Here is a 72089-nt window from a genome sequence, read left to right on the forward strand (position 1 = left end):
AATTTGGACTTGCAGTATGGAATGAAGCAGGGCAAAAGCTAATAGGAGTTTCGCCAAAAGAAGACACTGGTCATAGCAAACAACATCGTCCAGCAACACAAGAGAAGACTCTACACATGGACATCACCAGATAGTCAACACCGAAATCAGATTGATCATGTTCTTTGCAGCCAAAGATGGAGAAACTCGATACAGTCAGCAAAAACAAGACCAGGAGCTGACTGTGGCTCAGATCATGAACTCCTTATTGCCAAATTCAGACTTAAACTGAAAAAAGTAGGGAAAACCACTAGACCATTCAAGTATGACCTAAATCAAATCCCTTTTGATTATACAGTGGAAGTGAGCAATAGATTCAAGGGATTAGATATGATAGACAGAATGCCTGATGAACTATGGATGGAGGTTCATGACATTGTACGGGAGACAGGGATCAAGACCATTCCCATGGAAAAGAAATGCAAAAAAGCAAAATGGCTGTCTCGGGAGGCCTTACAAATAGCTGTGATAAGAAAAGAAACGAAAAGTAAAGGAGAAAAGGAAAGATAAAAGCATCTGAATGCAGAATTCCAAAGAATAGCAAGGAGAGATAAGAAAGCCTTCCTCAACGATCAATGCAAAGTAATAGAGGAAAACAATAGAATGGGAAAGACTAGAGATCTCTTCAAGAAAATTAGAGATACGAAGGGAACATTTCATGCAAAGATGGGCTCGATAAATGACAGCAATGGTATGGACCTGACAGAAGCAGAAAATATTAAGAAGACATGGCAAGAATACACAGAAGATCTGTGCAAAAAAGATCTCCATGACCCAGATAATCATGATGTTGTTATCACTCACCTAGAGCCAGACATCTTGGAATGTGAGTTCAAGTTGGCCTTAGGAAGCATCACTACAAACAAAGCTAGTGGACGTGAGGAGTTCCAGTTGAGCTTTCAGATCCTGAAAGATGTTGCTGTGAAACTGCTGCAATCAATATGAAGTCAAATTTGGAAAACTCAGCAGGGGCCACAGGACTGGGAAAGGTCAATTTTCATTCCAATCCCAAAGAAAGGCAATGCCAAAGAATGTTCAAATTACCGCACAATTGCACTTATCTCACATGGTAGTAAATTAAAGATCAAAATTCTCCACCCCAGGCTTCAGCAATAGGTGAACCATGAACTTCAAGCTGGTTTTAGAAAAGGCAGAGGAACCAGAGATCAAATTGCCAACATCCGCTGGATCATCGAAAAAGCAAGAGAGTTCCAGAAAAACATCTATTTCTGCTTCATTAACTATGCCAAAGCCTTTGACTGTGTGGATCACAATAGGTGGTAAATTCTGAAAGAGACGGGAATACCAGACCACCTGACCTGCCTCTTGGGAAACCTATATGCAGGTCTGGAAGCAACAGGTAGAACTGGACATGGAACAGCAGACTGGTTCCAAATAGGAAAAGGAGTACATCAAAGCTGTATATTGTCACCCTGCTTATTTAACTTATATGCAGAATACATCATGAGAAACGCTGGGCTGGCAGAAGCAGAAGCTGGAATCAAGATTGCCGGGAGAAATATCATTAACCTCAGATATGCAGATGACACCACCCTTATGGCAGAAGTTCAAGAGGAACTAAAAATCCTCTTGATGAACGTGAAAGAGGAAAGTGAAAAAGTTGGCTTAAAGCTCAACATTCAGAAAACTAAGATCATGGCATCTGGTCCCATCATTTCATGGGAAATAGATGGGGAAACAGTGGAAACAGTGTCAGACTTTATTTTTTGGGCTCCAAAATCACTGCTGATGGTGATTGCAGCCATGAAATTAAAAGACGCTTACTCCTTGGCAGGAAAGTTATGACCAATCTAGACAGCATATTAAAAAGCAGAGACAATACTTTTCCAACAAAAGTCCGTCTAGTCAAAGCTATGGTTTTTCCAGTGGTCATGTTTGGATGTGAGAGTTGGACTGTGAAGAAAGCTGATTGCCGAAGAATTGAGGCTTTTGAATTGTGGTGTTAGAGAAGACTTTTGAGAGTCTTTTGGACTGCAAGGAGATCCAACCAGTCCATCCTAAAGGAGATCAGTCCTAGGTGTTCATTGGAAAGACTGATGCTGAAGCTGATACTCCAATACTTTGGCCACCTGATGCGAAGAGTTGGCTCATTGGAAAAGACCCTGATGCTGGGAGGGATTGTGGGCAGGAGGAGAAGGGGAAGACAGAGAATGAGATGGCTGGATGGCATCACCGACTCGATGGACGTGAGTTTGTGTGAACTCCGGGAGTTGGTGATGGACAGGGAGGCCTGGCGTGCTGTGATTCATGGGGTCGCAAACAGTCAGACATGACTGAGCGACTGAACTGAACTGAATGCTTTTCCAGAAGTTCAAACTTGTAAGTATCCTACTATCGAGGTAAATCTCTGCTGAAGAAGTTGGAATTTTTTGTTGTATTTGAATATCTATGTTATTATAGCTTTGTTTCCTGTCAAACTGTGACCTTTTTATAATTTAGAATCCTTTGATCTAATTTGCCATTTATATGTAAAAACGCTATGTTCTGATAGTATATCAGTTCAGTTCAGTCACTCAATCATGTCCGACTCTTTGCGACCCCATCAACTGGAGCACACCAGGCCTCCCTGTCCATCACCAACTCCTTGAGTTCACCCAAACTCATCTCCATTGAGTTGGTGATGCCATCCAACCAACTCATCCTCTGTCGTCCCCTTATCCTCTCGCCTTCAATCTTTCCCAGCATCAGGGTCTTTTCCAATGAGTCAGCTCTTCGCATCAGGTGGCCAAAGTATTGGAGTTTCAGCTTCAGCATCAGTCCTTCCAAAGAACATTCAGGACTGATTTCTTTTAGAATGGACTGGTTGGATCTCCTTGCAGTCCAAGGGTGTCTCAAGAGTCTTCTCCAGCACCACAGTTCAAAAGCATCAAATCTTTGCCACTCACCTTTGTTTATAGTTCAACTCTCACATCCATACATGACTACTGGAAAAATCATAGCGTTGACTAGATGGACCTACCTTGATTTAAATGAAGGAGTCTATATTCTATTTGCTTTAAAACTGTTACTTCAAATGAAAGTAATTTTAAATAATCTTCCATGATTATTTAATCAGGCACTTCTACTTGTGATCATCAATAATTTATACATAAATAGTTATACTAGCAAACTAATAAAAATATAAGCAGCCAATTTTTTCAGGCATTTTAAAATAGTTCATGACTATTATCCATGAGAAAATCAAAACAAATGAGATGAGCCTTTTTATTTTCCTGATTTTCTGCCTCAGGGCATTTATTTGACTCTGGCTGAGAGAGGGAAAACTCGAGCAAAGGAGTAATGTCTATTTGAGCAAAGGAGAGAAGAAATTGGAATTCACAGAATAACATCTGTGTAACACAGGGGAAGACAAGAAAGGGAATTTGTGGCAAGGGCTAGCCTTCTCACACTGGTATACCGGGTCATATAGGCAGTATATCTATTGAGATATTGAGGCAGCAGGAAAATATGAATTTTTAAAATTTACAATAAAACTTGTACGTATCCTATTGGTTATTTAGAAACCTAACTCACTGTCTTGACAAAAATAGAACAAGTGCTAAAAATATGCATAATGTACAAAAAGCAGCATAACAAGCCTCAGAGAGTGGAAAGAATTTGATTTACAAATTTAACACATTATCATGTGAATAAGTACATTTTCAGCAGAAAATAATTAGACACTCAAAGACAAGAAAGCGTTGCTCATTCACATATGTGTATAAAATTAACAGAAACTATACCTGAGGAAATCCAGCACTTAATAGATGATTTAATCAGCTATTACAAATATGTTCAAAGAACTAAAAGTAATTGTGATAAGCATGTATCAGCAAAGAGACAATATCAGTAAAGACATCCTAATTATAAAGAAGAGCCAAAAAGATTCTGGAGATGAAGTGTACAATAAGTAAAATAATGAAGTTCACTATAGGGTGCCAACAGACATCTCATCAGGCAGAAGAAAGAATCAGTGAACTTGAAGAAAGATCAAATGAGATTTAGTCTGAGGAGCAAAAAGGAATAATGAAAATAAAACAGAGCCTAAAGGTATCTGTGGAATACCACTGAGCATACCAACATGCACATAATGGGAGTTGCAGAAGAAGAAAGGGAGAGAAAAGATTAGAATTATTTGAAGAAATAATGGCTAAAAGCTTCCCACATGAATCTATGGATAAATCTATACATCCAAAAAGCTCAAAAACTCCGAAGGATAAACACAAAGAGATCCACACTGAGAAACATTATAATCAATCTGGTGAAAGAAAAAGACAAAGGAGAGAAGTTCAAAATTAGCAAGAAAGCAGAAATTAGTTATATACAAGAATCCTCAATAAGATTAACAGCCAATTTCTCATCAAAAACATGAAGGCTAGAAAAAAGAAGGATGACATTTTTAAAGTGCTGAAAATAAAAACAACAACAACAAACCTGCCAGTCTAGAATTCTAGATATGGAAAAAGTATTTAAAAATTAAGGAGAAATTATGACATTTCCATATAAATGAAAGCTGAAGTTTGTTTCAGGTACCTCTGTACTGTAAGAAACCCTAAAGAGAATTCATCAGGCTTAAGTGAAAGCAGACCAGACTTTAACTCAAAGGCATATAAATAAATAAGAACTCTATTAATGGTAAAATAATAGGTAAATATAAAAGTCAGTGTTATTATGTTTTTGGTCTATAACACCATTTTCTTTTCCTGTATGATTTAAAATGCAAACACATCAAACACAATTATTATTTTTTGTTAATAGAAATATAATGTATAAAGATGTAATTTATGGCAGTGACAACATGAAATGAAAGATGCTGTGTAGAAGCAGAGGTTTTGTATACTACTGAGGCTAACTGCCATTAATACAAATTGTATTGTTATAAATTAAAAATGTTAAATGTGATCCCCAGAGTAATCACTATATACTTACAACATATACAGAATTAAATGCAAAGAGAGTCAAAACAATACACTTGAAATATCAACAGAACACAAAAGAGGGCAAAAATGGAGCAATTAATGAACAGAAAAATATACAAGGTAAATAGAAAATAGCAAAATGGCCGAAGTAGTCCTTCCTTATCAGTAGTTATTTTAAGTGAATGGATTGAAAACATCCTTTAAAAGCCAGAGGTTGGTAAATAAACAATATCCTAGACTATAAGACTTTCACTTTAGCTATAAAGGCAGAAATAGACTGAAATTAAAGGATTGAAAAAGACACCTAATGAAAATAGTAACTAAGAGAGCTAGTATCAGACAAAACTGAAAATAGACACTGAGATAAAAAATTGTTATGAGACAAAAATAGGACATTATATATTGATAAGAGTTGATCCTTCAGAATTACAGGCCAAGTATAAACTATATAAATTTAACAACAAAGCCTCAATATATATGAAGTTAAACTGACACCTGAATGGAGAAGTAGAAAGTTTCATTGGAGAATTCAATACCCACATTCAGTAATGGACATAAGAACTAGACAGAATATCACCAGGTAAGTAGAGGACTTGAACAATATTATATATCAACTAGACCTAACAGACATATATATATATATGCACTCCCTCTTACCCTCAAACAGCAGAATATATATTCTTCAATAGTGTATGTTGACCTTTCTCTAGGACAGACCATAAATTAAAACTTAAAACAAGTATCAACAAGACTAAAAATAGTGAAGTAAAAAAAAAAAATTTCTCTGACCACAGTTGAATAACACTAGAAAGAATTAAAGGAAGAAAGCTGGAAAGTCTACAAATATAACACAAATAACCAATAGGTCAAAGAGTTGAACACAAGAGGAATTATAAAACACTTTGTAAAGAAAATAACAAAACCACAACACACTAAAAATTATGGGATGCATCAAAATCAATGCTGATAATAAAAGTTTAAGCTATAAAGGCTTACATTAAAAAGGAAGAAAACTCTCAAATCAATAACCTAACTTTATACTTTAAGGAACTAGAAAACAAAGGGCAAACTAACTCAAAGCTAGCAGAAGAAAGGAAATAATTTAAGTTACAGTTAGATACATAAATAGGAACAGGAAAACAACAGAGAAAAATAGATAAAACCAAGTGTTTTTAAAACATAAAATTAATTTTTAAGATATTTAGCACAACTGACTACAAAAAGAGAGAAGCCTCAAATGACTAAAATCATCATACTAATGAAGTAAGTCAGAAAGAGAATGATAAATACTATATGATGTCACTTATATGGGGAATCTAAAGTAAGACAAAAATGTACCTATCCATGAAATCAAAACAGAATCACAGGGAGAGCAGACATGTGGTTGCCTAGGGAGAGACTGAGTAGGGAAGGATGGATTGGGAGTCTTGGATTAGCAGATGCAAAATATTATATATAGAATGGATAAGCAGCAAGGTGCTAGTGTACAGCACAGGAACTATCTTCAAACTCCTGTGATAAACCATAATGGGAAAAAAAATAAGAATATATATAACAATCACTTTCCTGTACAGCAGAAATTGCTGCTAAGTCAATTCAGTCGTGTCCGACTCTGTGTGACCCCATAGATGGAAGTCCACCAGGCTCCCCTGTCCCTGGGATTCTCCAGGCAAGAACACTGGAGTGGGTTGCCATTGCCTTCTCCAATGTGTGAAAGTGAAAAGTGAAAGTGAAGTCGATCAGTCGTGTCCGACCCCAGCGACCCCATGGACTGCAGCCCACCAGGCTCCTCCATCCATGGGATTTTCCAGGCAAGAGTACTGGAGTGGCTTGCCATTGCCTTCTCCGACAGCAGAAATTAACACATTATAAATCAAATATACTTCAGTTTTTAAAAAATAAATATATGAGGTCATTACTATTGAACTTACAGAAAAAAAGAACTGTAAGAGAATGATAGTGACATATGTAAGCCAACAATTTAAAAAATAAATGAAATATACAAATTCCTAGAAAGACACAAACTACCACAATTGTACACACAATGTATATATATACTAAAAAAAGCAACAGACTCACAGATATAGAAACTAGTTGTTAAGAGTAGTGTGAGGGAGTGAGAGGCAAAAAATAGGTGTATTGGATTAAGAGACACAAACTACTGTGTATAAAAAGTAAGGAACAAGAACATATTTGTACAGCTCAGGGGAATACAGCCATTATTTTATAATAACTTGAAATGGAGTATAATGTATAAAAAACTGAATCAGAATGTTTTACACCTGAAACTAATATTTCAAATCAACTATGTTTCAATTAAAAGAATACTTAAAAGTAAATGTAGGGGGGCAGGCCAAAGATGGCAGAGGAATAGGATGGGAAGACCACTTTCTCCCCCACAGATTCATCAAAAGATAATCTGAATGCTGAGCAACTTCCACAAAACAATTTCTGAACACTGGCCAAGGACAACACTCACCCAGAAAGGCAGCCCATTCTCTTTGAAAGGAGGTAAGAAAAAATATAAAAGACAAAAAGAGAGACAAAAGAATTAGGGACTGAGACTCATCCTGGGGAGGGAGTCATGAAGGATGAGAAGCTGCCAAACAGAAGGAAATCCTCTCACTGGCCAGTCTGTGGGGAGTTTTGGAATCTCAGAGGGTAACATAACCAGGAGGTAAACAAACAAACACACAGAATATGAGACTAACCAACTCCCAGTGGAGAAGTAGCCCAAACGCTCACATCTGACACCAGCGATTGGAGGCTGGACAGGGAGGTGCGGGCTGCATGCTCAGGGTAAGGACCAGGCCTGAATGCCCTGAGGACAATCTGAGGGTACTAATGTGAGATGGCAACCCAAAGTGTGGGATAGCCATAGAGAAAAAAACAAAGAACTTTCCCGCAGCCTGGCCTGCTCACAGAACAAAGGATTGAGCAAATACCAAAGGAAAGCTAACCTGCTGCATGCAGCTCCCCCACCGCCACCCCCGGCCAGCCACCAGAGGCAGAGAGGCAGGAAGACACACGACAGACAGAACCAGAAGGCAAGGGGAAATCTTGGCCCCAGAGACTGGCATCCTCCACCAAACTGTGACAGGCTCCCAGTTGCTAAGTCTTCCTGGGATCCTGAACAGTTGACATCTGCCAGGAGCATCAAAGCCTGAGATCCACTCCCCAGCAGAGACACACAGCACACCAGAGATGGTGCTCTCACGGCACACCTGGCAAACCGCGTGGTGGGGACTGGAGAGTTGATTAAGACACACAGTGCACCTGGGACAGTGTCCTTGCCAAGCACCTGATCACCTGAGCGGCTCGAAACTGGGAAGGGGACAAAATACACGCCCAACCGAGTCTGTGCCTTTGTGGAATATCCGAGAACCTGAACCTGAGCAGCTTAGACCTGGGAAGTGCATGAATGCAGGGCCCACTTTCGATAGTAACCCTGCAGAGCAACCTGGAGCCTGAGCAGTGTAGACTGGGAAAGCACAAGCCGCCATGAGTTGGGGCAAACCCAGTGTGGCCCATACACTGCAAGCACTCTTCACATACGCCAGGGATATTTGTTACCAGTATTCCTCCTTCACCACAACACAACTGAACAAGTGAGCCCAAATAAGTGACCACCTTCGCCCCCTTGTGTTAGGGCAGAAATCAGACACTGAAAAGACTTGCAAACAGAGGAAGCCAAAATAAACAAAGAAGAGGGAACCTCTCTGGAAGTGACAGGTGCAACAGATTAAAACCCTGTAGTTACCATTGACTAAGCATTGGAACAATAGACCGGTTCCAAATAGGGAAAGGAGTATGTCAAGGATGTATATTGTCACCCTGCTTAGTTAACGTATATGCGGAGTACATCATGAGAAATGCTGGTCTAAATGAAGAAAAAACTGGAATCAAGATTGCCAGGAGAAATATCAATAACCTCAGATATGCAGATGACACCACCCTTATGGCAGAAAGCAAAGAACTAGAAAGCCTCGTGATGAAAGTGAAAGAGGAGAATGAAAAAGTTGGCTTAAAATTCAACATTCAGAAAACTAAGATCATGGCATCTGGTCCCATCACTTCATACCAAATAGATGGAGAAACGGTGGGAAAAGTGACAGACTTTATTTTTGAGCTCCAAAATCACTGCAGATGGTGACTGCAGCCATGAACTTAAAAGACGCTTGCTCCTTGGAAGAAAAGCTATGACCAACCTAGACAGCATACTAAAACCAGAGACATTACTTTGCCAACAAAGGTCTGTATAGTCAAAGCTATGGTTTTTCCAGTAGTTATGTATGGATTTTAGAGTTGGGCTATAAAGAAAGCTAAGCACTGAAGAATTGATGCTCTTGAACAGTGGTGTTAGAAAGGACTCCTGAGAGTCTCTTGGACTGAAAGGAGATCCAACCATTCCATCCTAAAGGAAATCATTCCTGAATATTCATTGGAAGGACTGATGTTGAAGCTGAAACTCCAATACTTTGGCCACCTGATGCGAAGAGCTGACTCACTGGAAATGACCCTGATGCTGGGAAAGATTGAGGGCAGGAGGAGAAGGGGACGACAGAGGATGAGTTGGTTGGATGGTGTCACTGATTCAATGGACATGAGTTTGAGTAATCTCGGGAGATGGCAATGGACAGGAAGGCCTGGTGTGCTGCAGTCCATGGGGTTGCAAAGAGTCAGATACGACTGAGCTTCTGAACTGAACTGAAGCACTGGAAAGGGCCTACAGACCTTGAGAAAAAGTACAAGCTGGAACAAGGAACTATCTGAAACTGAACTGACCCTCACACTGCCCACAACATCTCCAGAGAAATTCCTAGATATATTTTTGCTATTATCATTTTCTATTTTTTTAACTGTAAGTTCTTTATTTCACCTTTAATTTTCATTTTTATAACCTACTGTTACCTTGCAAAAAAAGACTGCATTTTTAAAGCAAATTTCATATATATATATATATTTTATAATTTTTGTCATTTTGTTCTCTATTTTTAATATTGTATTTTTGAGAGTCTAACCTCTACTCTAGATTTTTAATTTTTGCTTCTTTGTATTTGTTATCAATTTTGTACCTTTAAGAATCTAATCTTCAGTATCCAATTACACTTAGGTGTGTTGATTTCTCTCTCCCCTTTTGACTCTCCCTTTTCTCCCCCAGGTCACCTCTATCTCCTCCCTCCCCCTTTTCTTCTCTACTAAACTCTGTGAATCTCTCTGGGCATTCCGGGCTATGGAGAACACTTAGTGAACTGATTACTGGCTAGATTCGGCTCTCCCCTTTTGAATCCCCCCTTCTCTGCCTGGTCACCACTATCTCCCTCCTCCCTCTTCTCCTCTCCATGTAACTCTGTAAACCTCTCTCCGTGTCGCTCACTGTGGAGAATCTTTTCACCATTAGCCTAGATGTTTTATCATCTGTGCTGTATGGATGGAGCAATCTTGAGGCTAGTGTAAGAATAAGACTGAAAGCCAGAGGCAGGAGGCCTAAATCCAAAACTTGGGAACAGCAGAAAGCTCCTGATTCCAGGGAACATTAATCAACACGAGCTCATCCAAAAGCCTCCATACCTGCACTGAAACCAAGATCCACCTAAGAGCCAACAAGTTCCAGAGAAAGACATACCATGTTAATTCTCCAGCAACGCAGGATCAGAGCCCTGAGCATTAAAATACAGGCTGTCAAAAGTCATGACAAATCCACAGACACCCCAAAACTCACTACTGGACACTTCATTGCACTCCAGAGAGAAGAGATCCAGCTCCAACCACCAGAACACAGACACAAGCTTCCCTAACCAGGGAACCTTGACAAGCCACTATTCCAACCCCACCCACAGGGAGTAACTTCCACAATAAAGAGGAATCACAAACTTCCAGCCTGCAGAAAAGGCACCCCAAACAGCAATCTAAACAAAATGAAAAGGCAGAAAAATATTCAGCAGGTAAAGGAACATGATAAATGTCCACCAAATCAAACGAAAGAAGACAAGATAGGAAGTCTACCTAAAAAAGAATTCAGAATGATAGTAAAGACGATACAAAATCTTGAAAATAAAATGGAGTTACAGATAAATAGATTATAGACAAGGATTCAGAAGATGCAGGAAATGTTTAACAAGGACCTAGAAGAAATAAAAAAGTCAATCAATAATGAATAATGCAATAACTGAGATCAAAAGCACTTTGGATTGAACCAACAGTAGAATAACCGACGGAAAAGATAGGATAAATGAGATGGAAGATAGAATGGTGAACATAAATGAAGCAGAGAGGAAAAAAGAATCAAAAGAATTGAGGACAACCTCAGAGACCTCTGGGACAATCTTAAATGCCCCAACATCCAAATCATAGGAGTCCCAGAAGAACACAAAAAGAAAGACCATGAGAAAATACTTGAGGAGATAATAGTTGAAAAATTCCTTAAAATGGGGAAGGAAATAGCCACCCAAGTCCAAGAAACCCGAGAGTCCCAAACAGGAAAAATGCAAGGTGAAACACCCCAAGACATATATTAATCGAAATAAGAAAGATCAAACACAAAGAGCAAATATTAAAAGCAGCAAGGGAAAAGCAACAAATAACACACAAGGTAATCCCCATAAGGATAACATCTGATCTTTCAATGGAAACTTCAGGCCAGAAGGAAATGGCAGGACATACTTAAAGTGAAGAAAGAGAACCTGCAACCCAGATTATTGTACTCAGCAAGGATCTCATTCAAATATGAATAAGAAATCAAAAGCTTTACAGACAAGCAAAAACTGAGAGAATTCAGCACCACGAAACCAGCTCTTCAACAAATGCTAAAGGAAATTCTCTAGACAGGAAACACAGAAAAGGTTTATAAACTCAAACCCAAAGTAAAGTAAATGGCAATGGGATCACACTTATCAAAAATATCTTAAATGTAAATGCGTTGAATGCCCCAACAAAAAGATAAAGACTGGCTGAATGGATACAAAAATAACACCCCTATATATGCTGTCTACAGAGACCCACCTCAAAATGAGGGACACATACAGACTGAAAGTGAAGGGCTGGGAAAAGACATTCCACGCAAATATAGACCAAAAGAAAGCAGCAGTAACAATACTCATATCAGATAAAATAGACTTTAAAACAAAGGCTGTGAAAAGAGACAAAGAAGGACACTACATAATGATCAAAGGCTCAATCCAAGAAGAAGATATAGCAATTATAAATATATATGCACCCAACATAGGAACACTGCAATATGTAAGGCAAATGCTAACAAGTATGAAAGGGGAAATTAACAGTAACACAATAATAGTGGGAGACTTTAATAACAGACTCACACCTATGGATAGATTAACTAAACAGAAAATTATCAAGGAAACACAAACGTTAAATGATACAAAGGACCAGTTAGACCTAATTGATACCTATAGGACATTTCACCCCAAAGCAATGAATTTCACCTTTTTCTCAAGTGCACACGGAACGTTCTCCAGGACAGATCACATCCTGGGCCATAAGTCTATCCTTGGTAAATTCAAAAAAATTGAAATCATTCCAAGTACCTTTTCTGATCACAATGTGGTAAGATTAGATGTCAATTACAGGAAAAAAAAAAAAAACTACTAAAATTCAAACATATGGAGGCTAAACAACACACTTCTGAATAACCAATAAATCACAGAAGAAATAAAAAAAGTAATCAAAATATGCATAGAAACAAATGAAGATGAAAACACAACAAGCCAAAACCTATGGGATTCAGCAAAAGCAGTGCTAAGGGTGTTGACTCACTGGAAAAGACTGATGCTGGGAGGGATTGGGGGCAGGAGGAGACAGGGATGACAGAGAATGAGATGGCTGGATGCATCACTGACTTGATGGACATGAGTTTGAGTGAACTCTGGGAGTTGGTGATGGACAGGGAGGCCTGGCGTGCTGTGATTCATGGGGTTGCAAAGAGTCGGACACAACTGAGCGACTGAACTGAACTCAACTGAACTGAAGGGTGATGTTCATAGCAATACAGGCTTACCTCAAGAAACAAGAGAAAAATCAAATAAATCACCTAAATTTACAACTAAAGCAACTAGAAAAAAAAAGAAATGAAGAACCCCAGGGTTGGTACAAGGAAAGAAATCGTAAAAATCAGGGCAAAAATAAGTGAAAAAGAAACAAAGGAGACTATAGGAAAAATCAACAAAACTAAAAGCTGGTTCTTTAAGAAGATAAATAAAGTAGTGAAAACATTAGCCAGACTCATTAAGAAAAAAAGGGAGAAGAATCAAATCAACAAAATTAGAGATGAAAATGGAGGAATCACAACAGACAACACAGAAATACAAAGGATCACAAGAGACTACTATCAGCAACTATATGCCAATAAAATGGACTACTCAGAAGAAATGGATGATTTCTTAGAAAAGCATAACCTTCCAAAACTGAACCAGCAAGAAATAGAAAATCTTAACAGACCCATGAAAAGCATGGAAATCAAACTGAAATAAAAAATCTTCCAACAAACAAAAGCCCAGGACCAGATGGCTTCACAGCTGAATTCTATCAAAAATTTAGAGAAAAGCTAAAACTGATCCTACTCAAACTCTTCCAGAAAATTGCAGAGGAAGGTAAACTGCCAAACTCATTCTATGAGGCCACCATCACCCTAATCCCAAAACCAGAGAAAGATGCCACAAATAAAGAAAACTATAGGCCAGTATCACTGATGAACATAGATGCCAGAATCCTTAACAAAATTCTAGCAATCAGAATCCAACAACACATTAAAAAGATCATACATCATGACCAAGTGGGCTTTATCCCAGGGATGCAAAGATTCTTCAATACTTGCAAATCAATGTGATATACCACTTTAACAAATTGAAAAATAAAAACCATATGATTATCTCAATAGATGCAGAGAAAGCTTTTGACAAAACACAACATCCATTTATGATAAAAAAAAAAACCCTCCATAAATCAGGCACAGAAGGAACATAACATAATAAAAGCCATGTATGATAAACCCACAGGAAACTTTATCCTCAATGGTGAAAAATTGAAAGCATTTCCACTAAAGTCAGGAATAAAACAATGGTGCCCACTCTCACTACTAGTATTCAACATAGTTTTGGAAGTTTTAGCCATAGCAATCAGAGAATAAAAGGAATCCAGTTTTGAAAAGAAGTAAAACTCTCACTATTTTCAGATGACATGATCCTCTACATAGAAAACCCTAAGGACACCACCAGAAAGTTACTAGAGCTAACCAATGAATATAGTAAGTTTCAGGATAGAAAATGAACACACAGAAATCCCTTGCATTCCCATACACTAATAATGAGAAAACAGAAAGAGAAACTAAGGAAACAATTCCATTCACCATTACGATGAAAAGAATAAAATACTTAGGAAGAAATCTACCTAAAGAATCCAAAGACCTATATATAGAAAAGTATGAAACACTGATGAAAGAAATCAAAGATGACACAAACAGATGGAGAAATATACCATGTTCTTGGATAAGGAGAATCAATATAGTGAAAATGAGTATACTATCCAAAGCAATCTACAGATTCAATGCAATCCCTATCAAGCTACCAATGGTATTTTTCACAGAACTAGAACAAATAATTTCACAATTTGTATGGAAATACAAAAAACCTCGAATAGCCAAAGCAATCTTGAGAAAGAAGAATGGAACTGGAGGAATCAACCTGTGGGAATTCAAACTATACTACATGGCTGCAGTCATCAAGACAGTGTGGTACTGGCACAAAGACAGAAACATAGATCAATGGAACAAAATAGAAAGCCCAGAGATAAATCCACGCACCTATGGACACCTTATCTTTGACAGAGGAGTCAAGAACATACAATGGAGAAAAGACAATCTCTTTAACAAGTGGTGCTGAAAAAACTGGTCAACCACCTGTAAAGGAATGAAACTAGAACACTTTCTAACACTATACACAAACATAAACTCAAAATGGATTAAATATATAAATATAAGATCAGAAAATATAAAACTCTGAGAGGAAAACAGAGGCAAAACACTCTTTGACATAAATCACAGCGAGACCTTCTATTACCCACCTCCAAAAGTAATGGAAATAAAAGCAAAAATAAACATATGGGACCTAATTAAACTTAAGAGTTTTTGCACAACGAAGGAAACTATAAACAAGGTGAAAAGACAGCCTTCGGAATGGGAGAAAAAAATAGTAAACAAGGCAACTGACAAAGGATTAATCTCAAAAATATACAAACAGCTCATGCAGCTCCACACCAGAAAAAAAAATGACCCAATCAAAAAATGGGCCAAAAACTAAACAGACATTTCTCCAAAGAAGATATACAGATGGCTAAAAATCACATGAAAAGATGCTCAGCATCACTCATTATCAGAGAAATGCAAATCAAAACCAACATGAGGTACCATCTCATGCTGGTGAGGATGACTGCTATCCAAAAGTCTACAAACAATAAATGTTGGAGAGGGTGTGGAGAAAAGGGAACCCTCTTACACTGTTGGGGTGAATGCAAACTAGTACAGCCACTATGGGGAGCAGTATGGAGATTCCTTAAAAAAATGGAAATAGAACTACCATATGAACCAGCAATCCCACTGCTGGGTGTACACACCAAGGAAACCAGAATTGAAAGAGACACATGTACCCGAATATTCATCACAGCACTATTTACAATAGCTAGGACATGGAAGCAACCTAGATGTCTATCGGCAGGTGAGGGGATAAGAAAGCAGTGGTACATAAACAAAATGGAATATTCAGTTAGTTCAGTCGCTCAGTCGTGTCCGACTCTCTGCGAGCCCATGAATCACAGCACGCCAGGCCTCCCTGTCCATCACCAACTCCCGGAGTTCAATCAAACTCATGTCCACAGAGTCGATGATGCCATCCAGCCATCTCATTCTCTGTCGTCCCCTTCTCCTCCCGCCCCCAACCTTTCCCAGCATCAGAGTCTTTTCCAGTGAGTCAACTCGTCGCATGAGGTGGCCAAAGTATTGCAGCTTCAGCCTTATAATCAGTCGTTCCAATGAACACCCAGGATTGATCTCCTTAAGGATGGACTGGTTGGATCTCCTTGCAGTCCAAGGGACTCTCAAGAGTCTTCTCCAGCACCACTGTTCAAAAGCATCAATTCTTCGGCAATCAGCTTTCTTCACAGTCCAACTCTCACATCCATACATGACCACGGGAAAAACCATTGCCTTGACTAGATGGACCTTTGTTGGCAAAGTAACGTCTCTGCTTTTTAATATACTATCTAGGTTGGTCATAACTTTCCTTCCAAGGAGTAAGCGTCTTTTAATTTCATGGCTGCAATCAGCATCTGCAGTGATTTTGGAGCCTAAAAACATAAAGTCTGACACTGTTTCCACTGTTTCCCCATCTATTTCCCATGAAGTGATGGGACCAGATGCCATCATCTTGGTTTTCTGAATGTTGAGCTTCAAGCCAACCTTTTCACTCTCCTCTTTCACTTTCATCAAGAGGCTTTTGAGTTCCTCTTCACTTTCTGCCATAAGGGTAGGGTCATCTGCATATCTGAGGTTATTGATATTTCTCCCAGCAATCTTGATTCCAGCTTGTGCTTCTTCCAGCCCAGCGTTCCTCATGATGTACTCTGCATATAAGTTAAATAAGCAAGGTGACAATATACAGCCTTGATGTACTCCTTTTTCTATTTGGAACCAGTCTGTTGTTCCATGTCCAGTTCTGACTGTTGCTTCCTGACCTGCATACAGGTTTCTCAAGAGGCAGGTCAGGTGGTCTGGGATTCCCATCTCTTTCAGAATGATCCATAGTTTATTGTGATCCACACAGTCAAAGGCTTTGGCATAGTCAATGAAGCAGAAATAGGTGTTTTTCTGGAACTCTCTTGCTTTCTCCATGATCCAGCGGATGTTGGCAATTTGATCTCTGGTTCCTCTGCCTTTTCTAAAACCAGCTTGAACTCAGCTATTAAAAAGAACACATTTGTATCAGTTCTAATGAGGTGGATGAAACTGGAGCCTATTATACAGAGTGAGGTAAGTCAGAAAGAAAAAGACCACCACTGTATATTACTGCATATGTATGGAATTCAGAAAGATGGTAATGATGACCCTATGTGCAAGACAGCAAAAGAGACGCAGATATAAAGAGCAGACTTTTGGACTCTGGGAGAAGGCAATGGTGGGATATTTGAGAGAACAACTTTGAAACCTGTATATTACCATATGTGAAGTAGATCCCCAGTCCAAGTTTGATGTATGAAACAGGGCACTCAAAGCAGGTGCACTGGGGCAATCCTGAGGGATGGCATGGGGATGGAGTGGGGTTCAGGATGAGGGACACATGTACACCCACAGCCGATTCATGTCAATGTATGACAAAACACATTGCAATACTGTAAAGTAATTAGGCTCCAATGAAAATAAATAATTTTTTAAAAGTAAATGTAATAAGAAGCACAATAGAAAAATGGATGCCACATACTAAAGACTGAAATGACAAAGCTGAAAAACACAAACTTAAATGAACCATTTCACTGCATAGACATAGCTGAACTACAGAAACTGTGAAAGCATAGATTAGTAGCCTTAACACAAGTCAATAAAACTATCAAAACTGAAGCACACAAAAAAATTAATGGGAATAAATTAACATATTTTCAATAAATTGTGAGACAATATCAAGCAATCTGAAATAATAGGCAATATAGTCACAAAAGAAGGGAATAATGATAATAATAAAATAAAAATAATCATAATGATAATAATGAGTCCCTTATACTGCAAGGAGATCCAACCAGTCCATTCTAGAGGAGATCAATCCTGGATGTTCATTGGAGGGACTGATGCTAAAGCTGAAACTGCAATACTTTGGCCACCTCATGCGACGAGTTGACTCACTGGAAAAGACTCTGATGCTGGGAAAGGTTGGGGGCGGGAGGAGAAGGGGACGACGGAGAATGAGATGGCTAGATGGCATCACCGACTCTGTGGACATGAGTTTGAGTGAACTTCGGGAGTTGGTGATGGACAGGGAGGCCTGGCGTGCTGTGATTCATGGGGTCGCGGAGAGTCGGACACGACTGAGCGACTGAACTGAACTGAACTGAACTGAATATATAAGAATAAAATGAAAATTGACAAAGGAAGCTTTGCAATATTACAAGTTAAGTGGTAATAGTCTCACATGAAGATAGACTCTCTAACATGAGTGCAAGTCGCTCAGTCATGTCTGACTCTTTGAGACCCCATGGACCCTATCAGGCTCCTCTGTCCATGGATTCTCCAGGCAAGAATACTGGAGTGGGTAGCCATTCCCTTTTTCAGGGGATCTTACCAACCCAGTGATCAAACCGCATTACAGGAGGATGGATTCTTTACCATCTGAGCCACCAGTGAAGTCCAACAATAATGAAGTGGGTAGCCTATCCTTTCTCCAAGGGATCTTCCCAACCCAGGAATTGAACCAGGGTTTCCTGCATTGCAGGCAGATTCTTTACCAGCTGACCTAAACTTCAAGATGTATACTGTAAATATTAAATAAATGATGAGATATAAAAATAAGAAAACAGGAAATAAGAAGAATCAGGAAAGGAAGGAAATAAATAAAGGAAATTGAGGTCATAAATAAGACACAGGATTAAAACAAACATTTCAACATTTAAAAGATCCTGTAGTGTAAATGGTCTGTAAATATACAGTCCTGAATATATGTGGTATAAAAGAAACATGGTAATTTTAAAGGCAAAGAATCCTTTAAAATAAATGGATCCAAAAATATACAGCATGAAAATACAGATCTACTAACCACAAGAGAGCAGAAATGGCTATAGGAATTACATTTCAGTATAAAGGATATTAACAGTCACAAAGAGGGACATTTCATAATGATGAAGGAATTCATAAAAATGACATTAAAAAACTAAAAGAGAATGTACTTAATAGCAGCTTAAAATAACATACAGTAAGCTGACAAAACTGAAAGTCCACATTTTGTACTTAGAGATGTCAATATTAACCCTTGGGCTAATTGACAAAATTAGTTCAGTTCAGTTCAGTTCAGTCGCTCAGTCGTGTCCGACTCTCCGCGACCCCATGAATCACAGCACGCCAGGCCTCCCTGTCCATCACCAACTCCCGGAGTACACTCAAACTCATGTCCACAGAGTCGGTGATGCCATCCAGCCATCTCATTCTCTGTCGTCCCCTTCTCCTCCCGCCCCCAACCTTTCCCAGCATCAGAGTCTTTTCCAGTGAGTCAACTCGTCTCATGAGGTGGCCAAAGTATTGGAGTTTCAGCCTCAGCATCAGTCCCTCCAATGAACATCCAGGACTGATCTCCTTTAGAATGGACTGGTTGGATCTCCTTGCAGTATAAGGGACTCTCAAGAGTCTTCTCCAACACCACAGTTCAAAAGCATCTGAAGATCAATTATAAAAGAATTGTACAACGTGACTTAATTGCCATTTATGAAATGTTCTCCTCAACTATATGAAAATAAATATTATTTACAAGTATATATGAAACATTGACCAAGATTGACCATATGTTACACCATAAACCTAGTCTCAATGACAAGAAAAGGACTGAAAGAGCAAATATTCTCCACTACAATGGACTCTAGTGAAAAATCAATAATAAAAGATATTTGAAAAACTCCCAAATATTTGAAAATTATAGAGTATGAATCTAAGTAAGCACAGAAAGGGGAAATATCAAAAATAACTTAGAAATTATTATGAAATAAGTAATGAAAGCACAGCATTCAAACATTTATGGGATGCAGCTGGGGCAGGACTGAGAAAAAAGTATTAGCTTTAAATGTTTTTATTAGCATAGGACAGTGTTTAAAACCAATAACTTTGGCTTCTATAACTTAGGAAGTTAGAGAATGGATAATAAATTCAACACAAACTAAATAGATAAAAAGAGATAAACATTCAAGTGGATTTTAATAAAATAGAACATGGACAGAAGGTGGAGAAAACTGAAAATATCAAAAGCTAATTGTTTGAAAACAGTAATAATACAATTCATAAAACTCTATCTAAAAGATGATGATGTTAAAGTGCTGCACTCAATATGCCAGGAAATTTGGAAAACTAAACAGTGGCCACAGAACTGGAAAAAGTCAGTTTATATTGATATCCCAAAGAAAGGCAATGCCAAAGAATGTTCAAACTATTGCACAACTGCACTCATTTCACATGCTAGCAAAATAGTGCTAAAAATCCTTCAAGCTAGGCATCAGCAGTATGTGAACTGAGAACTTACAATTCTACAAAATTTAGAAAAGGAAGAGGAACCTGAATTAAATTGCCAATTTCTATGATTTGTTGGATCATAAAAAAGCAAGGGAATTCCAGAAAAAAATCTACTTCTGTTTCATTGACTACACCAAAGCCTTTGACTGAGTGGATCACAACAAACTGTGGAAAATTCTGAAACAGATGGGAATACCTTACCTGACTCCTGAGAAACCTGTATGCAGGTCAATAAGCAACAATTAGACCCGGACATGAAACAACGGACTGGTTCTAAATTGGGAAAAGTACACCAAGCCTGTATATTGTTACCCTGATTATTTAACTTCTTTGCAGAGTACATCGTGCAAAATGCTGGACTGGATAAATCACAAGCTGGAATCAGTATTTCCGGGAGAAAAATTAACAACCTCAGATATGCAGGTGACACCACTCTAATGGCAGAAAGCGAAAAGGAACTAAAGAGCCTTTTGATGAGGGTGAAAGAGGAGAGTGAAAAAGCTGGCTTGGAACTCAACATTCTAAAAACCAGGATCATGGCATCTTGTCCCATCACTTCATGGCAAACAGATGGGGAAAAAGAGGAAACAGTGACAGATTTTTTTTTCCCTTGGGCTCCAAAATCATTGTGGATGAAGACTGTAGCCATGAAATTAAAAGCTCATTGGAAGGAAAGCTATGACAAACCTAAACAGTATATTAAAAAGCAGAGAGATCACATCACCAACATAGGTCCATATAGCCAAAGCTATAATTTTTCTAGTAGTCATGTATTAGTGTTAGACTTGGACCATAAAGAAAGCTGATCACCAAAGAATTGATGCTTTAAAATTGTGGTGCTGCAGAAGACTCTTGAGAGTCCCCTGGACTGCAAGGAGTTCAAACCAGTCAATCCTAAAAGAAATCAACCCTGAATATTCACTGCGAGGACTGATGCGCAAACTGAAGTTCCATTATTTTGGCCACGTAATGCAAAGAGTTGACTCATTAGAAAAGACTCTGATGCTGGGAAAGATTGAGGGCAGGTAGAAGAGGGCAACAGAGGATGAGATGGTTGGCTAGCTTCACTGACTCAATGGACATGAATTTGAGCAAACTCTGGGAGATATTGAAGAATGGGAAAGCCTGGCATACTGCAGCCCATGGGGTTGCAAAGACTTGGACAGGACTTTGTGATTGAACAACATATAAGTAAATTAGATGTATGATCAATAAAAACAAAGGTAGTCAGACAACTGATACAGAGTGAGAAAGAATTCAACTTTACCACGTTACCATTATCAGGAATAAAACACGGAAAAAATTTTTTTATAAATTTCCCACTCTTAAAAGGATAGTAAGATACCACTATGAACAAATATAGGACAATAAATTTGATGAGTTTCATGACATAAACAAATTTTTCAAAAATACAGCTTACCAAAGTTCATCTAAATGAAAAATCTGGGATTTATATATTAAAAAATTTAATTTTTTTGTCAAAATCTTTCATATATAGAAAACTCCAGGTCATGATGATTTTGCCAGTAAATTCTAACAGATATTCATAGTTGCCATAATGCTAAATATTCCATAAATTCTTTCAGAAATCAGTTGAAGAGAAAATATTTCCCAATACTTTTTAAGAGACTTTCCCAACAAACAAATAAGATAAAGAAAACTACAGGCTATTATCCCACATGGAAAAAGTTGAAAATTGCCTTCCTAAGTTATTATTTAACTGAATAAAAAAATATTTTGAAAATACAATATATTTGAGAATATAAGGTTGGCTTAATATTAAAAAATACAACTTACAATATTAACAGAGAAATAATACATTTTAATCAAATAATGCTTAAAAAGCATTCAATAAAATTCAAAATCTATTAGCAATCAAGCAAAACAAACAAAAACTTTCAACACATAGAAGAGCAACAGAAGAGGTTTTCTCAACCTGAAAAAGGGCATCTATAAAAAACTTACAGAAATTTCAAACTTGATGGTAAAGTTTGGATGCTTTTCCCCTAAGATCAGGACCAAGACTATGTTATCTGCTCTCACCATTTCCATTTAGCATTTTATTGAAGGGCCTCTTAGTGAAATAAGGCAAGACAAAGAAATAAAAGCCATACTGATAGAGAAAGAAAAAGTAAACTATTTTTATTCAGAGATGATATGAGCACATATATATAGACCATCCTAAGGATTCTACAATAATCTATAATAGCTAGTAAGTAAATTTAGCAGAACAAGGCCAATATCAAATTTTATTTATATATGCTGTGAACAAAAGTTAAAACTTAAAATATCGTATACGATTTCATTAAAACCATCATCAGTTGGAAGACTCAGTGTTGATAAAATAAAATTTCCCCCAAATTGACCTATTGATTTAATGTGTTCTTGATTAAAATCCCTGTGACTATTTCTGTAAAAATTTACAAGGTTATTATAAAAGATATATGAAAATGTATATAATGAAAATCTATAATATTTATTAAAATAGGAGAAAAAAATCTCCATCCTTGGTGCAACGATATTTCTTAGAAAAGACACAATGAACATAAAAAAAATTAAATTAGGCTTCATCAAAATTAAAAATTTATGCTCTCCAAAATCCACTACTAAGTAATTAGAAAACAGAAACTGGGAGAAAATATTCATAAGTCTTCTATATGACAAAAGATTTCTATACACAATGTATAAAGCACTCCACAACTTAATAACAATATTCAGTATTTGTTTAACATCAAAATACTTGAAAAGACATTTCACAATATGCATGTGAAAAGATATTCCAATATGCATGTGAAAAATTCTCAATATCTTCAGAAATTACAAAGTGAAAATTCACAAGAACAAAATACTCACTGGAATGGTGAAACTATAGCCATTCAAACAACACAGTATCCTCTGGGATGTGGAGCAATAGAACTCTCAGTCCTTGCAGAAGTACAACCTGCCAAAGTTGACTAAATATGAAGCAGAAAATCTAAGTAGCTTCATATCTATTAAATAAATAAATTTTGTTATCAATATCTTCACACAAAGAAAACTCTAGGCCAATATTATTTTACTCTAAATATTAGACATTATGGAATGTGTAAAATGGAAATGTAAAATGGTAATGCCTCAGAAAATATTTTTGGCAAATTCTTATAAAGCCTCAGTATGTTACTGATTAAATTTAGAATTTAGTGTAATGTCCAAATTTCTTTCTTTTTAATATGCCAATTTTATCTTCTGTCAAAATTTCGCTGGAGATTTTTGGAGCAGGGATTTTTCTTACAATAAATTCATAACTGTTTTCGAATATTTTGGAACGGTATTTGTTGTCATTTAGTCACTAAGTTGTGTCTTACTCTTCAGTGACCCTATGGACTGAAGCCCACCAGGCTCCTCTGTCCATGGGATTTTCCAGGCAAGAATGCTAGAGTGGGTTGCCATTTCCTTCTCTAGAGGATCTTACTGACCCGGGGATCGAACCTATGTCTCCTGCATTGACAGGTGTATTCTTTACCACTGAGCCACCAAGGAAGCCCAGAATGGGTATCAGAGCCCTTAAAAAGAAAGTCCGTATATATGGAAATTTGCACATATACAAGAAATGCTTTATGTATCCCTTACCTATGGGTTCTATAATAAAATGCATGAATGAACACATATTTTAAAGACTAGTCAAAAATAATCCATTGATTTCTGTTTTAGATTTTTGTTTAAAAAGTCACAACTTTAAGAATACCAGATCAATGTTGGTATCCTTTCTTATGCTTAGGAAATATTTTATATCTTTATCACAAACATATCTAAATTCTTGTCAAAAAGAAATGTGCTAATGTCCAAAAAGCCATATATTTTACAGGAAAAAACTGCTAATGGGTATGGATTTTTTTTTTTTTTTAGAATAAAGCAAATGTTCTGAAATTAGATAGAGGTGATAGTTGTACAACTCTGTGAATATACAGTTAACCCTTGAACAACATGGATTTGAACTGAATGAGTCCACTTATATATGGAATTTTTTTTAATAAATAGGTGCTATAGTACTACACTGTCCTTGATGCAGAACCAGGGATACAGAAGGCCAATTGTAAAGTTATACTTGGATTTTCAACTGGGGGAACATTCAGCAACCCTAACCCCACATTGTTCAAGAGTCAATTGCAGTGCTACAAAATATTGAATCATCCACTTTAAAAGTTAATTTATGTTACGTGAATTACATCTTAATACAGCTGTTTTGTTAAAAAAAAAAAGAATTCTTGCAGAACTGAAAAAAATAAATGTGCTAATGTAAAACTACTAATTGAATAAAACTATTATCTCAAATTAGTAGCACAAAAATGATTCTTTGATTTAACCCCAAAGTAAGAAGTAAAGTTCTCTACCATCCATTTTATAATACACCAAAAGAATTTTAAAACATTGATGTTTATTTAGGTAGAGTCCTAGCACTGAGTCAAAAACACTGGTAGATATTCAAAGTATCACTTGCATGATTAAAGAAATATACATTCTCTACCTGAAAGAGGTTGAGTATAAGGCTCCTCACTCACTTAAGTGGGAAAAATGATTTCTTGTTGTTCAAATGCTGAAAACGAACAGTGAAAGACGCAAGAACCTAAAACAATAACTAAGTGATTGAGGCTAACTGGAAGCTTTTTAGATGCTTAACAAAGACAATTGCCTGTGTAGCTAATACAAGTGAGCACATTAGTAGAATATGCTTATATATAGACAAAATTGCAGGAGAAACTGGTTTGATTCCTGGGTCGGGAAGATCCCTTGGAGAAGGGAAAGGCTACAACTCCAGTTATAGATTCACTGCATGGAAAAATATTTTCCAGAATTATGAATTAATTAACAGCCTAGAATTCTTTTTTTTCATATTTATAAACGATATAATGAAGGACTGCAGGGTATTTTGCATAGCTTTCATTTCTTTAAAATTGTTGCTTTCTAAAATTCTCTTGTTCTCACATTTTGTTGGGGAACACAACTACTGATCAGTAGAGTTTCACCCAAGAAATAGCAATAGTTGGACATTTCTGAATTTTTCCATATTGCTTTTTTTTGTTATATTTATACTTTATTTTGAAGGATTGCTTATCCTTATGTCACTGCAAGCAATCAGTACCCAGTCATTGCGTAACACATCAGTTCAGTTCAGTTGCTCAGTCATGTCCGACTCTTTGCGACCCCATGAATCGCAGCACGCCAGGCCTCCCTGTCCATCACTAACTCCCGGAGTTTAACCAAACTCATGTCCATCGAGTCGGTGATTCCATCCAGCCATCTCACCCCCTGTCATCCCCTTCTCCTCCTAACCCCAATCCCTCCCAGCATCAGGGTCTTTTCCAATGAGTCAACTCTTCACATGAGGTGGCCAAAGTATTGGAGTTTCAGCTTCAGCATCAGTCCTTCCAATGAACACCTAGGACTGATCTCCTTTAGGATGGACTGGTTGGATCTCCTTGCAATCCAAAGGACTCTCAAGAGTCTTCTCCAATACCATATTTCAAAAGCATCAATTCTTCAGTGCTCAGGTTTCTTCACTGTCCAACTCTCACATCCATACAAGACCACTGGAAAAAATATAGTCTTGAATAGACGTACCTTTGTTGTGTAAAACATAATGATGCTAATTATATAACAAAGCCTGAGTTTTTACCAACTGTAAACCCCTAGAGTTAGGTGTCTCCCTCCTAATCCATTCATCTATCAGTCAGTCGCTCAGTCGTGTCCGACTCTCCACGACCCATGAATCACAGCACGCCAGGCCTCCCTGTCCATCACCAACTCCCGGAGTACACTCAAACTCATGTCCACAGAGTCGGTGATGCCATCCAGCCATCTCATTCTCCGTCGTCCCCTTCTCCTCCCGCCCTCAACCTTTCCCAGCATCAGAGTCTTTTCCAGTGAGTCAACTCGTCGCATGAGGTGGCCAAAGTATTGCAGTTTCAGCTTTAACATCAGTCCCTCCAATGAACACCCAGGATTAATCTCCTTTAGAATTGACTGGTTGGATCTCCTTGCAGTATAAGGGACTCTCAAGAGTCTTCTCCAACACCACAGTTCAAAAGCATCGATTCTTCGGCAATCAGCCTTCTTCACAGTCCAACTCTCACATCCATACATGACCACGGGAAAAACCATTGCCTTGACTAGACGGACCTTGGTTGGCAAAAAAATGTCTCTGCTTTTTAATATACTATCAAGGTTGGTCATAACTTTCCTTCCAAGGAGCAAGCGTCTTTTAATTTCATGGCTGCAATCAGCATCTGCAGTGATTTTGGAGCCCAAAAAACAAAGTCTGACACTGTTTCCACTGTTTTTCCATCTATTTCCCATGAAGTGATGGGACCAGATGCCATCATCTTGGTTTTCTGAATGTTGAGCTTCAAGCCAACCTTTTCACTCTCCTCTTTCACTTTCATCAAGAGGCTTTTGAGTTCCTCTTCACTTTCTGCCATAAGGGTAGTGTCATCTGCATATCTGAGGTTATTGATATTTCTCCCGGCAATCTTGATTCCAGCTTGTGCTTCTTCCAGCCCAGCGTTCCTCATGATGTACTCTGCATATAAGTTAAATAAGCAAGGTGACAATATACAACCTTGACGTACACCTTTTCCTATTTGGAACCAGTCTGTTGTTCGATGTCCAGTTCTAACAATTGCTTCCTGACCTGCATACAGGTTTCTCAAGAAGCAGGTCAGGTGGTCTGGGATTCCCATCTCTTTCAGAATGTTCCACAGTTTATTGTGATCCACACAGTCAAAGGCTTGGCATAGTCAATGAAGCAGAAATAGATGTTTTTCTGAAACTCTCTTGCTTTCTCCATGATCCAGCGGATGTTGGCAATTTGATCTCTGGTGCCTCTGCCTTTTCTAAAACCTGCTTGAACATCTGGGAGTTCACGGTTTACATACTGCTGAAGCCTGGCTTGGAGAATTTTGAGCATGAATGTTAGGTCCATGAATCAAGGCAAATTGGAAGTGGTCAAACAGGAGATGGCAAGAGTGAACGTCGACATTCTAGGAATCAGTGAATTAAAATGGACTGGAATGGGTGAATTTAACTCGGATGACCATTCTATCTACTACTGTGGGCAGGAATCCCTTAGAAGAAATGGAGTAGCCATCATATGAGGTCAACAAAAGAGTCTGAAATGCAATCTTAAAAATGACAGGATGATTTCTGTTCGTTTCCAAGGCAAACCATTCAATATTCCAGTAATCCAGGCCTATGCCCCAACCAGTAATGCTGAAGAAGCCAAAGTTAATTGGTACTATGAAGACCTACAAGACCTTTTAGAACTAACAGCCAAAAAAGATGTCCTTTTCATTATAGGGGACTGGAATGCAAAAGTAGGAAGTCAAGAAACACCTGGAGTAACTGGCAAATTTGGCCTTGGAGCACGGAATGAAGCAGGGCAAAGGCTAATAGAGTTTTGTCAAGAGAATGCACTGGTCATAGCAAAAACCCTCTTCCAACAACACAAGAGAAGACTCTACCCATGGACATCACCAGATGGTCAACACCGCAATCAGATTGATTATATTCTTTGCAACCAAAGATGGAGAAGCTGTATACAGTTAGCGAAAACAAGACCAGGAGCTGACTGTGGCTCAGATCATGAACTCCTTATTGCGAAGTTCAGACTTAAATTGAAGAAAGTAGGGAAAACCACTAGACCATTCAGATATGACCTCAATCAAATCCCTTATGATTATACAGTGGAAGTGAGAAATAGATTTAAGGGACTAGATCTGATTGATAGAGTGCCTGATGAACTCTGGATGGAGGTTCGTGACATTGTCCAGGAGACAGGGAGCAAGACCATCCCCATGGAAAAGAAATGCAAAAGAGCGAAATGGCTGTCTGAGGAGGCCTTTCAAATAGCTGTGAAAAGAAGAGAGGCAAAAAGCAAAGGAGAAAAGGAAAGATATAAGCATCTGAATGCAGAGTTCCAAAGAATAGCAAGGAGAGATAAGAAAGACTTCCTCAGTGATCAATGCAAAGAAATAGAGGAAAACAACAGAATAGGAAAAACAAGAGACCTCTTCAAGAAAATTAGAGATTCCAAGGGAACATTTCATGCAAAGATGGGCTCGATAAAGGACAGAAATGGTATGGACCTAAAAGAAGCAGAAGATATTAAGAAGAGGTGGCAGGAATACACAGAAGAACTGTACAAAAAAGATCTTCACGACCAAGATAGTCACGATAATGTGATCACTGACCTAGAGCCAGACATCTTGGAATGTGAAGTCAAGTGGGCCTTAGAAAGCATCACTACGAACAAAGCTAGTGGAGGTGATGGAATTCCAGTTGAGCTCTTTCAAGTCTTGAAAGATGATGCTGTGAAAGTGCTGCACTCAATATGCCAGCAGATTTGGAAAACTCAGCAGTGGCCACAGGACTGGAAGAGGTCAGTCTTCATTCCAATCCCAAAGAAAGGCAATGCCAAAGAATGCTCAAACTACCGGACAATTGTACTCATCTCACACGCTAGTAAAGTCATGCTCAAAATTCTCCATTCATCTATACCATGGCCTTTTCTCTCCACACTCAGCAGATTAATCAGGTTATTTTTCTTTAGTGATTTCACTTTCTTAACAGTATGAAATGATGATGGCTGATAAAGGAGAGTTTACATTAAAAATAATAATAATAAAGAACAGGAAAGCAAAGCTAAAAGAAACAGCAGCTCTAATGTATTTCTCTGTGAGAGTCTCAGGTCTCCTTAAGTATTTTCCTGTTTTGGCTCTTCAAATCCAGCCTAGTGAAAATGAAGAGGTATGGTAGATGTTGTTATTACACATATGCACAATTTTGAAAGACTCCAGTAGGGTAAAGACCAAAAGGAAACAAAACGAAAAGAAGATATAAAGGGAGAAATTTGGTTCAATCCCGGGTTTGGGAAGATCCCCTGGAGAAGGGAATGCCAACCCAGTCAAGTATTCTTGCCTGGAGAATCCCATGGACAGAGGAGAGCCTGGTGGGCTACAGTCCATGGGGTCGCAAAGAGTCGGACACAGCTGAGTAACTTTCACTCACTCACTCAACAAAATATTCTCATTTATCTGCAATAGGTAAATTTCAGATTTACAGGAAGAAATAATTTATTTTCCTTTTCTGCTGAAAAAGCACTGATATAACAGATGGATGGATAAACACTTAAGAATCTTTTTATATAACTAGATAGCAATACCTACCTACTTCTCATATACATATGATATTATATACAATAGACAGAGATGTCTATGCAACATACAGATATATGTATATAAATAGGCATATAGATACAGAAATACATATATGGTTGTTATTACTATTTTATTGAGTCTATTTCCCATAAACAAAATCAGATTACTTGGTAAAGGAAATAAAAGATAGCCAATGAAAGCATTATGTTACAAATTTACAATGGAATACACATAAATGAATTAAAAAATTCATGAATATGAAAGTACATAAATATATACCTCTTTGTGAGTGTTAGTCTCTTAGTCATGTCCAACTCTTTGTGACTCCATGGACTGTAGCCCACCAGGTTCTTCTGTCCATAAAATTCTTCAGGCAAGAATACTGGAGTGGGTTGCCATTCCCTTTCCCAGATATACCTCTTAAATGTACACATACCGCCTGGCACAGTGCTGAGTATAAGGTACATGAAGGTTGACACAATATGACACTTGCTATGTTTAACACCTTCTTAACACCCATGTGTGACTCTTCCTGTATATAATTTTGAGTTCTAAAGATGTACAATTCTCACTGGATAGGTTAACTCCTTTTTGCCTTTAAAATGTCGAACAAAAAGGCCTGTTCCCTCTGGCCAAAGAACTTACAAAGGGAAAGCATAGCAGGGATTTAATGGGAATACACATACCCTAGCAGCAGTGCTGTCACTGTGCCCAGAACATCAGCAACAGCAGAAACTATGCTGGTGAACTCATCCCCTGCTCCAAACCTGGCAGCAGCAGATTGACACCTGTTTCACTACCAGCAGCACCTGCATACCTGGTGTCTCCTGATGCTCCAGCACCAGCAGAAGATGACCCAAGACAGAAGTCTCCTGAAGAAGAGAAATAACTCCATCACACACAGTGATGGAGAAATATCTAAACCCAGCATCTCTCAGGCTTCTACCCAATGGCAATTGGTTAGCAAGTTTTGGGTACTCGCAACCTTCCACGAAGTAACAGACACTGCTGCCTCCGACTTCCATCCTACAGCAAAATTTGACCCAGGAAGCTTTTCTCTTCCCCAGCAGCATAAGCAAAAGGAGTGGTAAACTCACTGTTACCAGATTTCTGAAACAGACTAGCTGAGACATCAACCACCACAAGATTTAGAATTCCTGAAAGGTCATCTAATATCACACAGCCACACAAAGAAGTGACTTCCATCACACAAGTTACAAATAGGAATCTAGCAGGAATTCAAATGGAGTCAAAAGAATGATACAAACCAAGGTAACACTGAAGGGCTGAGCAGCAGCACTGTAGTGAATGGCTGCACGGCAGTGCTGGAGCAGGGCAGGAGGAGAAGGGGATGACAAAGGATGAGATGGTTGGATGGCATCACTGACTCAATGGACATGAGTTTGAGTAAACTCTGGGAGTTCTTGATGGACAGGGAAGCCTAGCATGCTCTAGTAAATGGGGTCACAAAAAGTCTGACAAGCGAGAGACGCCCGGCTCCGGTGGCGCAGACGCGAGAGACATCTGGCTCCGGCGCAACTGACCACGTGCAGAATCGTGGCTGAGAGGAGCTGCCCCGCACCCAGGGTTAGGGCGGTGGCTGAGAGGAGCTGTACCACGTCCAGGAGGCGGTGGCTGCTTGGGCACCAGAGGGCCGAGAGGAGCTGATCCACATTCAAAGCAGGAGGGGCGGCCTTGAGGTGATACCCCTCGTCCAAGGTAAGGTACAGCGGCTGCACCTTGCTGGAGCAGCTGGGAAGAGATACTCCATGACCAGGTGGAATATAAGAATCCAGTGTTCTGGGGAGGAAGGAACAAGATGGCGGAGGGATAAGACGGCGAGACCACTCTCTCCCCCACAAATTCATCAAAGGAACATTTGAACGTGGAGTAAAGTCCACAAAACAACTTCTGAATACTGGCAGAGGACATCAGGCTCCCAGAAAAGCAGCCCATTGTCTTCTAAAGGAGAGAGAAGAAATCCAGCTCCACCCACCAGAACACCGAAACATGCTTCCCTAACCAGGGAACCCGGACAAGTCACCCGTCCAACCCCACACACAGCGAAGAAACTACATAATAAAGAGAACTCCACAAACTGCAAGAAGAGGGAAAGGCCACCCCAAGCAAAGCAATATAAGCAAGATGAAGAGGCAGAGAAATACCCAGCAAGTAAAGGAACAAGATAATTGCCCACCAACACAAACAAAAGAGGAAGATATAGGGAATTTGCCTGATAGAGAATTTCAAATTTTGATGGTGAAAATGATTCAAAATCTTGAAAGCAAAATGGAGTTACAGATAAATAACCTGGAGAAAAGGATTGAGAAGATGGAAGAAAGATTTAATAAGGACTTAGAAGAAATAAAAAAGAGTCAATATACAATGAATAATGCAATAGATGAGATCAGAAACACTCTGGAGGGAACAAACAGTAGAATAACAGAGGCAGAAGACAGGATAAGCGAGCTAGAAGATAGAATTGTAGAAATAAATGAAACAGAGAGGAAAAAAGAAAAACGAATTAAACGAAATGAGGACAATATTAGAGACCTCTGGGACAATGTTAAACGCTCCAACATTCGAATCATAGGGGTCCCAGAAGAAGAAGACAAAAAGAAAGACCATGAGAGAATACTTGAGGAGATAATAGTTGAAAACTTCCCTAAAATAGGGAAAGAAATAATCACCCAAGTCCAAGAAACCCAGAGAGTCCCCAACAGGATAAACCCAAGGCGAAATACTCCAAGACACATATTAATCAAATTAACAAAGACCAAACACAAAGAACAAATATTAGAAGCAACAAGGGAAAAGCAGCAAATAACACATAAGGGGATTCCCATAAGGATAACAGCTGATCTTTCAACAGAAACTCTTCAGGCCAGAAGGGAGTGGCAAGACATACTTAAAGTGATGAAAGAAAATACCCTACAGCCCAGATTACTATACCCAGCAAGGATCTCATTCAAATATGAAGGAGAAATCAAAAGCTTTACAGACAAGCAAAAGATGAGGGAATTCAGCATCACCAAACCAGCTCTCCAACAAATGCTAAAGGATCTTCTATAGACAGGAAACACAGAAAGAGTGTATAAACTTGATCCCAAAGCAATAAAGAAAATGGCTACAGGATCGTACTTATCAATAATTACCTTAAACGTAAATGGGTTGAAATTTTCAAAAAGGCTAGGAAACAATTCTCATAGCCATCAATAGTTCAGTGTTGAGTTCATGAATAGTTTTTAAAGTTTGGGACAAACTGTAGTATTTGCTATTTGAAGTACTATTTGTAATTGGCATATTACAATGTAACATGGCCTTCATTTCCAACTTAAAACGCCTAAAAATGCCTAACAGGTTTTTAGATTTGTGAATTTTAGTTGAAATGTATTTTACGATGTTACTAAACCTGCAGAAATATTTAAATATTTCAGAGAACTTATTCACTGTACATTTAATTTATTTTATTTATAAAAGTTATGAACTGTAGAAAGTTTTACTTGTTGGGTCAAATGCTTGTTGCTTCAAATGCTTGTTGCATTTGAAGTGCTAGTTACAAGAAAATCAAATACCTTCAATGTATAAATGCTATTAAGTTTTTAAAGGACTCTGGAGTATAAGTAAGTTTGTTTAAAGAAATTTAGTCTGTTCAACTTGAATCAGTTCTGTCAAACATTAATTAAAAGCCTCATTTAAAAAAAAATAAACAAAAAAAAAAAAGGAAAAAAAGTCTGACAAGACTGAACTGAAACTATGGCACCAGGTAAACAACAGGGAGGGAACACAGCTGTACCCATTATGAAAATTCAGTTCAGATCAGAAAATTGAATTAAAGATTTACTGAGCATGGCCCCGCCCTTCAGAACAAGAGCCAGTTTCCCCCTCACTCAGTCTCTCCCATCAGATAGCTTCCATAAGCCTCTTCTCCTTCTCCATCAGAGAGCAGACAGAATGAAAAACACAATGACAAAAAACTAACCAATCTGATCACGTGCACCACAGCCTTGTCTAACTCAATGAAACTATGAGCCATGCCGTGTAGGGCCACCCAAGATGGATGAGTCATGGTAGAAAGTTCTGACAAAACGTGGTCCACTGGAGAAGGGAATGGGAAACTACTTCAGTATTCTTGCCTTGAGAACCCCATGAACAACCTGAAAAGGTAAAAAGATAGGACACTGAAAGATGAACTCCCCAGGTTGGTAGGTGCCCAATATGCTACGGGAGATCACTGGAGAAATAACTCCAGAAAAAATGAAGGGATAGAGCCAAAGAAAAAACAATGCCCACTTGTGGATGTGACTGGTGATGGAAGTAAAGTCTGATTCTGTAAAGAGCAATACTGCATAGGAACCTGAAATGTTCAGCCCATGAATCAAGGCAAATTCAGTTCAGTTCAGTTCAGTTCAGTTCAGCCACTCAGTCGTGTCCGACTCTTTGCAACCCTGTGAATCACAGCACGCCAGGCCTCCCTGTCCATCACCAACTCCCGGAGTTCACTCAAACTCATGTCCACAGAGTCGGTGATGCTATCCAGCCATCTCATTTTCTGCTGTCCCGGTCTCCTTCAGCCCCCAACCTTTCCCAGCATCAGACTCTTCTCCAGTGAGTCAAGTCATTGCATGAGGTGGCCAAAGTATTGGAGTTTCAGCTTTAGCATCAGTCCTTCCAATGAACACCCAGGATTGATCTCCTTTAGAATGGACTGGTTGGATCTCCTTGCAGTCCAAGGGACTCTCAAGAGTCTTCTCCAGCACCACAGTTCAAAAGCATCAATTCTTTGGCGATCAGCTTTCTTTACAGTCCAACTCTCACATCCATACATGACCACGGGAAAAACCATAGCCTTGACTAGACGGACCTTTGTTGACAAAGGAATGTCTCTGCTTTATAATATGCTATCTAGGTTGGTCATAACTTTCCTTCCAAGGAGTATGCGTTTTTTAATTTCCTGGCTGCAATCAGCATCCACAGTGATTTTGGAGCCTAAAAAAATAAAGTCTGACACTGTCTCCACTGTTTCCCCATCTATTTCCCATGAAGTGATGGGACCAGATGCCATGATCTTTGTTTTCTGAATGTTGAGCTTCAAGCCAACCTTTTCACTCTCCTCTTTCACTTTCATCAAGAGACTTTTGGGTTCCTCTTCACTTTCTGTCATAAGGGTGGTGTCATCTGCATATCTGAGGTTATTGATATTTCTCCCAGCAATCTTGATTCCAGCTTGTGCTTCTTCCAGCCCAGTGTTCCTCATGATGTACTCTGCAAATAAGTTAAATAAGCAGGGTGACAATATACAACCTTGATATATTCCTTTTCCTATTTCGAACAAGTCTGTCGTTCCATGTCCAGTTCTGCAGGCAGGAATCCCTTAGAAGAAATGGAGTAGCCATCGTGGTCAACAAAAGAGTCCGAAATGCAGTACTTGGATGCAATCTCAAAAATGACAGAATGATCTCTGTTCTTTTCCATGGCAAACCATTCAATTTTAGAGTAATCCAAGTCTATGCCCCAACCAGTAATGCTGAGGAGACCGAAGTTGAACCGTTCTATGAAGACCTACAAGACCTTTTAGAACTAATACCCAAAAAAGATGTCCTTTTCATTATAGGGGACTGGAATGCAAAAATAGGAAGTCAAGAAACACCTGAAGTAACGGGGAAAATTGGCCTTGGAGTACGGAATGAAGCAGGGCAAAGGCTAATAGAGATTTGCCAAGAGAATGCACTGGTCATAGCAAACACCCTCTTCCAACAACACAAGAGAAGACTCTACACATGGACATCACCAGATGGTCAAAACCAAAATCAGATTGACTATATTCTTTGCAGCCAAAGATGGAGAATCTCTATACAGCTAGCAAAAACAAGACCGGGAGCTGACTGTGGCTGAGATCATTAACTCCTTATTGCCAAATTCAGACTTAAATTGAAGAAAGCAGGGAAAACCACTAGACCATTCAGGTAGGACCTAAATCAAATCCCTTACACTTATACAGTGCATGTGAGAAATAGATTCAAGGGATTAGATTTGATAGAGAGAGTGCCTGAAGAACATCGGAGGGATGTTTGTGACACTGTACAGGAGGCAGGGATCAAGATCATCCCCAAGAAAAAGAAATGCAAAAATGCAAAATGGTTGTCTGAAGAGGCCTTACAAATAGTTGTGAAAAGAGAAGCGAAAGACAAAGGAGAAAAGGAAACATATACCCATTTGAGTGCAGAGTTCCAACAAACAGCAAGAAGAGGTAAGAAAGCCTTCCTCAGTGATCAATGCAAAGAAATAGAGGAAAACAACAGAATGGGAAAGACTAGAGATCTCTTCAAGAAAATCAGAGATACCAAGGGAACATTTCATGCAAAGATGGGCTCGATAAAGGACAGAAATGGTATGGACCTAACAGAAGCAGAAGATATTAAGAAGAGGTGGAAAAATACACAGAAGAACTATACAAAAAAAAACATCTCCATGACCCAGATAACCACGATGGTGTGATCACTCACCTAGAGCCAGACATCCTGGAATGTGAAGTTAAGTGGGCCTTAGGAAGCACCACTATGAACAAAGTTAGTGGAGGTGATGGAATTCCAGTTGAGATATTTCAAATCCTGAAAGATGATGTTGTGAAAGTGTGGCACTCAATGTGCCAGCAAATTTGGGAAACTCAGCAGTGGCCACAGGACTGGGAAAGGTCAGTTTTCATTCCATTCCCAAAGAAAGGCAATGCCAAATAATGCTCAAACTACCACACAATTGCACTCATCTCACATGGTAGTAAATTCTCCAAGCCAGACTTCAACAGTACGTGAACTGTAAACTTCGAGATAATCAATGGATTTAGAAAAGGCAGAGGAACCAGAGATCAAATTGCCAACACCAGTTGGATTACTGGAAAAGCAAAAGAGTTCCAGAAAAACATCTACTTCTGCTTTATTGACTATGCCAAAGCCTTTGTGGATCACAACAATGTGGAAAATTCTGAAAGAGATTGAAATACCAGACCAGCTGACCTGCCTCTTGAGAAATCTGTATGCAGGTCAAGAAACAACAGTTAGAACTGAATATGGAACAACAGACTGGTTCCAAATCAGGAAAGGAGTACATTAAAGCTGTATATTGTCACTCTACTTATTTAACTTAAATGCAGAGTACTTCATGAGAAATGCTGGGCTGGATGAAGCACAAGCTAGAATCAAGATTGCTGGGAGAAATATCAATAACCTTAGATATGCAGATGACACCACCCTTATGGAAGAAAATGAAGAGGAACTAAAGTAAGGAGAGTGAAAAAGCTGGCCTAAAACTCAACATTCAAAAAACTAAGATTATGGCATCCAGTCTCATAACTCCATGGCAAATATGGGGAAACAGTGACAGGCTTTTTTCCTTGTGCTCCAAAATCACAGCAGATGGTGACTGCAGCCATGAAATTAAAAGATATTTGCTCCTTTAAAGAAAAGTTATGACCAACCTAGACAGCGTATTAAAATGCAGAGACATTACTTTGCCAACAAAGGTCTTTCTAGTCAAAGCTAGGTTTTTCCAGTAGTCATGTATGGATGTATGGAGTTGGACTAGAAAGAAAGTTGAGTGCCGAAGAATTGATGCTTTTGAATGGTGGTGTCTGAAAAGATTCTTGAGAGTCCCTTGGACCGCAAGGAGATCCAACCAGTCCATCCTAATTGAAATCAGTCCTGAATATTCAATGCAAGGATTGATGCTGAAGTTGAAACTCCAAACTTGGCCACCTGATCCAAAGAACTGACTCCTTGGAAAAGACCCTGATGCTGGGAAAGATTGAAGGCAAGAGGAGAAGGGGATGGCAGAGGATGAGACAGTTTTATTGCATCACCGACTTGATGGACATGAGTTTGAGCAAGCTTTTGGTGTTGGTGATGGACAGGGAAGCCTGGCGTGCTGAAGTCCATGGGGTTGCAAAGCATCAGACACGACTAAGCAAATGAACATTTATTATTTTTCTAATATATCAAACATCTAGGCTTCTTCAGGGATAGTTTCTGCTGATTGCTTTTGTTTCTTATGTATGACATATTCTTATTTCTTTACAATCTTAAGCAAGTTTTTATGGAAAGCCAGGTATTTTGACTATTATAAAGCAACAACTCTGGTGGTGAGAGTTTCTCTTCTACTCAAGCTCTGCTTTTGCTGTTGCTTTTTGTTGTTTTATAACTTTTTGAACTAATTCTGTAAGTCTGTACTCTTGGTTGGCCATAGAAGTCTTCAATTTATTAGCTTTCCAGTCAACTTCAGATACTTCCTTAAGACTCCTGGAAGCAAAATCTCTCTTGGGTTTTGTGCAAAGGTTCTTTGTGCAAGCTGAGCCACTCTTTTAATGCTCAGCTGCAAAGTGACACCTCTGCATTAGTGTTCACTTCATGTTTGCACAGACCTTCAAGGTCAACCAGAGATGAGAGCTTAGAGTCTTCTCAAGTGTTTCCTAGGCATGTTCACAACCCTGGTCTTGTTATTGTCCTCTAGATTCTCAGAAATATGTCAGAACTTTTAAAAGCCCTTATGTAATCTTTTCCCCCAACGTTTCTTCTCAAGCTTTTTGTTTACTCTGTTTTTCTCAGCTGTTATTCATCACTTTAAACATAGGTCATTAAAATATTTATCTGCAAAAGTTTCAACAGATATCCCCATACAGTGATTGAGCACCGTATCAGTTCTGACTTGGGCAAAATAATACCAGTATTCTCATGTGGTCTTTCAGGGAATCACCAGCCAAATCAAATAAAAACAAATCTTTGAGACTGAGTTCCTTTTTTCTCCCTCCAGTAATGTGACTGTGTGTTACTTTCAATGATACGTATGGGGAGTGTAGGATCAGACTAGACTGAATTAAAAGTCTTTAAAGCTCACTGTTCTTACTGACAGTCAGTCATTTTTCTTAAATGGATCACTACAAGGTTTTGGTTAACTTCTGAAACAGTTAATTCTATTTGCTTTGTTTTTTTCATTACTTTCAAGGATAGGCAGATTTTCAGAGTTCCTTACAGTGCCATTTTCTCTGACATATCCATATAAAATGCATTGTTTACAGAAATGGAAAACTGACTAGTTGGTGTTAAGGTAGGGTAGAGGAAAGGATGTATATGTATGTGTTTGGTTATTAAAGGGCAACACCAGGGATCCTTGTGTTCATGGAAACATTTTGTATTCACTGTGGTTGTAGGCAAAAATAAACTACATAATTCTAAACATGAATGCACATTATTAAGTACTAGTAAAACAAGAAAATCTGAACAAGTCAGATGAATTTTATTTATGTCAATATAGCGGTGGTGATATTGTACTATAGTTTTGCACGATGTTATCATTGAGGGGAAGTGGGTAATGTGTGTCTCTATATTTTATGGTGTCTATGTTTTATTTCTTACAACTGTGTGAGAATATACAATTATCTAAAAATTCTTAAAAGTGTAAGTAAAAAGCTAATGAAAGGACTGAGCTGCTGGAAAGACAGACCAAAAAAGACAGTTTTCTGAGGAAAGTAGTTTCCATCTTTTTTTGGGAATGGTTAAATAAGTACACTTGATGGATCTATGCTGTCCAGTACTTCAACTTCTGAATATATTCAATGGATGATTTTATAAGGGAGCAACTGAAAATATATCAATGATGAACTCTTTCTTGGTGTGTGATTATTCATTCACTTCATATAAAACTTTCGATAAAAAATATATGGGAAGAAAAGCAAAAAATAAAGAGAAAAAGAAAAGGATACCTATTACCAAAATTTTGTGAGGCAAATATACTAAATTGGTCAAAAGGGAGAACAAGCACTGAAATAATTTAATGGTTTGCTTTAGCAATGTATTTTAAGTTCCTTTAAATACTTTTCACTTATTGTTGGCTCTTTCCAATTCAGATTTTGTCTTCAGTATTAGGATTTGTCCTTATGTCTCAAGTGAAGAGTCTCACATACCCTGTTGACAAACAATGATCTTAGTCTTGTGGTTTCTGCTTATAGCTTTACTATTATTTTATTGCATAATTTCTACTAGTCACTTCAATTGTTCTTGCAAATTTCTTTGGAAGTATGCTTTTATTAGTTTGAAAGTTTTCTATCCCTTGCTGTGTGAAAATGACTCTTGCTGTGATTAAATGAGGAGCAAAATGTCACTCACAGCAGGTCTAGTGGCATTCAGTACCCTTTCATGCAGAGTAAATGGGACTGGTGGGCTTTCTACTGAACATTATTCCTGGACTCCTCAGAAAGAAGCAGACTGTGTGAACTATACACAGATGGGCTCTTATGCCTTTTCAGAGAAGAAAGAGAATTACTTTTCCTTTGGTTGACAAAGTTGAATAGCTCCAAATTATTAACATTAGTCACTTTTACAGCTGTCCTAGTTTCTTCTGTGTGTACTCAAGCACAGATATTTCTTTCTTATGTTTGTCCTATTATACCTTATGATGAACCACAGCAACCAGAAAACTGATAGGAAGACTTGTAAGAGAAGGACAAGACCAGGAATGGTCTCATGGGATAATAATTCATTTTTCTTTTTCTCTCTCTCTCTCTCACACACACACACACAAGCTTGTGTACATGCTCATTGCTCTGTGTGTGTGTGTGTGTCTGCCAGTATAGTGTTATATATGATTGGAAGTTTAGTAGTGGTGCTTTTTGTGTGTGTGTCAAACAGGAGGCTTTATATTTTTTTAATATAAATTCATTTACTTTAATTGGAGGCTAATTACTTTACAATATTGTATTGGTTTTGCAATACACTGACATGAATCCACCACGGGTGTACATGTGTTCCCCATCCTGAATCCCGCTCCTACCTCCCTCCTCATCCCATCCCTCTGGGTCATCCCAGTGAACCAGCCCCGAGAACCCTATTTCATACATCAAACCTGGACTGGCGATTCGTTTCACATAAGATAACATACATGTTTCAATGCCTTTCTCCCAAATCATCCTACCCTCACCCTCTCCCAGAGTCCAAAAGACTGTTCTATACATCTGTGTCTCTTTCGCTGTCTCGCATACAGGGATATGGTTACCATATTTCTAAATTCCATATATATGTGTTAGTATACTGTATTGGTGTTTTTCACTCTGTATAATAGGCTCCAGTTTCATCCACCTTATTAGAACTGATTCTATGTATTCTTTTTAATGGCTGAGTGATATTCGATTGTGTATATGTACCAAGGCTTTCTTATCCATTCGTCTGCTGATGGACATCTAGGTTGCTTCCATGTCCTGGCTATTATAAACAGTGCTGCGATGAACATTGGAGTACACGTGTCTCTTTCAATTCTGGTTTCCTTGGCATGTATGCCCAGCAGTGGGATTGCTGGGTCATATGGCAGTTCTAGTTCCAGTTTTTTAAGGAATCTCCACACTGTTCTCCATAGTGGCTGTACTAGTTTGCATTCCCACCAACAGTGTAAGAGGGTTCCCTTTTCTCCACACCTTCTCCAGCACTTATTGCTTGTAGACTTTTGGATAGCAGCCATTCTGACTGGCGTGAAATGGTACCTCACTGTGGTTTTGATTTGCATTTCTCTGATTATGAGTGATGTTGAGCATCTTTTCATGTGTATGTTAGCCATCTGTATGTCTCCTTTGGAGAAATGTCTGTTTAGTTCTTTGGCCCATTTTTGATTGGGTCGTTTATTTTTCTGGAATTGAGCTGCAGGAGTTGCTTGTATACTTTTGAGATTAATTCTTTGTCAGTTGCTTCGTTTGCTATTATTTTCTCCCATTCTGAAGACTCTCTTTTCACCTTGCTTATAGTTTCTTTTGTTGTGCAAAAGCTTTTAATTTTAATTAGGTCCCATTTGTTTATTTCTGCTTTTATTGCCAATATTCTGGGAGGTGAGTCATAGAGGATCTTGCTGTGATTCATGTCGGAGAGTGTTTTGCCTATGTTTTCCTCTAGGAGTTTTATAGTTTCTGGTCTTACATTTAGACCTTTAATCCATTTTGAGTTTATGTTTGTGTATGGTGTTAGAAGGCAATGGCAAGCCACTCCAGTACTGTTGCCTAGAAAATCCCATGGATGGAGGAGCCTGGTAGGCTGCAGTCCGTGGGGTCGCTAAGGGTCGGACATGACTGAGCGACTTCACTTTCACTTTCCACTTTCACACATTGGAGAAGGAAATGGCAACCCACTCCAGTGTTCTTGCCTGGAGAATCCCAGGGACGGGGGAGCCTGGTGGGCTTCCGTCTATGGGGTCACACAGAGTCGGACACGACTGAAGTGACTAGCAGCAGCAGCAGCAGCATGGTGTTAGAATGTGTTCTAGTTTCATTATTTTACAAGTGGTTGACCTGTTTTCCCAGCACCACTTGTTAAAGAGATTGTCTTTTCTCCATTGTACACTCTTTCCTCCTTTGTCAAAGATAAGGTGTCCATGAGTGAGTGAAGTGGCTCAGTCGTGTCCGACTCTTTGCGACCCCATGGACTGTAGCCCACCAGGCTCCTCCGTCTGTGGGATTCTCCAGGCAAGAGTACTGGAGTGGGTTGCCGTTTCCTTCTCCAGGAGATCTTCCCAACCCAGGGATCGAACCCTGGTCTCCCGCATTGCCGGCAGACGCTTTACCATCTGAGCCACCAGGGAAGCTCAAGGTGTCCATAGGTGGGTGGATTTATCTCTTGGCTTTCTATTTTGTTCCATTGATCTATGTTTCTGTCTTTGTGCCTGTACCATACTGTCTTGATGACTGTGGCTTTGTAGTATAGTCCCACAGGTTGATTCCTCCAGTTCCATTCTTCTTTCTCAAGATTGCTTTGGCTATTCGAGGTTTTTTCTATTTCCATACAAATTGTGAAATTATTTGTTCTAGTTCTGTGAAAAATACCATTGGTAGCTTGATAGGGATTGCATTGAACCTATAGATTGCTTTAGGTAGTATACTCTTTTTCACTATATTGATTCTTCCGCTCCATGAACACGGTTTATTTCTCCATCTATTTGTATCCTGTTTGATTTCTTTCACCAGTGTTTTATAGTTTTCTATATATAGGTCTTTTGTTTATTTAGGTAGATATATTCCTAAGTATTTTATTCTTTTTATTGCAATGATGAATGGAATTATTTCCTTAATTTCTCTATTTTCTCATTATTAGTGTACAGGAATGCAAGTGATTTCTGTCTGCTGATTTTATATCCTGCAACTTTACTATATTCATTGATTAGCTCTAGTAATTTTCTGGTGGAGTCTTTAGGGTTTTCTATATAGAGGATCATGTCATCTTTAAACAGTGAGAGTTTTACTTCTTCTTTTCCAATCTGGATTCCTTTTATTTCTTTTTCTGCTCTGACTGCTGTGGCCAAAACTTCCAAAACTATGTTGAATATTAGTGGTGAGAGTGGGCACCCTTGTCTTGTTCCTGACTTAAGGGGAAATGCTTTCAATTTTTCACCATTGAAGATAATGTTTGCTGTGGGTTTGTCATATATATAGCTTTTATTATGTTGAGGTATGTTCCTTCTATTCCTGCTTTCTGGAGGGTTTTTATCATAAATGGATGATGGATTTTGTCAAAGGCTTTCTCTGCATCTACTGAGATAATCATATGGTTTTTATTTTTCAATTTGTTAATGTAGTGTATTACATTGATTGATTTGCAGATACTGAAGAATCCTTGCATCCCTGGGATAATGTCCACTTGGTCATGATGTATCATTTTTTTAATATGTTGTTGGATTCTGTTTGCTAGATTTTTGTTAAGGATTTTTGCATCTATGTTCATCAGTGATATTGGTCTGTAGTTTTCTTTTTTTGTAGTAGCAGTGCTTTAAGAAAAAGGAAACCATGAAAGAGAAAAGTAGAAAAACTAATTCACTGTTATATCAAATGTTAAAGGATGACTAATGACTATAGGGTCATACCTATTTTCCCAGTCCAAGTTTTATACACCATGTTATGTTTCATTCTGTCACAACAGATCCAAGTGATAGTTGAGGAAAGCCGTACAATCTTGGGCACATTTTAAAATCAAAACCAAGTGAAATATTCAAACAATATATTTTTATAAAGAGATAATACAATTTATCAATCAACTATTGCTTCAGATTTATTATATCCTGCATTTATTATTTCTATATCTAGAAAATTACTAGAGCTAATCAATGAATATAGTAAAGTTGCAGGATATAATAAATAATAATAATTAACATAATAATAATAAATAATAATAATTAACATTCATGTTTATCTAATTCTTAATGAGATTTTCAAAATTGTCATATCAGCTGAATGGTCTAAAATTGTTTCTAATTTTACAAAATTTTCTTTTCTAAAGTAAAAAAAAATTAATTAAGAATTTAATCAAAACTAAATATGTAAAACACATTACTCAAGAGGCTACAATCTAAAAACTAATAGGTTTAAGAAGGGTTAAATATATTAATAAACGACAGTCTTTTTTATTTCTTTTTTAAAAATATTTTTAATTTATTTGCCTGCACTGGGTCTTAGTTGTGGCATGTGGGATCAAGTTCCCTGACCAGGGATTGAACCCTGGCCCCCAGAATTAGGAGCCAGAGTTTTATCCACTGGACTACCAGGGAATTACCTGATCAAAGCATTACCCAATCAATGATATTTCTGATAGTTAGGAAAGAAAAATATCTGTTGTTTATTCTTGACCTTTGAATATAATGTCATAACTGGCAACATTTCTGTTCTAAAAATAGTTATTCATTATCCACATTATGGAATAAAAGTTAGGAATAAAGAGGTGTATGTTGGTGAAGTAATCTTTTGCATCATTCAATATCATCAACTATCATTCAATATCATTTCTTCCATGCTTGTTCTTGCCACGTATTCTCTGTCCTATTGAGTTTGGTCATGGCCATGCAACATTTGCTGCATATGAACAGTAGCTTTAAAACCAACTGTGGCCTGTGGCCTTCTTGCTTTCAATCATTAAAAGATATGGCCCTCAATCATCAGAATACTATGTTCAAGATAATGGATACATTAATGCAGATTTCTGAATGGCAAGAAATGCAGACACGTGTTGCCAAACCTAACTGAACCCAGCACATAAGGCTCAGTAAAGTCTAATAAGGCCAACATATGCTAACAAAACTCAAGGGAACTCAACAGAGTAACAAGGTACCTTAAATCCTAAAGTAACATAAAGAAGAAATGCGTGTTTGGTTTTTTTTTTAAGCCCTGAATAACAAGGGACTGTTTGTTAAACCAAGCAACCCAGCGAAAACATGTAACAATAGCTGGACTAGGGCTTGTAGAGTCAATTCAGTCAGGCTGGTTCACTAATAATAATCAATTGTTAGATAACTACTAGAGAATTAATGAGTGACAGCACTCTGTCCCATACTTGTAATGGCCAAAGAGTAATGAATAAACTTGATGACAAAAAAATTGATAGAATAGGAAAAATATAGTCCATGAGCCGAGCCTATGTGTGTTCTTAACTGTGAATTGTAGATTAGGACACATGCAATACACAAGAGATACTGCTCTTAAGGAGTTAGAAACCAAGTTAACTTAATTTCTAAAGAAGGGTTGATACTTAAAGTCTAAAAGAGATGATGATCATCACTACAATTTTAGATACAATTTCTCAAGATTGATTATTCAAATATTCGCAATTCCTAAAATTATTTATCTTACAATAAGGCACTCAGTTTTTATTTAAAAATGCATTCTTGGCATCTTTTATTTTTAAACTATATGAAGTTTTTACAACTTTAATCTCTTTTCTTACATTTTTATACATGCCATGCAGAATGTCCAGAAACCATTCTAAATAAGCAGCATTAGGAATCACAAACATTGGGGAAAACAAACAAACAAAAAACCAAGAAAACTACAATGATAATGAAAAGGTCAGTGTTTGGAAAAGCTGCTAAATAATACGTGACTGGAAACTTGGCAACTGACTATGCCCAGAATCACAATGCTAATCTCTTATCAGTGTGTAGCCTTCAGGACTTCTAAAGTTAGAGATGAATGAACTCTCAGCAAGCAGTAGAAGGCCTATCAGGTTATCTAAAATCCATCAGTGCCATGTAACAATAACCTTTATTTTGGTATTTACTTTTTAAATCTGTCCCACACTGCTTCCCATTGCTGGCTTTGCATTTACTTATGAATCCAACAGAGATTGTATCCAAAATTGACTATTACAGATAATTCTGCTTAAATGGACAGCCACAGATTGAGAGACTTTCAAGTCCTATTATCGATACTGGCCCACATACCGATGAACCTCTATTTCAAAAGAATATTAAGAAATGTATATGTCTACAACAAACAAGTGGGAAAATCCAAACCGAATCACAGAATCACACAAACACAAAATCACAGATTGACCCTATAGTTCAGGTGACTCACTCATCCATTCATTTACAAAATAATTAAGAGAGCCTACTGAGTACTAGCCATTGTTTTAGATGAAAGGAATACAGAGGTTAAGAAGACAAACAAGTCCATGTTTCCATGCAATACCTTTCTAGTTGAAGAGACAGACACAAAAAGCAAACTAATTAACTGGCTGACAGTTGATAGCTATAAGATACAGTAAACAAAGCATGATGACTCAGGAAGTGAGTATGCTACCTAAGGACCAAGAAAGTACTTTGATGTCTGGTCTCCAGATCATCATGAAAGGAGTTTGGAAGTTATCACTCCATCCGTTCCGTTCCATCGCTCAGTCATGTCCGACTCTTTGCAACCCCGTGGACTGTAGCCTACCAGGCTTCTCCGTCCATGGGATTCTCCAGGCAAGAATACTGGAGTGGGTTACCGTTTCCTTCTCCAGGGGATCTTCCCGACCCAGGGATCGAACCCGGGTCTCCTGCATTGGAGGCAGAAGCTTTAACCTCTGAGCCACCAGGGAAGCCCCTACTAACCAACAAATAAAAAGCTGAAAAACTGAAAACCAACAACTCTTTTCAGATCTAAGAGACAACTGAGATTACAAGGCAAATAACTGCCTCCAAAATCAGAGGAAAAGCCAGTCAGATATATTACATCATGACTTTTCAAGCAGACATCCATGAGCAGAAACATAAGTAAGAATCAGTACTAGGGTAGGAAAACCTAAACTATAGTTTGAAAATGGCTGGAGGTTCATTGTAAACAAATCTGAGAGTCGAAAACTCTACAAGGTGGCAGTCTTAGGGGGGCATTCCCACACTTTTGTGTTTTACCGCCAGGGACTCTCCTAGATTCTCACAGTTATGATGAGAGAAAAATTTCCTCAAGATTCTGGCAGGGAGAGGAGAAAAAACATTTTTTTAAACATACCAAAGCATTATTTTCTCTTAACAAAGCCTACCCTCAGAAGAAACTATTTTAGTAGAGTCCAACCTATTGGAGTTTTATCAAAGCCTAACAGTGACTTCCCTGGTGGTCCAATGGTTAAGACTCCACACTTCCAATGTAGGGGGCACAGGTTCAATCCCTGGCCAGGGAAGTTCTGCATGCTGTACAGTGCAGCTCCCCAAAAGAAAAAGATAGTAACAACAACAATGAAAAGCATAACTGACCTGGGAGAAAGGTAATATCCAACTCCAACATCTTGCTTTCCAAGGGGAGAAAGGGAAATAATGCCAGCCCCCTAATCCATCCCATCGTCTTGCCTAAAGAGGTGGGAGAATGGAAGCACTTTTGAACTACACAGTCCAGGGGCACAAGCTTACTAAAAGACTGAGAGTTAATCACAGGATTATAGAACACTCTTTCTCCCTGCACCTCACCAGCATTATTACTGAAAGCCCATTTACCACAATTTCTTTAAATGTACTACATAATGTCCAGCTTTCTATAGACAACTACACACTAGAAAGCAAAAAACACAGTTTTAAGAGACATAGCAAGCATCAGGACCACAGACAAATATGAAAAGTATGTTGGAAATATCAGAGAAGCAATTTAAAATAGCTATAATTAATATGCAAAGGTCTCTAATAGAAAAATTAGACAACACACAAGAATAATTGAGTAATATGAACAGAAAGATGGAAATTCTAAGAAAGAATCAAATGCTAACACTATAACAAGAATGAAGAACATCTTTGATACATTTATGATATTTATGGACACAGTAAGACTCTCAGAACCTTATGTCAACAGAACCTTAACAGAAATTCAAAAAGAAAATTGACTGAAAAAACTGAACAGAATATCCAAGAACTGTAGGAAAACTATGAAAGTTAAAACATATGGGTAATAGGAAAACCTGAAAGAGAAGAGAGAAAGGAACAGAAGAAATATCTGAAGTAATAGTGCTGATAATTTCCCCAAATTAATGTCAGAAACCAAACCATAGATGCAGGATGCTCAAAGAATACCAAACAAGAGAACTGCTTAAATAAACTACATCTAGGCATAACTATGATATTCAAAACTTCAGAAAATCAATAATAAAAACTCTCGAAAGAAAACTGGCATGGCAGTAGGGAGGAGTCCTTACCTAGAAGAACAAAGATAACAATCATATCTCATTTCTCTTTGGGAACCATGCAAGCAAGAGAATGGAGTGAATATTTAAAGTTGAAAAAAAAGTCAGAATGCTGTATCCTGCAAAATTATCTTTCAAAAGTGAAGGTGAAGGAGGAATAAAGACATTCTCAGATAAATAAATAATTAAGAAAATTCATTACAGTACATTTGTCTAACAAGTGATGTTAAAAGAATTTGCTCAGAGAAAAAGAAAATAGTATGAGTCAGAAATTTGGATCTACATAAAGATAGAGCACTAGAGAAAGTGAAGATAAATAAGCTATTTCATTTTTCTTATTCTTAGTTAATCTGAGATAACAGTGTGTTCAAGATAATAATAGGGGGGATTTCCGGGCAGTCAAGTGGTTAGGACCCCTCACTTCCACTGAAAAAGGCACAGGTTTGATCCCTGATCCAAGAAGAGTGATCCTGCATGTTGCATGACCAAAAAAAAAAAAGCAATAATAGCAACAATGAACTTATTGATTACAAATTATAATTCATTAAATGAATTGCAACAATAGTATCAGGGGTGGAAGAAAGAAATAAGGAATATGGTACTTGCACTACCTATTAAGCAATATATTTGAATTTTGAAATAGAATACTCATAAATGTACATTGCAAATTTTGCACTATAAAAAAGTACAGTTAATACAAAAGAGAGAAAATAGAATTGTTCAATATACTTATTAAAACCACAAAAGACACAAAGAGTAAAGACAAAATAAGAACAAAGAAAAGATCAACAATAGAAAACAGTAACATATGTTAAGAAATTAATCCAACTACATCAATAATCACTTTAAATGTCAATGGTCTAATGCACCAATTAAAAAAGAGATTGTCAAAGTGGATTAAAAAACAAGGCTCAACTATATGTTGTCTACAAGAAACTCACTTTAAACACAGACACATACATTAAAAGGATGGAGAAAGATATATTGAATAGTAAGAAACACTCATCAAAGGAAGGTTATAGTATCCATATTAATTTCAAAGAGAGCTTATTCAGAGCAAGATAAATTATCAGGAATAAAGAGTGACATTAATTAATGATAAAGGATCAATTCTTCAGGAAGACCCAACAATTTTTGATGGGTATATGTACCTAAAATCATAAGGGATTTGAGTTAGGTCATATCTCAATGGTCTAGTGGTTTTCCCTACTTTCTTCAATTTAACTGATTTGGCAATAAGGAGTTCATGATCTGAGCCACAGTCAGCTCCCGGTCTTGTTTTTGCTAACTGTATACAGCTTCTCCATCTTTGGCTGCAAAGAATATAATCAATCTGATTTCGGGGTTGACCATCTGGTGATGTCCATGTGTAGAGGTTGCTCTTGTGTTGTTGGAAGAGGGTGTTTGCTATGACCAGTGCGTTCTCTCGGCAAAACTCTATTAGCCTTTTCCCTGCTTCATTTCGTGCTCCAGGCCAAAATTGCCTGTTACTCCAGGTGTTTCTTGACTTCCTACTTTGGCATTCCAGTCCCCTATAATGAAAAGGACAACTTTTTTGGGTTTTTGCTCTAAAAGGTCTTGTAGGTCTTCATAGAACCGTTAAACTTCAGCTTCTTCAGCGTTACTGGTTGGGGCATAGGCTTGGATTACTGTAATATTGAACGATTTGCCTTGGAAATGAACAGAGATCATTCTGTCACTTTTGAGATTGCATCCAAGTACTCCATTTCCAACTCCTTTGTTGACCATGATGGCTACTCTATTTCTTCTAAGGGATTCCTGCCCACAGGAGTAGATATAATGGTCATTTGAGTTAAATTCACCCATTCCAGTCCATTTGAGTTCACTGATTCCTAGAATGTCTTAATTCTTGCCATCTCCTGTTTGACGACTTCCAATTTGCCTTGATCCATGGACCTAACATTCCAGGTTCCTATGCAATATTGCCCTTTACAGCATTGGACCTTGCTTCTATCACCAGTCACATCCACAACTGGGTATTGTTTTTGCTTTGGCTCCATCCCTTCATTCTTTCTGGAGTTATTTCTCCACTGATCTCCAGTAGCATACTGGGCATCTACCAACCTGAGGTAGGTGCCTCATTCAGTATCCTATCATTTTGCCTTTTCATACTGTTCATGGGGTTCTCAAGGCAAGTATATTGAAGTGGTTTGCCATTCCCTTCTACAGTGGATCACATTTTGTCAGACCTCTCCACCATGACGCCCCCGTCTTGGGTGGCCCCACATGGCAGGGCTTAGCTTCATTGAGTTAGACAGGGCTGTGGTTCATGTGATCAGATGGACTAGTTTTCTGTGATTACCATTTCAGTGGGTCTGTCCTCTGATGCCCCTTCGCAACACCTACCGTCTTATTTGGGTTTCTCTTATGACCTAAATCAAATCCCTTTTAATTATACAGTGGAAGTGAGAAATAGATTTAAGGGACTAGATCTCATAGACAGAGTGCCTGATGAACTATGGATGGAGGTTCATGACATTGTACAGGAGACAGGGACCAAGACCATCCCCATGGAAAAGAAATGCAAAAAAGCAAAATGGCTGTCTGAGGAGGCCTTACAAATGGCTGTGAAAAGAAGAGAAGCGAAAAGCAAAGGAGAAAAGGAAAGACATAAGCATCTGAATGCAGAATTCCAAAGAATAGCAAGGAGAGATACGAAAGCCTTCCTCAGTGATCAATGCAAAGAAATAGAGGAAAACAACAGAATAGGAAAAATAAGAGATCACTTCAAGAAAATTAGAGATAACAAGGGAACATGTCATGCAAAGATGGCCTCGATAAGGGACAGAAATGCTATGGACCTAAAAGAAGTAGAAGATATTAAGAAGAGGTGGCAAGAATACACAGAAGAACTGTACAAAAAAGATCTTCACAACCAAGATAATCACGATGTTCTGATCACTCACCTAGAGCCAGACATCTTGGAATGTGAAGTCAAGTGGGCCTTAGAAAGCATCACTACGAACAAAGCTAGTGGAGGTGATGGAATTCCAATTGAGCTATTTCAAATCCTGAAAGATGATGCTGTGAAAGTGTTGCACTCAATATGCCAGCAAATTTGGAAAACTCAGCAGTGCCACAGGACTGGAAAAGATCAGTCTTCATTCCAATCAAAAAGAAAGGAAATGCCAAAGAATGCTCAGAGTACCACACAATTGCACTCATTTCACACGCTAGTAAAGTCATGCTCAAAATTCTCCAAGCCAGGCTTCAGCAGTATATAAACCGTGAACTCCCAGATGTTCAAGCAGGTTTTAGAAAAGGCAGAGGCACCAGAGATCAAATTGCCAACATCCGCTGGATCATGGAGAAAGCAAGAGAGTTCCAGAAAAACATCTATTTCTGCTTCATTGACTATGCCAAAGCCTTTGACTGTGTGGATCAAAATAAACTGTGGAAAATTCTGAAAGAGATGGGAATACCAGACCACTTGACCTGCCTCTTGAGAAACCTGTATGCAGGTCAGGATGCAACAGTTAGAACTGGAAATGGAACAACAGACTGGATCCAAATAGGAAAAGTAGTATGTCAAGGTTGTATATTGTCACCCTGCTTTAATTTATGTCCAGAGTACATCATAAGGAACGCTGGGCGGGAAGAAGAATAAGCTGGAATCAAGATTGTTGGGAGAAATATTAATAACCTCAGATATGCAGATGACACCACCCTTATGGCAGAAAGTGAAGAGGAACTCAAAAGCCTCTTGATGAAAGTGAAAGAGGAGAGTGAAAAGGTTGGCTTGAAGCTCAACATTCAGAAAACAAAGATCATGGCATCTGGTCCCATCACTTCATGGGAAATAGATGGGGAAACAGTGGAGACAGTGTCAGACTTTATTTTTTTAGGCTCCAAAATCACTGTGGATGCTGATTGCAGCCAGGAAATTAAAAAACGCCTACTCCTTGGAAGGAAAGTTATGACCAACCTAGATAGCATATTATAAAGCAGAGACATTCCTTTGCCAACCAAGGTCCGCCTAGTCAAGGCTATGGTTTTTCCCGTGGTCATGTATGGATGTGAGAGTTGGACTGTGAAGAAAGATGATCATCAAAGAATTGATGCTTTTGAACTGTGGTGCTGGAGAAGACTCTTGAGAGTCCCTTGGACTGCAAGGAGATCCAACCAGTCCATTCTAAAGGAGATCAATCCTGGGTGTTCATTGGAAGGACTGATGCTAAAGCTGAAACTCCAATACTTTGGCCACCTCATGCGACGAGTTGACTCACTGGAAAAGACTCTGATGCTGGCAGGGATTGGGGCGGGAGGAGACGGGGACGACAGATAATGAGATGGCTGGATGGTATCACCAACTCGATGGACATGAGTTTGAGTGAACTCTGGGAGTTGGTGATGGACAGGGTGGCCTGCCGTGCTGTGATTCATGGGGTCGCAAAGAGTCGGACACGACTGAGCAACTGAACTGAACTAAACTGAACTGATGTACCTAAAAACAGCATCAGATGATATGTGGCAAAAAACTGCTAGAACTGCAGGAAAAAATAGATGAAGTCACTCTTTTAATTGGAAACTTCGATACTTCTGTATCAGTAATGTATAGGTCTACCAGTCAGAAAATCATTAAGAACATTGTTGAACTGAACAGCAGTATCTGTTAACCAGACATAATCAACATAAATAGACTATTTCATCGAATGACAGTAGAATGTTCATCCTTCTCAAGCTCACATGGAACATTCACTATGATAGACAACATTCTGGGTTATAAAACATACCTTACCATATTCAAAGGCATAAAAGTCATACAACGCACACTCTCAGGCAAAATCTGGAATTAAATAAGAAATGAAAACCACAAAGATAGCTGGAGAATCTCAAAATACTTGGAGATTAACCAACACAATTCTAAGTAACACATGGGTCACAGAATGAAGAGAAATGTAAAAATTTGACTTAGACAGCATAAAGCAGAGACATTACTTTGCCAACAACAGTCCGGCTAGTCAAGGCTATGGTTTTTCCAGTAGTCATGTATGGATGTGAGAGTTGGACTGTGAAGAAAGCTGAGCGCCAAAGAACTGATTCTTTTGAACTTGTTAAGAGAGATTTTTGAGAGTCCCCTGGACTGCAGGGAGATCCAACCTGTCCATCCTAAAGGAGATCATTCCTGAGTGTTCATTGGAAGGACTGATGTTGAAGCTGAGACTCCAATACTTTGGCCACATGATGTGAAGAACTAACTCATTTGAAAAGACCCTGATGCTGGGAGAGATTGAAGGAAGGAGAAGAAGGGGACAACAGAGGATGAGATGGTTGGATGGCATCACCGACTCGATGGACATGGGTTTGGGTGGACTCCGGCAGTTGGTGATGGACTGGGAGGCCTGGTGTGCTGCAGTCCATGAGTTTGCAAAGAGTCGGACATGACTGAACTACTGAACTGAAGAAAAATGAAAATATAACTCATCAAAATTTGTGTGAAGCAATGCTTAGAGGGGAATTCATAGAATTGGCTGTATATATTACAAAAGAGAAGAAGGCGATGGCAAGCCACTCCAGTACTCTTGCCTAGAAAATACCATGGATGGAGAAGCCTGGTGGGCTTCAGTCCGTGGGGTCGCTAAGGGTCGGACACGACTGAGCGACTTCACTTTCACTTTTCACTTTCACACATTGGGGAAGGAAATGGAAACCCACTCCAGTGTTCTTGCTTGGAGAATCCCAGGGACGGGGGAGCCTGGTGGGCTTCCATCTATGGGATCACACAGAGTCAGACACGACTGAAGTGACTTAGCATTAGCAGTAGCATTACAAAACAAGAATGAGCTAAAAACCAGTAATCTAAGTTTCACCTTTAGGAAACCAGGCCAAGAACAAATTATATCCCACGTAAGGAGAAGAAAAGATTTAGTTCATAAATTAGTGAAATTTAAAACAGGAAGTCAATAGAAAAAATAAAACCAAGAGTTGACTCTCTGGAAACATCAATGAAATTCATTCAACTCTAGCCAGGCTAACTAAAAAATTAGAAGTACTATCAGAAATGAAAGGGGAGACTTCACTAAAATCTGCATGGGCATTTAAAAGACATACAGGAATACGATCAATAATGCTATGGCCACAAATTTGATAACCTAGTTAAATGGACCAATTCCTTCAAAGATAGAATCTACACTGGGGAAGACTGAAGTCAAAAGAAGAAGGGGACAACAGAGGATGAGATGGTTGGATGGCATCATCAACTCAATGGACATGAATTTGAGCAAATTCCAGGAGATACTGAAGGACAGGGAAGCCTGGCTAGTTTCAGTTAATGTGGTCACAAAGAGACACAACTTAGACACTGAACAACAACCAGAAAACTTCACAAAAGAACTGCACAATCTGAATTGATCTGTATCTATTTAAAACTTCAATTAGTAAATGATAACATTCCAAAACAAAACATCAGAGCTAGATGGGTTCACTATTGAATTCTACCCAGTATTGAAGGTGGAAATTCTAATTCTCAGCAGTCTCTTCCAAAAGACAGAAGAGGGGCTACTTCCTAACTCATGTTATGAAAGCATCATTTCCTTAATATCAAAACCACAGAAGACAATACAGGAAAAGAAAAGTACATAGCAATAACTCTCATGAATCCAGATGGAAACAAAAAAAAAAAGAAGCTCAACAAAATATTGGCATATCAAGTCCAACAACGTATAAAAATGAGTTACATATTATGATCAAGTTGGATTCATTACAGTTGTGTAAGGCTGGCTTAACAAAGGTCAATTAATGTAATATATCACAGTAACAAGCTAAAGAAGAAAAACCACACGGTTACATAAAAAATTGAAAAATCACGACAAAGTCCAAAGTACACTTTTTAGGGAAAAACTATCAATAAACTAGAAATAAAGGGGAACTTTCCAAAAATGACAAAGAGTATCTCAACATGACAATGAACATCTCAATATGTCAACATCTACAAACAGTTAATATCATTAATGGTGAGAAACTTGAAGCAAAAACAAGGCAAGGATGTCCTCATTCACCATTTTCAACATTGCCTAAGAAGATCTAGCTAATGCAGTTAGAAAAGGGAAAAAAAGGCATATGGGAAGGAAGAAGCAAAACTTGTCTTTGTTCACAGTTGACATGATTGCCTATGTAGGAAATCTAAAAGAATTGAAAAAAAACTAGAACTAAAAACAATTAATGTCATTTAGGGATATAAGGTTGATATACAAAGGTCAGTCATTATCCTATATACCAGCAATAAACAAGTGGCATCTGAAATTAAAAACATAACAACACACTAAATCATCATTCTCCAAAATGAAATACTTGGTTATAAATCTAACAAAATACATATAAGATCAATATGTGAATGTCAAAAGAACAAAATAAGAAACTAGTTGAGAGATATTCTATGTTCATGACTAGGAAGACACAATATTTTTAAGATGCCTTTCAAATTTTATCTATAGATTCCATAAAATTCCAATCAAAATCCAAGGAAATATTTTTTTGGCTATTGGCAAATTTATTTTAAAATTTAAATGTAAAGACAAAAAGAAACAGAAGAGCCAACAAAACATTGAAGAAAAACAAAATGAGAGTATTAACACTATTCAACTTCAATACTTAAGTATGAAGTTATAATAATAAAGACAGAGTGGCACTGGTAAAAGAAGAGACAAAACAGATCAATGGAATAGAATAGAATGCACAGAAATAGACTCTTAAAAATATGGTCAACTTATGTTTGAAAAAGGAACAAAGGCAATGATGGAGAAAAGGTAGTCTTTTCATCAAATGCTGTTGAAACAACTGGATATCTACCTGCAAAAACATGAATCTAGACTCAGACATTACACCTTTCACAAAAATCAACTCATAATTAATCACAGATCTAAAATGCAAAAAGTATAAGACTTCTAGAAAATAACAAAAAATTCCAGGTAACAGTGGGATTGGTTATAAAGATTTAGATATCACACCAAAAACACAATCCAGGAAAGAAAGAATTCAGAAAATGACCATCATTTTAAAATGGCTAAAGAAAAGATACACATCACGAGTTATTAGAGACATGCACATTGAACCGACAATGACATATCAACTCATAGCAGGCAGAATGGCCATCATAAAAAAAGTCTACAAACAGTAAATACTGGAGAGGGTGTGGAAAAAAGGGAACCCCCCTACACTGTTGGTGGGAATGAAATTGGTACAGCCAATATGGAGAACAGTACAGAGGTTCCTTACAAAACTAAAAACAGAAATATCATATGACCAAGCAATCCCACTAGTAAGCATATGCTACGCTGTGCTTAGTCACTCAGTCATGTCCGACTCTTTGCAATCCCATGGACTATAGCCCACCAGTCTCCTCTGTCCATGTGGATTCTCCAGGCAAGAATACTGGAGTGGGTTGCCATGCCCTCCTCACTTCAAGGCATATATCCAAAGAAAATCATAATTCAAAAAGATAAATGCACCCATGTTTATTGCAGCACTATTTACAATAACAAGGACATGGCAGCAACCTAGATTTCCATCAGCAGAGGAATGGATAAAAAATATGTGGTACATATATACAATGGAATATTACTCAGCCATTAAAAAGAATGGAATAATGCCATTTTACAGCAACATGGAAGGACCTAGAGATTCTCATACTGAGTGAAGTAAGTAAGATACAGAAAGACAAATATCATATGCTATTTCTTATATGTGGAAATGGTACAAACAAACTTATTTACAAAATAGAAGTAGAGTCACACATGTAACTTATGGTGACCAGAGGATAAAGGAGGGGAGGGAAAAATTGGGATACTTGGGCATATATATGTACTATCATATATAAAACAAATAACTAATAAGAACCTGTTGTATAGCACAGAGAACTATATTCAATACTCTGTACTGGCCTATATGGGAAAAGAATCTTAAAAAAAAAGGATATATGTGTATGTATATCTGATTCACTTGCTTTACACCTGAAACTAACAAAACATTGTAAATATACTATACTCCAATAATTTTTTTCTATGTTTTTTGTTTGTTTGTTTAGAGGGAAAAAAAAAATGTGTGAATTACATTTCCGAGCCAGCTGATAGACTTCATATCTCATACTTTGATAAAAGTCAAAAGCAGAGGTCTAGACACAGCAGTCTTCGTTAAGGGGTAGAGAGACTGGGCCTCAACAGCTGCAGAAGATAGCAGCTCTTGATCCTTCAAGCAGGTTATAAAATCCTTCCACATGGCTTCAGTACTGCTGGGTGGGGCAGACAGCTGACACTCCTTAATGACAGCCAGCACAAAGTGTTCAAGGTACTTCAACAGTTCCTGGTGAAACAATTTCCACTGGGATGGCATCCAGGAGAAAGAAGGAACCAAAATAAATATCCTGCAAAGATAAAACAGTCTGGCTAAGATATAGTGATGCCCACATGCCCTTGAAATAAGAAAAGTTGCAGACAGAAAGAGGATCAGATGAAAAGTTTCTGGGTCCAGATGTTAACCTCAGGCTAACAATAGGAATGGAATGGGATAGGGAAATACTCCAATAATTTTTTAATGGGCTAAAAATATGAACAGGCAGCTAATGAAAGAAGATAGGTGACAAATAAGCATGTAAAAAGATGTTCACCATCATATGTAATTAGAGAAATGAAAATTAAGACAATAATGTGAAATCACTAAGACTTATGAGAATGGTGAAAATTTAAGACACTGGTAACACCAAATGCTGGGGATGATATGGAGAGAAAGGGAGTCATTCATTCCTAATATGAATGCAAAATCGTACAGCCACTGTAGAAGACCATATGGCAGTTTTTTATAAAACTAAATGTACTGTTACTCTGTGATCCAAAAACCATACTCTTTGATAATACTCAGTTCAGTTCAGTCACTCAGTTGAGTCTGATCTCTGTGACCCCACAGACTGTAGCATGCCAGGCCTCCCTTTCCATCACTAACTCCTTGAGTTTACACAAACTCATGTCCACTGAGGCAGTAATGCCATCCAACCATCTCATCCTCTGTCATCCCTTTCTCCTCCCACCTTCAATCTTTTCCAGCATCAGGGTCTTTTCAAATGAGTCAGTTCTTTGCATCAGGTGGCCAAAGTATTGGAGTTTCAGCTTCAACATCAGTCCTTCCAATGAACATTGAGGACTGATTTCCTTTAGGATGGACTGGTTAGATCTCCTTTCAGGTTAAGTTTCTTCTCCAAGATCACAGTTCAAAAGCATCAATTATTTGGCACTCAGCTTTCTTTATAGTCCAACTCTCACAATTATACATGACTACTGGAAAAAACACAGCCTTGACAAGATGGACCATTGTTGGCAAAGTAATGTCTCTGCTTTTTAACATGCTGACTATGTTGGTCATAACTTTTCTTCCATGGAGTAAGTGTCTTTTTATTTCATGGCTGCAATCACCATCTGCAGTGATTTTGAGCCCAAGAAAATAAAGTCTGCCACTATTTCCACTGTTTCTCCATCTATTTGCCATGAAGTGATGGGACCAGATGCCATGATCTTAGTTTTCTGAATGTTGAGCTTCAAGCCAACCTTTTCACTCTCCTCTTTCACTTTCATCAAGAGGCTTTTGAGTTCCTCTTCACTTTCTGCCATAAGGGTGGTGTCATCTGCATATCTGAGGTTATTGATATTTCTCCTGGCAATCTTGATTCCAACCTGTGCTTCATCCAGCCCAGCATTTTGCATGATATACTCTGCATATAATTTAAGTAAGCAGGGTGACAATACACAAATTTGATGTACTCCTTTCTCTACTTAAAACCAGTCTGTTGTTCCATGTCCAGTTCTAATTGTTGCTTCCTGACCTGAATACAGGTTTCTCAAGAGGTCGTCTGGTAGTCCCATCTCTTTCAGAATTTTGCAGTTTGTTGTGATCCACACAGTCAAAGGCTTTGGCATAGTCAATAAAGCAGAAATAGATGCTTTTCTGGAACTCTCTTGCTTTTTTGATGATCTAGCAGATGTTGGCAATTTGATATCTGCTTCCTCTGTCTTTTCTAAAACCAGCTTGAACATCTGAAAGTTCATGGTTCATGTAATGTTGAAGCCTGACTTGGAGAATTTTGAGCATTATTTTACTAGTGTGTGAGATGAGTACAATTGTGCGGTAGTTTAAGCATTCTTTGGCATTGCCTTTCTTTGGGATTGGAATGAAAACTGACCTTTTCCAGTCCTTTGGCAACTGCTGAGTTTTCCAAATTTGCTGGCATATTGAGTGCAGCTCAACATGTTCAACTGGAGTTGAGCATATCAACAGCGCAACTGGAATTCTATCAACTCCACTAGCTTTGTTCATAATGGTGCTTCCTAAGGCCCACCTGACTTCACATTCCTGGATGTTTGGATCTAGGTGAGTGATCACATCATCGTGATTATCTGGGTCGTGAAGATCTTTTTTGTGTAGTTCTTCCATGTATTCTTGCCACCTCTTCTTAATATCTTCTGCTTCTATTAGGTCCATACCATTTCTGTCCTTTATTGAGCCCATCTGTGCATGAAATGGTCCCTTGGTATCTCTAATTTTCTTGAAGAGAGTTCTAGTCTTTCCCATTCTATTGTTTTCCTCTATTTCTTTGCATTGATCGCTGAGGAAGGCTTTCTTACCTCTCCTTGCTATTCTTTGGAACTCTGCATTCAAATGAGTATATCTTTCCTTTTCTCCTTTGCTTTTGGCTTCTATTCTTTTCACAGCTATTTGTAAGGCCTCTTCAGACAGCCATTTTGCTTTTTTGCATTTCTTTTTCTTAAGGATGATCTTGCTTCCTGTCTCCTGTACAATGTCTCAAACCTCTGTCCATAGTTCATCAGGCACTCTGTCAGATCTAGTCCCTTAAATCTATTTCTCACTTCCACTGTATAATCATAAGGGATTTGATTTAGGTCATACCTGAATGGTCTACTGGTTTTCCTTACTTTCTTCAGTTTCATTCTGAATTTGGCAATAAGGAGTTCATGATCTAAGCCACAGTCAGCTCCCAGTCTTGTTTTTGTTGACTATATAGAGCTTCTCCATCTTTGGCTGCAAAGAATATAATCAATCTGATTTCGGTATTGACTATCTGGTGATGTCCACGTGTAGAGTCTTCTCTCGTGTTGTTGGAAGAGGGTGTTTGCTATGACCAGTGCATTCTCTTGGCAGAACTTTATTAGCCTTTGCCCTGCTTCATTCTGTATTCCAAGGCCAAATTTGCCTGTTACTCCAGGAGTTTTTTGACTTCCTACTTTTGCATTGCAGCGGCTACATGGCACTCGAGCAAGGAGAGGCCAAAAGGAGATACCCCTCATCCATGGTCAGGAGTAGCAGCATGAGGAGATACCCCAAGTCCAAGGTGAGAAGTGGCGCATCAACTTTGCTGGAGCAGCCCTAAAGAGATACCCCACGTCCAAGGTCAGAAAAACCCCAGTAAGATGTAGGCACTGGAGCAACTGTGAGGCGATACACCACATCCTTGGGTAAAGGAGAAGCCCCATCAAGAAGGTAGGAGGCTACCTACCTTCACGTTTAGAATCAAACCCAGTTCTTGCCAGAGATACGCAGAAGGCTCTAGCGAACCTTGTGTCGCACCAGGACCCACGGACCCCTCAGAGACTGAGACAGAATTGTGTTTGAGTATCTCCTGTGGAGGTACAAGTTGGCAGGGATCTGCCGCAGGGATAGGGGCTCTGGGTGTGGGTATGGCATAAGTCCTCTTGGAAGAGGTCGCCACTGACCCCACTACAGAGCTGCCAGAACTTACATATATCTGGGAAACAGACTCTTGGAGGGCACAAAAGAACCTTGTGCACCAGGACTCAGGAGAAAGGAACAGTGACCCCACAGGAGACACGCCTGTGGGTGCCGGGAGTCTCCAGCGAAGGCATGGGCCATTGGTGGCCTGTTGCAGGGTTGTGGGCACAGACTGTAACAGTACATGCCTGGGGATCTTTTGAGAGAGGTCACCATTATCTTCATTACCTCCACCATAGTTTCAGTTCAGTTCAGTTCAGTTCAGTCGCTCAGTCGTATTCGACTCTTTGCGACCCCATGAATCACAGCACACCAGGCCTCCCTGTCCATCACCAACTCCCAGAGTTCACTCAAACTCATGTCCATCGAGTCGGTGATGCCATCCAGCCATCTCATTCTCTGTCGTCCCCATCTCCTCCCACCCCCAATCCCTCCTAGCATCAGACTCTTCCAGTGAGTCAACTCGTCGCATGAGGTGGCCAAAGTATTGGAGTTTCAGCTTTAGCATCAGTCCTTCCAATGAACACCCAGGATTGATCTCCTCTAGAATGGACTGGTTGGATCTCTTTGCTTTGGCCCCAGGTAAATAGTAGGGAGGGAACCCTGCTTCACCCATCAACAGAAAATTGGATTAAAGATTTACTGAGCATGGTCCTGCCCATCAGAACAAGACCCAGTACCCCCCTCAGTCAGTCTATCCCATCAGGAAATTTTCATAAGCCTCTTATCCTTCTCCACCAGAGGGCAGACAGACTGAAAACCACACCCACAGAAAACTAACCAGTCAAATCACATGGACCACAGCGTTGTCTAAATCAATGAAACTATGAGCCATGCCATGTAGGGCCACCCAAGATGGATGAGTCATGGTGGAGAGTTCTGACAAAAAATTGTTCACTGGAGAAGGGAATGGCAAACCACTTCAGTATTCCTGCCTTGAGAATCCCATGAACAGTATGAAAAGGCAAAAAGATAGGAGACTGAAAGATGAACTCCCCAGGTCAGTAGGTGCCCAATATGCTACTGGAGATCAGTGGAGAAATAACTCCAGAAAGAATGAAGGGACAGAGTCAATGCAAAAACAACACCCAGTTATGGATGGAACTGGTGATGGAAGCAAGGTTTGATGCTATAAAGAGCAATATCCCATAGGAACCTGGAATGTTCAGCCCATGAGTCAAGCAAATTGGAAGTGGTCAAACAGGAGATGGCAAGAGTGAACATCGACATTTTAGGAATAAGTGAGTTAAAATGGACTGAAATGGGTGAATTTAACTCAGATGACCATTATATCTACTACTGTGAGCAAGAATCCCTTAGAAGAAATGGAGTAGCCATCATAGTCAACAAGAGTCCAAAATGCAGTACTTGCATGCAATCTCAAAAACAACAGAGTGATCTCTGTTCATTTCCAAGGCAAACCATTCAATATCATGGTAATCTAAGTCTATGCCCCGACCAGTAATACTAAAGAAGCTGAAGTTGAATGACTCTATGAAGACCTACAAGACCTTCTAGAATTAACACCCCCAAAAGATGTCCTTTTCATTATAGGGACTCGAATGCAAAAGGAGGAAGTCAAGAAATACCTGGAGTAAGAGGCAAATTTGGCCTTGGAGTACAGAATGAAGCAGGGCAAAGGATATTAGAAATAAGACTTAAATGGAGTTTTAAAAAGATGTCTACACAAAACCTTGCTCACAGATATTTATTGTAACTTTATGTATAATTTCTAAAACTTGGAAGCAAACAAGATGTCCTTCGGTATGTGAATAAATAGTGGTACATCCAGGTAATGCAATATTATGCAGCAATAAAAGTAAATTGGCTATCAATCTGTTTAAAACATGGAGGAACCTTTTTTGACATATATGTGTATATGTGCATGTGTGTATACACACACTTTTTTTCAGATCCTTTTCCATTATAGGTTATTACATATTTAACATAGTTTTCTGTGCTATACAGTAGGTCTTTACTGGTTATCTAGTTTACATATAGTAGTGTGTGTGTTAATTTATCTCTCAGCCCATTTCCCTTTTACTAATCATATGTTTGTTTTCTATTCCCGGAGACTATTTCTAAGTAAGTTCATTTATATCATTTTTTAGATTCCACATATAAGTGATCATATGATTTTTTTTGTCTGACTTATTACACTTAATATGAATCTTTAGGTCCATCTATGTTGCTGCTAATGGCATTATTTCATTATTTTTACAGCTGAGTAATATTCCACTGTATACATATATACCACAGCAACTTTATCCCTTCCTTTCTCAATGGACATTTAGGTTGCTTCCACGTCTTGGCTATTGTAAACAGTGCTGCAGTGAACACTGGAGTGTATATAACATTTCAAATTAGAGTTTTCTTCTATATATGCCCAGAAATAGGATTGCTGGATCATATAATAATTCAATTTTTAAGGAACTTTCCAACTGTTATCTATAGTGACTACACCAATTTATGTTCCCAAAGACAATGTAGGAGTGTTCCTTTTCCTCTACATCCTCAAAAATATGGCGGAACTTTAAAGCATATTACTAAGTAAAGAAATCCAATCTGAAGAGATTATATTCTTACAATTCAACTAAATGAAATTCAGGAAAAAGTTTAATTATGGACACAGGATAAAAACCAGTGGTTGTTGTGGTTAAGGAAGTGAGAGTGATAAATAGGGAGAACAAAGGATTTTCAGCAAATTGAAACTGTTTTGTGTGAAACTACAATGTTGGATACATATAATTATACTTTTGTCAAAGCCCATATAATGTACACCAAGAGTGAATCCTGGTTTGGGTTTTGGGTGTTAAGGATGTACATTCATAGTGTTACAAATGTATTAGTGTTAGTGGTTAAAAGAGGGGAAGGCTGTGCATGTATGGGACACAAAATGTAGCAGAACACTATTTTCTGCTAAATTTTGCTGTGAACATAAGAGTAAAATGCTGCTACTGCTGCTAAGTTGCTTCAGTTGTGTCCCACTCTGTGCGACCCCATAGACAGCAACCCACCAGGCTCCCCCATCCCTGGGATTCCCCAAGCAAGTATAGGGCGCACGGCTGAAAAAAGACACATGGCAAAGACGCACCCATAAAGATGGCTCCTGACGGATGTCAGGAGGGCGCGGCCCCAGATAATCACAAAAATTTGTGATTGGCCCCTGAACACTTCCCCTTGCATGAACAGTGCATGATCACCTAGACCTCTGTTGTGACGTCAGCATGAGACGACCTGACCTTTAATATGATTGGAGCCTACCGCAGGAAGTCCCTTGCAAAACCCCCACACTTGCCTTTATATATGGAGAGCTTGTAACAATAAAGCCGAACTGCCTTAACAGAACCCCTGCTCCATCTGAGTGTCTTTCTCTGGGCAAGGAGGGCTGCGGGGCGGGCGGCCAGCTCACCCTTCCCCTGGGGTTTCTTCTCCGCCGCTCCGGCACGGGGAGGCAAAACGGGCTCCACATCCGAGGCCGAGGACTCGCCGACGCCTTGCTCTCCCCCCGCGGTGCCACCGGGGGAGAAACAAGGGGACCCCACAAGCAAGAACACTGGAGTGGGTTGGCATTTCCTTCTCCAATGCATGAAAGTGAAAAGTCAAAGTGAAGTAGCTCAATAGCTTAGCCTACCAGGCTCCTCTGTCCATGGGATTTTCCAAGCAAGAGTACTGCAGTGGGGTAAGAGTACACTAAACCTGTTTAAAAAACCTTTTTAAAGTGTTTCATGTAATAAAAATAGCATTAAATAACACTCTGAGTTTCTATAAATGTAATATATTCAAGGAATAGAAAGAAAGCCTGTGAGACTGGAATAACAGAATGAATAGTGATTGGTGGTTCAAAAAGATAAGAGTATAAATTCTAATCAGTGCCATTTAGATTAGCAATTGATACTGCAAGCAGACTCAGATCTTTTTATTGATGTAGATCTGCAAATATAAATGCAGTAATTGTAAGTTTTTCAGTTTGTATTGTTTTTGAATACTGACTACATATGAAACGCATTTCTGGCTGGAGGAATTAATAAAAATGAGTAATTCAGTCCCTAAACTTATGGAGCTAAAACATTAGTACAATACAAAGTATGCAAATAAAATAGCTTAAAAATACATTGCTATAAAAGAGATAAAAATAGAATACTCTGAGGATCAAGAGGAAGTATTTATATAACCACTGATTATAGAATATTGCTTGAGGAACTACTGTATGCCAGACATCATTCTAGGCCGTGAGGATAATTACTGAAAAGACAAAGTTATCTGTCCTCACAGAAATTATATTCTTATCAGGGAGACAGACAATAAACAATGAGATTAATAAATAAAAGCACTATATGGTTATGTTGGAAGTTGAGAAGTTTTGTGGAAGTAAATAAATCCATTCAATGGTTATTAGAAGGCCTGACTGTACGTGTAGGATGGGAATGAGTACAATTTTATTTACTTATATAATTTTCTAGATAAGGATGCCCTTTATCTTTCTATTTAGTATTATGTTTTGGTGTTAGTCAATGAAATTAAACAGGAGAAAATACTTAAATTATACAAATCAGAAAAGTTAACATAACCCAATTTGTAAATGATACTGCTATCTATCTTGAAAGCAAAGAATTCATGGGAAAAATGCCACAGCAAACAAGACAATTTAATAAATTATATCAGGTAACCCTTCCTTGGTAGTAAAGAATCTGCCTGCAATGCAGGAGCCGAAGGAGACATGGGTTCGATCCCTGGGTTGGGAAGATCCCCTGGAGGAGGAAATGGCAACCCACTCCAGTATTCTTGCATAGAGAATCCCAATGGACAGAGGAGTCTGGCAGGCTACAGTCTATGGGGTCACAAAGACCTGTACACACTGAAGCGACTTAGCATGCATGCACATCATGTAATGGAATTAATTTATAAAAGTATCATTCATGAATAAAAACAAAATAACTTAGAAAATATAAAAAAGAATCTTTCATTTACAAAGTAAATTTTAAAATTTGACTCTAAATGGCTAATTTCAGGACTATGGCAATAAATAATCCAAGTTGAAAATGGAGCATCTTTTAGTGCAGGACAGTATGGAGATGCTAAATCAAAACAAGACAAGGAAAAATTATTATGATGTGAATGCATTGAAGGGATGCAGAATCCACCTGAAAGAACATCCAAAGGCCAAAGCTGTAGCAATTTGAGCAACTAAAGTAATACTGGATAATATCTCAAAGGGAAAAATAACTCAAACTATAAAATAAATATCCCTGAGTCTATACTGATATAAATAAGCAATTAAATAAATTAATGCAGAAGAGAAATATCCCCTTTGGGGAAGAGTTCCAAATAACTTACACAGATTATAGCCCCCAAGTAAAAGTGAAAGTGTTAAGTTGCTCAGTTGTGTCCAACTCTTTGTGATCCTTTGGACTGCAGCTGGCCAGGCTCCTCTGTCCCTGGGATTTCCCAGGCAAGATACTAGAGTGGGTTGCCATTTCCTTCTCCAGGGGATCTTCCCCATCCAGGGATCAAACCTGGGCCTCCTACACTGGAGGTAGACTCTTTACCTTCTGAGCCACCAGGGAAACCCCCCAACTAAGTGGAATATAAATCTCCATTCCTCAAATATGGGATGCACATAATGACTTCCTTCCAAAGAGCACATTATGGATAGGGAAAAATTAACTTTATGGATACAGAAAAAAATGACTTTGTATTGAAAAAAGCTAGCAAAAACTACCTCAATCAAATTATTATATTACCCAATCCATGATAAGTCAGTCTTATCAATGAGATGTAATGAAAATGGCACATAACCCCAGCCTATTCAAATCCCAACTGAGGGACATTTTACAATATACTTTGATAAGTACTCCTAAAAGTTCTCAAGATCATCAAAAATAAATTCAAAAAAACTGGCATGGATAATACAGGTTTCAGGAAACCCACTGACTAAATGAACTGTGGTAATGTGGATGTGATCCTGGAGCAATAAAAATGATATTCAGTTCAGTCGCTCAGTCGTGTCCGACTCTTTGCGACCCCATGAATCACAGCACGCCAGGCCTCCCTGTCCATCACCAACTCCCAGAGTTCACTCAAACTCATGTCCATCGAGTCGGTGATGCCATCCAGCAATCACATTCTCTGTCGTTCCCATCTCCTCCCGCCCCCAATCCCTGCCAGCATCAGAGTCTTTTCCAGTGAGTCAACTCTTCGCATGAGGTGGCCAAAGTATTGCAGTTTCAGCTTTAGCATCAGTCCTTCCAATGAACACCCAGGACTGATCTCCTTTAGAATGGACTGGTTGGATCTCCCTGCAGTCCAAGGGACTCTCAAGAGTCTTCTCCAGCACCACAGTTCAAAAGCATCAATTCTTCGGCAATCAGCTTTCTTCACAGTCCAACTCTCACATCCATACATGACCACTGGCAAAACCATAGCCTTAACTAGACGGACCTTTGTTGGCAAAGTAATGTCTCTGCTTTTTGATTATTAGGCAAAATTAATGAAATCTGAATGAACTATAGATTTTAGTTAATAATAATGCCTCAGTACTTATTAATTGTGACAAATATACAGGGTCCCAAAGAGTCAGACATGACTGGAACTGACTTAGCATGCAGGCATGCAGGCATACAATACTAATCTGTTAATAATGGGGGAAACTGGGTATAGGGTACATAGGAACTTTTGCAGCATTTAACATTTTATCTCAGTGAATCTAAAACTATTGTACATTTTTAAACATACATTTTAAAATTGAGGATAAGCTTGATAAGCAATACATGGAGCCTGAATGAAAAAGATATAAAACACTTCAAAGATTGCCAAATGGACTTCAAAACAGGAAAATATATGGTTTTTGAAAAGGGTATTTAAATTTATAAATATTCTACTTATCCCAAGGTAACTTTATACATTTTAATCATCCTAATAAAATTACCATTAGGTGCTTTTTCCCCTGGTAGATCTCATAAAGTTTATAATAAGCACACTTAAAAGAACAAACTTACGGAAATAGAAAAAAGTATAAATAATATTGCTATTAAAGCAGCCTATTTAAAAAAATAAAGCACCTATAAAGACTATGCAATAAAACATATTAGGTTTGTATTAATATACTAAAGTAATGCAATAAAATGGAATATCTGGAAGTATACCCAATGGATATGATAATTCAATACACAATAAAATATTCCAAATGACTGAATAAAATAAAAAAAAATTTTGGTTAGTACTAAGATAATTGGATAGCTTTTATAAAAATGTTATATTAGTTCTGTTCCGTTCTTGATAAATCAAAATAAATTCAAAATTAGCATGAGATTGAATTCTTCTTCCAGGATGGTAGCATGAAGTATTCCACAGATCCACTCCAAGGTAAAACAAAGCAATACTGTTGAAAATTTCATTTAGAAATCTAACCAAATTCTCCAGCAATTGTTTCAAGAGAACAACAGAATAAAAATGAAGTATCTAGCTTAAAAAGATTACTGAGACAACTATAGTGAGAGTGTAAAACACTGGAGTCAGGGTTATTCTTATAAGTTTCCAATAAATCTAAAATTATTTGAAATTTTCAAACTGGGCATAAATCAAAAATAAATGAATAATATTCCTTCTCCCTCCATTCCTTTCACCCACTTCATCTTGAAGTAAATTCCACTGTGTGTGTGTTTGGTTAAAAAGATGGAGTTTCCTCTCCCTTCAACTTCCAATCAAGGGTTATTATATCTTTTTAACTGGGAAGGGCATAAGAAGGCCCATTGCTCTTTATCTGTACTTCTAAACCAAAGACAAAAAAAAATCCTGGTGAGTGTGGCTGGGATATTTGGGAATTCTTTATTCAGCCTCTACCTATGAAATAGAGAGGGACTGTTTCAACTATAGCAGGCTAAGAATATTGGGTCCTAGTTTTCCTCATCCTGGCATGCTTGTAAGACAGAGGTTCCATGCTGAGAGAAGCAAGATGAGAAGACCAGAGGTTACCACTCTACCCAGTGGCCATAATAGTAGCTCAGATACTTTTACCTACGTGGAGAAGCAGACTATAAGGAAAAAAAATACAACAAAGTACTCCCCAAAAGAACTGACTTTATTAGTAACAAAAGACTGGGAAGTTCAAGCCTAAGGGTACTCTCAAAAATAAAAGCTCCTCAAGCTGCTTGTCTGAAGTGGCCTTACAAATAGCTGAGAAAAGAAGAGGCAAAGAAGAAAAGGAAATAAATACCCATCTGACTGCAGAGTTAAAAAGAACAGCAAGGAGAGATGAGAAAGCCTTCCTAAGGGATCAATGTGAAGAAACAGAGGAAAACAATAGAATGGGAAAGACTAGATCTCTCTTCAAGAAAATTAGATACCAAGGGAATATTTCATGCAAAGATGGGCACAATAAAGGACAGAAATTGTATGGACCTAACAGAAGCAGGAGATATTAAGAAGAAATGGCAAAGAATACACAGAAGAACTATACAAAAAAATCTTCATGACCCAGATAACCACAATGGTGTGATCACTCACCTAGAGCCAAACATCCTGGAATGTGAAGTCAAGTGGGCCTTAGAAAGCATCACTACAAAGTTAGTGAAGGTGACGGAATTCCAGCTGAGCTATTTCAAATCCTAAAAGATGATGCTGTTAAAGTCCTACACTCAATATGCCAGCAAATTTGGAAAACTCAGCAATAGCCACAGGACTGGAAAAGATCAATTTTCATTCTAATCCCAAAGAAAGGCAATGCCAAAGAATGTTCAAACTACCACACAATTGCACTCATCTCACATGCTAGTACGGAGAAGGCAATGGCAAGCCACTCCAGTACTCTTGCCTAGAAAATCCCATGGATGGAGGAGCCTGGTAGGCTGCAGTCCGTGGGGTCGCTAAGGGTCAGACACAACTGAGCAACTTCACTTTCACTTTTCACTTTCCACTTTCACACATTGGAGAAGGAAATGGCAACCCACTCCAGTGTTCTTGCCTGAAGAATCCCAGGGGCAGGGGAGCCTGGTGGGCTTCCGTCTATGGGGTCACACAGAGTCGGACATGACTGAAGTGACTTAGCAGCAGCAGCAGCACATGCTAGTAAGGTCATGCCCCAAATCCTCCAAGCTAGGCTTCAACAGTACCTGAACTGAAAATTTCCAGATGTTCAAGTTGTATTTAGAAAAGGCAGAGGAACCAGAGATCAAATTGCCAACATCTGCTGGATCATCAAAAAAGCAAGAGAATTCCAGAAAAACATCTACTTCTGCTTCATTGACTACCCTAAAGCCTTTGAATGTGTGGATCACAATAAACTGTGGAAAATTCTGAAAGAGATGTAAATACCAGACCACCTCTTACTTGCCTCCTGATAAACCTGTACGCAGGTCAAGAAGCAACAGTTAGAACCAGACATGGAATATCAGACTGGTTCCAAATTGGGAAAGGAATACATCAAGGCTGTATATTATCACCCTGCTTATTTAATTTCCATGCAGAGTACATCATGTGAAATGCCAGGTTGGATGAAGCACAAGCTGAAATCAAGATTGCCAGGAGAATTATCAATAATCTCAGATTTGCAGATGACACCACCTATATGGGAGAAAGTGAAGAGGAACTAAACAGCCTCTTGATGAAGGTCAAAGAGGAAAATGAAAAAGCTGGCTTAAAACTCAACATTCAGAAAACTAAAGACTATGTCATCTAGTTCCATCACCTTATGGCAAATAGATGGGGAAACAAGGGAAACAGTGAGAGACTTTATTTTCCTGGGTTCCAAAATCACTACAGTTGGTGACTGAAGCCATGAAACTAAAACACACTTGCTCCTTGAAAGAAGAGCTATGACCAACATAGACCAGCATATTAAAATGCAGAGATATTCAGTTCAGTTCAGTTCAGTCGCTCAGTCGTGTCCGACTCTCTGCGACCCCATGAATGACAGCACGCCAGGCCTCCCTGTCCATCACCAACTCCCGGAGTACACTCAAATTCATGTCCACAGAGTCGGTGATGCCATCCAGCAGAGATATTACTTTGCTGAAAAAGGTCTATGTAGTCAAAGCTATGATTTTTCCAATAGTCATGTATGGATATGCAAGTTGGACCATAAGAGAAGGCTGAATGCTGGAGAATTGATGCTTTTGAACCTGGAGAAGACTCTTCAGAGTCCCGTCAACAGCAAGGAGATCAAACCAGTCAATCCTAAAGGAAATTCATTGGAAGGACTGATGCTGAATCTGAAGATCCAATATTTTGGCCACCTGATGTGAAGAGCTGACTCATTGGAAAAGACTTTGATGCTGGGCAAGATTGAAGGCAGGAGGAGAAGGGGATGACAGAGGATGATATAGTTGGATGTCATGACCGACTCAATAGACATGAGTTTGAGCAAGCTCAGGGAGATGGTGAAGGTGAGCAAAGCCTGGGAAATCTGGAGTGCTGCAGTCAATGGGGTAACCAAGAGTCAGACTCGACCGAGAAACTGAAGAACAACAATAGCTGCTCTATTTTCAAAGCCTTGTAAGCTGAATCTGGATCACTTGATAAAAATCTTCAAAGTGATTACTTGAAATTCCAATGGAGGACCTTCGTGCCTGTGGCTGCATGGTCCACTTAGAAAGTTCATTGGAATACCTGATGCCATTTCCAAAGAAACTCAAAGTGCACATCAAATAGCCATTTGATCACCACTTTCACGCTTGAGTCTAACACCTGGAAAGCTTTCCAACTGGCTGTTCTCTGGACGCAGACTGTGTTTCCAAATATTATTAATGTTTGTTTTTATTTTCAGAGATATCCCCCTCATTAAATATTGGCTGCTTCCAGCATCCAGCAGATAGGCTCCAACAAATGAGAAATGGACTTAAAAAGCTATTCAACTTAAAAAGAACAGATCTTCTTTCCTAAAATGGGGACTGGGGCACAGAGGATGGAGGGGGAGTTGACAAAACTCAAGTCAGCTTCCTCTGTATCTGCTTGCTAACCAGTCCCCTACCTTGACCTTTGTCCTTGGTCAGTTTAGTATAGTTTTGGCAAGAATGTTAGCTATTGGGTCAGTTTAGTGAAAATTCCCCACCCTTGATACATGACCAAATTCCTTATTCCCACCCTTGATATTGCCCTGACTTGCCTTCAGCAAAAATCCTATGAAATTGGTTTAAACAAAATTTCTCTTAACCCTGATGTTTCTTTCCTCTTAGTAATTTTCTGTTCACTGACCCCTACCCTGTTCATTGGTTATAAATCTCCACTTGCCTTTGCTGTATACAGAAATTAAGCCAAATCTCTCTCTCTCCTATTATGACACCATAATGCAGTAATCCCCTTGGATAAAGACTGCCTTACTATTAAAAAATAATATTATCTCTTCTTAATTATGACCAACAATAGGTCAACTAGTTCACCAGTGAGAACCAGAGAAGAAAAAAGTTAGGAGCTCTTCTGGAGTCAGAACAAACCACAAAGACTGACAACAAGATCAACTCTGTCTAAATTCAATTGGAAAAAAAGTATTGAACAACTTAAT

The 72089-nt window shown here is 38.6% G+C and overlaps 1 non-coding gene across 1 annotated transcript; it reads left to right on the forward strand.

Annotated features, from left to right (window-relative positions):
• Positions 1-46782: 46782 nt before the first annotated feature.
• TRNAG-UCC (transfer RNA glycine (anticodon UCC)) lies at positions 46783-46855 on the forward strand. The gene has a single exon. It is a non-coding gene; the product is annotated as a tRNA-Gly (tRNA).
• Positions 46856-72089: the final 25234 nt, after the last annotated feature.

Source organism: Moschus berezovskii, chromosome X (assembly GCF_049115385.1).
Source record: "Moschus berezovskii isolate FMDL1 chromosome X, NW_MosBer_1.0, whole genome shotgun sequence".
NCBI lineage: Eukaryota > Metazoa > Chordata > Mammalia > Artiodactyla > Moschidae > Moschus > Moschus berezovskii.